This window comes from Leuciscus leuciscus (genome assembly GCF_965113295.1).
Source record: "Leuciscus leuciscus genome assembly, chromosome: 8".
Lineage (NCBI taxonomy): Eukaryota > Metazoa > Chordata > Actinopteri > Cypriniformes > Leuciscidae > Leuciscus > Leuciscus leuciscus.
Window position 1 is genome coordinate 13,709,682 of NC_138732.1, and position 72,089 is coordinate 13,781,770.

The 72,089-nt window shown below is 39.1% G+C and overlaps 1 protein-coding gene across 2 annotated transcripts; it reads left to right on the forward strand.

Annotated features, from left to right (window-relative positions):
• The first annotated feature begins 11,356 nt into the window (after window positions 1-11,356).
• Window positions 11,357-23,614, forward strand: pcdh10b (protocadherin 10b). 2 transcript variants are annotated; one of them, XM_082178199.1, is made up of 5 exons: window positions 11,357-14,452; window positions 15,244-15,302; window positions 15,550-15,656; window positions 20,320-20,477; window positions 22,364-23,614. In XM_082178199.1, the coding sequence occupies exons 1-5, from the start codon at window positions 11,906-11,908 to the stop codon at window positions 22,415-22,417; spliced, it is 2,925 nt and encodes a 974-aa protein (XP_082034325.1). In that variant the 5' UTR covers window positions 11,357-11,905; the 3' UTR covers window positions 22,418-23,614. The 2 variants fall into 2 exon arrangements, with proteins under 2 accessions (XP_082034325.1, XP_082034324.1); XM_082178198.1 differs by having other exon boundaries at window positions 11,360-14,452; window positions 20,320-20,673.
• Window positions 23,615-72,089: the final 48,475 nt, after the last annotated feature.

Sequence of the window (72,089 nt, forward strand, 5' to 3'; positions counted from 1 at the left end):
ATAAATGCAGTTCCTTTGTGACATTGGGGGTCTAATGATGGTTTGTGGTAAACAAAAGTCCACAGCTCTCTCTCTGTGCTCCTCATCAGCGCAGAGGAATTAGAATTTTAGGTTAATTAAAAGAGTTAATTATCATGAATACAGCAATAATTAATTCTAAAAGTATATTTGAATTAATTATCGATTTAATTAATTAAGAAGGGGGATAATTAAGCTATATGCAGACTGAGAAAAAGAGACTCGACGCAGAAAGGAACTTGTGTGTGTGTGTGGGCAGATGCATACTGACAGTATATGACGCAGAACATCTTCGGCTGTGATGACAAACAACATTGTGAGTAGAATGAACGATCGGGCGGTGAGGGGGGGGGGGCGAAATGAAGTGAGCTTACAAAAGCAAAAAACAGAGAGAGAGAGAGAGAGAGAGAGAGAGAGTGTTAACTCAATTAGCCAAAACAATCTGCACCTCACTCCTGCCCTCAAAACACACCAAATGCAAACTCATCTAATGGCTGCTTTGGATGACAAATGACACAGAGAGAGTATTTCGGGTCTACATGGGAATGCGCAGATAAAATGATTCATCCAGCAGCATCCTGTGCCCTGTAACAGCTGCTATACAATCTTCCCTTCTCCCTACCTGGGACTTTTTGTCTTCATTCACCCCTGTCACAATTTGGCTGTGAAAAACACCACTGTAATTTTGATCTTACTCAAAAGCTGCCCTGCTGAAGCGACTGCATATGTCGAAGTGAAAAAGTGAACAGAGACATCACAAACGACTCGGTGCCAGCCAGTGTCAAGCCTGCCCGTGGTTCCTTGCTTTTTCATTTTCTTTTTGTTGTCCACCTGCCATACAAACTGACTCAAAGATGAATGTGGGATTCTAAGTAACTTTGAGTGATTTTTATAAAAGGCTCTGGAATAAAAGACCTGCCAAATAGTCGTTTCTGTTCATAAGATGTCCTTACAGACTGCCTGCTGCCATAGATGTCTCATGGTCAATAAACAGTACTGGACTTCTGCATCCGAAAACAATAGCTTAGTGTCTCACAGGGCCTCTATCCCAGGTGTGTTGACAGATGTGTGTGAACAAGTGTGGACATGTAACTGGTGCAGAACCACCAAGCAGTTTAATTTGGGCCCCACCTGGACCCAACCTTCATTTAAAAACCACTGGAGCTCCGGAGACATCTACAGAGAAATACCGTTAAAAATACTTTCACAATTAAAAAATAAAATATATGATGGGAGCTAATATATACTATTATAACAGAAAAAGAATGACCAAAGTTGAAGGTTGCACAGTTGATGAAATACAAAACATCTGGTCTAACAAAACATTTCAACAATATTGTATATCAGACACCAACTTTCAAGCAAAATTATTTTTTAGATGATATTATGGTTACAAGTATATGGTTATATTTTATTTTATTTTGTTTGTTTTTGAAAGAAGTCTCTTATGCTCACCAAGGCTATATTTAGGCCTATTCGATCAAAAGTGCACTGATATTGTGAAATATTATTACAATTTAAAACAACTGTTTTCTATTTTATTATATTTTAAAATGTAATTTCTTCCTGTGGTTGCAAAGCTGAATTTTCAGAAGTCATTGCAGTGTCACATGATCCTCTTAAAGCTGCAGTAAGCGATTTCTGAGAAACGCTGCTGAAAGTGGATCGGACCGAGCGCCATATACACTCATGATGGGGAGGAGAGAGGGTGAGCAAGATGGAGATTTGAAGAAAGACTGTAGAAAGAGAGATGGCTGAGAGACCTTGCAAAAGAGACAAGGTCAGAGGAATACCACTGGAAAAAGAATGGTTATGATCAGGCAAGACCCGCATTAATTTTAGAAAAGCTTTCCGGTGCTGGTGTGCTTACTGTACCTTTAACTTTTTTAATATAAATTTTTGAACTGAGGTCAAAAATAATTAAATACCATTTTTAAAACAGCCAATAGCTAACAGTTAAGTTAAGTTGAAGTTAAGTCCGCAGAGTGACATTAAATTATCACCAGCATGTTGCAATGGTCAGTTAAGCTGTGACTGACCAAGTATTCTGCAAAGTCATGAAATAAAGACAAGCAACATAACCTAACTAATAATGCATGAGGGTACAGACTATGAACAAAGGAATTGAAATAAAAAATGCAATTTTACTTAAAAGAGGAGACTGTTGAAATCCACTGGGGTTCAATGATATGTGAATTACATTAGAGCACTCCATACGTATTAAAACGTATAAGCTTAAAATGGGCCTCATAGGGTGTCGAAAGTGGGTGGATAGCAGTCCTATCGCAGGCTTATAAGTTTCGCTCTTCGGTTATGTAATTGACCACACATTAAGGTGATTCATTGCTGCTTTCTTTGCTGATTCGAGTGTTTATATCTGGGGGCTGTAGAAATAGATCATACTTGCTTCTCTATGGATATGTTAGCCTTTTTTGGTCTATAAGATTTGAGTGCTTTAGCCTTTATGCTGATAATCAGAGCAAGATCTCTCTGCTCCGATTCCTCTAAAGAGGGTGTTATATGGCTAATTGAGTTTGAAATGTGGCCCGTTTGTGGTTAGATTGGACATCCCACAGGATCCATATATTTTTCTGTGTCTACCATCTCACGAGTGCGCACAAGGACACAGACAGGAAGGAAGCAGGGAGTCGTATGTAAATTCTGTTTAGGTGAGTAGGTGGCACAGTTTCCACCACTCACTGGATTTTGTGAGTTTGTTATACTAACTGCCATAGATCATGTTACAGGACAGTTTCCCATATAATTCAGAATCATCCTGTATTTAAGGGAACAGAAATGATTTATGTATTAATAATCTATAAGGGACAAAGTGTTATTGCGTGATGGGGACCAGGGACCGGTTGTGAACGCCATGGGATTTATTTGATCCATTTTGCATTAAATGGTCAATGTTACAAATTTCAGATAAGAATCACGCAAAAATGGACGTGAAACACCATGAGTGTTCTGCGTGGGAAGGATCAAGGAAGATCAAGGGAGGGCAGCTACCACTAGCTAACTTTTATCTGTTGGCTTTTGCACTTTTGTTTGCACTGTTCAGATCAGAATGTCTTGTTTATGTGTAAATAGGGACACATAAAGACAATAAGTTCACTTTCAATCAGTTTCTTTAGTGTTTTCGCATTTGTTACTAAAACATAAAATACAAATAACTTACAAAATGAACTGTGAGTCTGTTTATCTTGACATTTACAGTCATGATACTCTAATTTCCCTAAGTAGAAGCTAAATTGATAACTGTAATTTATAATGTGTGTGTGAGACGGATTAACATGACATTAAAATGTGTTTATTTTTAAAGCAGATGTGCTCCAGTAAGTCAGAATCAAAGTGATTGCAGAGAAATTAATTAAAAAAAATAATTCTAACTATAGTCTCACACAGCCAGATATATAGTAAATATGAGCAAAGACAGCTGTGGAAATAAATCTGCATTGTTTATCCTTTTGATCTTTCATTAAAACAAATCATAAAATTCGAACCTTTCATTGAAGTAAAACAATTGAAAGTGGGGGGAAACTCACATTATGAACTAAATGTTTTTCTCCAATGCATGTTGGCCACAATTATTGGCACCCCTATATTCCCATTCATATTTATGATTTTTTAGCACAGCAGGGTGACTAGGAGCATGAAATTGTCCTGCCGTGACTTCCTGTTCCACAAGAGTATAAATATGAGGAAACACAAAGGCCAAATCCCCTTAATCATTCATCACTAAGAGTAAAACCAAAGAATATAGTTCTGATGTGCAGCAAAATATTGTTAAGCTTCACAAAATAGAATGTGTCTGTAAGAAAATAGCTAAAGCATTGGAAATACCAATTTCTACAATCGGGGCAATGATTAAGTTCCAATCAACTAAAGGAGGCACAACATGAAGCTTCTGCCATGACAACCCGATCTCACGGGAAAACGTACAAATTCTACGAGGTGGCTTATTCGTACGAATTCATACGACCTGACTCGTACGAATTAGTACGATTTTTGCAAAATCGTACATATTTTACGAATTGGCCAATTCGTATGAATTCATACGAATGACCTACCCCTGACCCCGCCCCTAAACCTACCCATCACGTGGGTTTAGACAAATCGTACAAATTCGTACGAGTGAGGTCGTACGAATTAGTACGAATTAGCCAACTTTTTATCATTCGTACGAATTCGTCCGAATTGGTCGTGAGATAGCATTGGCCATGACCATCCCAGTCACCTGACCTGAACCCTATAGAAAATGAGTGGGCTGAACTGAAGAGAAGAAGCGCCAACATGGAGCTGGGAATCTGAAGGATCTTGAGAGATTTTGTATGAAGGAATGGTCTCTGATCTCTTGTCAGGTGTTCTCCAAACTCATCAGGCATTAAAGGAGAAGACTCAGAGCTGTTATCTTGGGAAAAGGATGTTGCAATAATTTGGTGCCAATAATTGTGGCCAAAGTGAACTAGAGAAAAACATTTATTTCATAATGTGAGTTTCCCACCACTTTCAATTGTTTTAATTAAGTGAAAAGTTAGGATTTTGTGAATGTTTTGAACGAAAGATCAAAATATGAACAATGCAGGTTTACTTTTACAGCTGCCTTTGCTCATATTTACCAAGAGTGCCAGTATTAGTGGAGGGCACTGCATATCACTGCAAAAGTATTTACAACGTATTACTTCTATAAGCAAAGAACAAAAAAAAAAAACAAACAAAAAAAAAAAAAAATCGGGACCTTGAATTATGTTCAGACTCTTGAACGTTGCGTGCGCATAAATACGAGCTTTTTTTTTCACAGAAGAAAAAAAGTGTCGAATATTTAAAGGGGAATTCATTTTTGGATTACAATTTTTTAAGGCTAATATGGCACATGTGTAAAACAGAAAATGCTTATTTTCCTCTGCTGACATTGGCAACCCTATCTGCTTCTCTTTTTCTCTCTCTCTTAGCATGTCTTGTTGCTCTATTAACTATAAATACTTGAAAAAATGAAAGAATGATCAGTCAGTTACAGCAATCTGACAGCAGCTGCATCAACGTGTCACAAAAACTGATCCCTCACAAAATACTTAAAGTTTGGCACCTTTTAATGCAAGTAATCTCTCAAAGAAACATACACTGAATGCTAACGGGAAGCATGCTGATGTATTTATGGTAATGCTACCAGTATGTGACGGAAAGGGCAAAACTCTATTACAGGTAATCATACTGGTATCGCTGTGTATTGCTGAAGTGTTTTGCTTTGAGCATCTTAATGGATTGTGAGTGTGTTTGTGTGTGTGTGTTTGTGTAAAGACTTCTTGACCTACATGAAATCAGCGCACATTTCCATTTATTCATCCTGCTGTACGCATCCCTTTTGATCCTGCGCGGATCATGTTTCTCATCACAACCTGCTTGTGTGTGTGTGTGCACACATGTGTGGGTGTTGCATTTTGGCACTGGATGTAATTTGCATGTCAAAGAGGAGACCTAGAATGTAGTTTTGTTATCATCCTTACATTTCTGATAGATGTTTCGTATTGATTACTATGGCATACTGGAATGATCAATAGCTGGAGAATGTTCTTGTGTGCAGTTGTGAGTGTATGATCAAAGCAATAAGGAGAGGTGTGTTAAATGTGCCACCTTCAAAGATCTCCTCACACATTTATAGAGTTTATGAGAAGATTTTTATTGAGTATTTGAAGTCCAAAACTATTTCCAAAAAACATTTGGGTTCTGGGGATTTTAATGAACTGGAAGTATATTTCTCATTAACTTTCCTAAAAAGCATATAAATATTAGTGAATACATTGACCTAAAGATAAAACTGCGCAATTCAAGCCACATATGTTTATTTAGCACTTTTAACAAAACAGATTGCTTCAAAGCAACTTAACAATAATAAACACAATTAACAGCTAAATGTTTCAAATGGAAGCCAGATAAGATTATTTATTTTATTTATTTTAATGACGATTTTATATCTCACAGTTGCATCTTTATTTCTAATTATTGTGACTTTACTTTATGTTAAACTTTATCTCACAATTAACAGTTTTATTTAATTATTTATATTTTTACTCTGATATTTAATAGTTGTAGCATAGTTTTTTTTTTTTTTCAAAGACAAGAATGCATTAATTTGATCAATAGTGAGAGTAAATGTATTTTTAATGTTACAAAACATTCATCATAGTTCGCATAGCCTTGGCGAGCATAAGATACTTCTTAAAAATAAAAATAAAACCTTTTTTTTTTAAATGTATCGACCCGTTAAACAGGGACTTCCCTAAATATGACCACAGCAACTGTTGCTACCAACTAAACTCTCCGAACTTAGGATATTACTTAGAAGTGAGATATAGAACAAAATTGAGCTTTTTTTGTTGACCTTTGTTGCTATTGAATTATTACAGGTTCTTTTGTGAAAGCATGTCAAACTCTTGACTGATTTGGGTCATATACACTGACATGCAGATATCTGGGTTGGAAGTTTCACGTGAAATTCAACTCACAAAGGAGAAGACTTCACAAAACCCTCTAAACACAACTCAAATACCAAATACCACATTACATTTTCCTCATGACTGACCAAGAGCAGAGACACACACACACACCCTCACCCAGTCTCTGAGGGACAACTACATTTTTAATAAGGCTTTTGGAGTGAAAACAATCCTCCTGTCAACCAGCACTCTCTGTCCCATCTCATCCTGTCACTGCAGTGTCAGACCTGCACACACACACACACACACACACATATCCATGTGTAGGCTGCAGATGAAAAGGTCTTCCGGGCCAGAGGCACACCAGAGAGTTTCTATGAAAGCAGCCAGACGTCCAGACGCACACATAACCACACGCAGGGCTGATCGACAGACTGACGCCACATATGGCCATCAGATATTAAGATGTGAGAACAGACATCTTTTGTTATCTCCGAAAACTCAATTTTCTTTTGTTTTCTGTCTATTTTCTTTGGGGGGAAAGGGAAGCAGGATTTGAGAACTGAGGCTATTTTCCTCTGATGCTCCAGATTCAAGATTCTGACATGGTGAAACTTAGTTAGAACTCAGAAGATGATTTGGTTTAAAGGCTCTGTCACTGTTACTTGTCCATCACGCACCTAATGAGAGAATCTGATACCCGTTGTTTTCCAGACTTACCATGGCAGATCTAAATATGGCATCCTGAACTGTAAAAACTCAATCCAAAAAGCATGCTAACTGATCAAAACAAGCCTCAAACTTGTATAAAATTACACAAGGATGATTTCACAACATTGCACAACATTGGACTGGTTCCTGGATCAACACTCCTGGAAACAATCACAGCCCTACCATTCGCTTCCACTAGAAATTAAAGGGTTAGTTCACCCAAAAATGAAAATTCTGTCAGTAATTACTCACCCTCAGTTGTTCCAACCCCGTAAGACCTTCGTTCATCTTCAGAACACAAATTAAGATATTTTTTATTAAATCTGAGAGCTGGATCACTCCTCCATAGGCTTCTAAGGGATTGAAACTTGCTGGCCCAGAAAAGTTTATTAAAGACATCGTTAATATAGTCCAAGTGACTACAGTGGCTCAATCTTAAAGGTATAGTGGAAGATTTTCTTTTTCCGGGTGGATCATCAAGACTATTGGTCCTCCTAATTGTCAATCATTCTGGTGATATGTTTACGTAAGGCCGTCGTACGTGCTCGTCCCTAGGTAGTTTTCGCTTTCTGCGCATGCGCACTTTCAGGTGTATATGTGTGGTGAGCTACGGTTTCAGCCATTCATTGAAGCTCGCCGTTCTCACCGTGTTTTTTCAAAATGTCTGAGGGTCGCAAGGGAAAAAGTGTCTACGAATTGTATGACAAGAAGAGAAAGGCCTCTGAAGAAAGAAACAAGACCAGAGTGTTTTTGGGAGAATATTTCACACGCTGGCGTGCGTTAAAAGCACAGGTTGGGCTTCCTACTGTCGCGAAGTTTCTACTCGACAGGTAAAGTTTGGCATGCTATTTGGAGAAATTCATTTAAAATCACTGCTAGTAAAAGTTAATGTAAGCTATGATTAGCGATGCTAGTGCACACGTTTAATAGGCGTTCCCTTTTGGGAGCAGGTAGAGTGTTGCGCATGTGCATTTTTTCAAAAAGTGGAGAGGGCGGTTCTTTTCTAAAATTCGGGAAAATCCTGCACTATACCTTTAAGTTTATCAAGCGACGAGAATACTTTTTGTGCGCAAAAAGTATTCTCGTCGCTTGATAAACTTAAGATTGAGCCACTGTAGTCACTTGGACTATATTAACGATGTCTTTAATAAACTTTTATGGGCCGGCAAGTTTCAATCCCTTAGAAGCTTATGGAGGAGTGAGACAGCTCTCAGATTTAATCAAATATATCTTAATTTGTGTTCCGAAGATGAACGAAGGTCTTACGGGGTTGGAACAACATGAGGGTGAGTAATTACTGACAGAATTGTCATTTTTGGGTGAACTATCCCTTTAAGAGAATTGAGCTTGAAGAGGGAAAAAATAAATCTTATATTCTCTAATTCCTGATTTCAAAATTTGATTTGTTAACAGGAATGTTGTTATTATGGAAGTCACTCAGGACAACTACTGTTAGAAAATGGTAGGCCCACAAAATCTAAAGTCACCATGAAATCCAAATTAACAATTGTCTTTTTCTTTTCTTTTTTTTATTTGCACATGAATTTTTTTTTTTTTTTTTTATTAATGTGCCATCATAATCTTTGATTAAATTTGATTAACTTCCCCTCCCTCTTGCAGCAAAAAAATTTTCTCTACTTTGATGACGTGTTTACTGGCATGAGGTCGGGACAACCTGTCACTTACATGACATCACAGCAATAGCAAACTACAATGATCCAATCAACTCCTGATGGACAAAATCAAGTCCCGTTCAACATTTTTTTTTTTTTTTTCTTGTTTGAGAAATAGTTTCACTCAGATAAACATGACAATAGGGAAGAAAATACTTCCATTTCATGCTGATTTTAACATGAAATTTTTTTTTAAACCTAAACTCAGGTCAGTTCGCATATGCAGTGCATGCTGGGAACCTGGCAGCACTGCAGTGTACTTCACAACTTTTTGAACAGATGATGATTGTGAGTAAACAAGCCGTATTAGCGCAGTTGCATGAATTACTTTGCCAAAAACTTTGAGTTTGTGCTTGGCAAATTTGGGGGTGATCCCACAGAGAAAGAACCACCACATGTTTATATTTTCTCTATAAATCTTTAATTGTGCAATTTCACACAGGTAATGGAATAAATTACTTATTCTGAATTTCAAAACGTCACATTTCTGTAAATCAGCTTTGCAGGAGTGACAAAAAGAGAAAGAGAGAGAGCGTGCCTGGGTGCCAGTCATAATGGCAGCGCTCCTCATGCTGTTGAGGTATGCTCACATTATAATACAAGAGGGGAGATAATCTGATTCTCATATTCAAATCACTGTTTGTCCATAAATCTTGAAATATTCATGAAAACTCAAATCTATTCAATCCTTCCGGCACCCTTGTGGGAATTAAAGCATAAAGTCGAGTGAGTGCGCCAGTGGCTCGCCAAAACTTGATTTAGAAAATCTCTTTTTGGAAGCGATTCATGTTTACACTCCACTGGTGTTAAGATTCTTTCTGGCACAGCAACGTTTCAGACGCTCCTTCAAATGTTCCTTTCTTGAGGGGACACTAAACTCAGCCATCAGTCCTTTATGTCTTACATACCATTCAGGTGTAGTGCCTCTGTGATGCGCTAGGGGGCGCTCCGACTGTTCCTTGTGTTTGCCACCGTGGATCCTGCATTATTCCACTCAGATGAAAACCGTGACATTTGGTTGCTGGGAAACGGGGAGCAGGTATATACCAACAGTTTGATAGAGTGTAAAGGCAACGCACGGATATAAGGCACTAAAGTTATTATTTGAAGCATAAGGGATTGGATGACTACTCCATCCCATTCCGAAACGAATTATAGGTTATTCTATGGAGAGAGAAAAAAGGACCGTGCTTTATTTCTACTCTAAACGCAGTCAAAAATGATAATCAGTTGTTTTGATGGTTATTTGCAATTTTCATTACAGTTGACAACATCTATATAGGATACATGGGTTTAATGTGTCACTCACCACCCACAACTTTTGACATGTTTTCAAACAGACAGTTGGAATGCCAATAGCCTCTTTCGGTTGTTGTAACAAGCAAACGGTGTTAAACACAAAATATGATTTTAATAACTTCTGCCCAACATTGTCTGAAGATAGAGATATTCTAACTCGATTTTGGCGAAGATTCGACCAAATCATATAGGATTTAATTACTGAGATCACATTTAACAGCTTCATAGCTCGTTTGCTTACTGTGACACACTGCCCATTTAAAAAAAAAAGTATATAATTTAAAAACATTTTTTATCAAAATGCAATGATATAACACGCGTAGATTGTTTTAGCAGTATTTAATCTATTCCTTTAAGATTTGCTTTGCACCAAATTACAAAAAGCAGCAGAGAAAAGTGATGTCCATTAGAATGGACACTGGGTCTAAACGGGTTAATTACTAAATCCAGCGAGCACAATTGCATCTTATTTAATTACAGGGATTTAATACAAGTGCTGGACATATTCACAGATTTCTTATTTATGTGCAGCTGCCACGAGGAATTCCATGCGCGTGACAGACAGCAGCGCAACAGATTATTTTTGGCAGCTAGGAGGCGCATGTGGCTCGCGCTTGGGAACCAAACCTGAGAAAGCTCCAAAGACAACACATTGTAAGATGTAGTAGAGAATCTGCCTGGTATATGTGTGCAATCGAAACATTAAATGCATTTTATTCCTATATAAAGAATACAAAAGTAATTGTAAAATATTTTAGTGGGGGGAAAAACTGTCCGTTTATAATGAGAGAAATACAATAAGCTTGAATAAAGCACTTGATATGAAATGCTGGTTCCCTTTTCACTTTTTTTTTTCACGTATACAAAAGTCAAAAATGTGATTTAGACAAATAGTATAGATAAATAAAATGTCACGGAGTGTATATATACATATATATATATATATATATATATATATATATATATATATATATATATATATATATATATATAGGCCCTATTCACACCATTTACACAGGCTATAGGGATATACATAATAACGTTATGCATAATCCCGTTCTGAGATAAAAAATAAATAAATAAAAATTCCCCCACAAATTGATCACACTTTACTCATCTCTCTGACTCATTCTCTTACGAACTCATCAGCCATTCAATCCTCATGACCAGAAATCCCGCAGCTCTGACCAGGGGCGTGTTTATCAGCCACCAGGAGGCTTGACTGATGTAGGACACAGCCAATAAAGTTTCAGCTCTGCTGGTGCCGGGTGTTCCCATTGGTTGGCGAGGGGAGGGTGCTGCGGGAAAACCGAACAGCTAAGCGCTGATGCTTCAGTACTGTGCCAGCGGACCCCGCAGGAGCGCACCAGATATACTGGGACCGTTCAGATATCAGAGACTGTAGCTCTAATATAAAATGCATTTGTTGCATTAATTTTGTGGATTATGATATTGTGCTTTATCACACGCCAGCTGATATCTATTTATATCAGTGTCAGTTTAATGTTTTAATGTTCACTTGTGCCAGAAATCCGCTGCGACTCTAAAGCTTGTTCGTGGAGGAAATCGCCTTGGGAAATCGGTCCTGTGTAAACCAGAACGCAGACAGCATGGTTTTTGGCTGACAGCCCTGTTTAAGGAAAAAAAAAAGATTACCATACAACCAAAGCCTTACGCACGCCTGCGCGCCTTACCTTGGAGAAGAGGGTGATGGTTTTGCTGTATGCTCCTCGGAGATAAAATATTCCAAGTGACCTTTCCTGAGTGGAAATGTTTGTGTTTTTGCTCCTGCTGTGTCTCGCGGATGGGGTGGTTTCGCAGATACGTTACTCTGTGCCCGAGGAAGCGGAGCATGGCACGTTTGTGGGGAATATAGCAGAGGATTTGGGACTGGACCTTACAAAACTTTCATCCCGCCGCTTTCAGGTGGTGCCCAGCTCGCGGACGCCGCACCTGGAAGTAAACTTGGAAAACGGGGTGCTTTTCGTGAACGAGAAAATCGACCGGGAGCGCATCTGTAAGCAGAGCGCCAGCTGCTTGCTTCACCTGGAGGTGTTCCTGGAGAACCCACTCGAGCTCTTTCGCGTGGAGATAGAGGTGGTGGACATCAACGACAACCCGCCGAGCTTTCCGGAGACGGACATCACCGTGGAAATATCCGAGAGCGCGACTCCGGGTACGCGCTTCCCTTTGGAGAGCGCTTTTGATCCGGATGTTGGTAGTAACGCATTGCGCACTTACGACATCACCAATAACAACTATTTCTACCTAGACGTGCAAACACAGACTGATGGCAACAAATTCGCAGAGCTGGTTTTGGAGAAGCCTCTTGATCGGGAACAACAGGCGATGCACCGTTATGTCCTCACGGCCGTAGACGGTGGCCAGCCTCCTCGGACAGGTACAGCACTGCTTGTGGTCAGGGTGCTCGACTCCAACGACAACGTACCCGTGTTTGATCAGCCGGTGTACTCGGTTAACCTGGCCGAGAACGTGCCCGTGGGCACGCTCGTCATCCAGCTGAACGCGACCGACTCAGACGAGGGCCCGAACGGAGAAGTCATTTACTCGTTCAGCAACCACATTTCAAGCAGGGTCAAGGAACTGTTCGATATTGATGCCAGAACGGGCCGCATAGAGGTCAGAGGTGAGGTGGACTTTGAGGAGAGTAGTCTGTATCAGATTTACGTCCAAGCGAAAGACATGGGACCTAATGCTGTGCCCGCGCACTGTAAAGTTTTGGTCAAAGTGGCGGACGTGAACGACAACGCTCCAGAGATCATCTTCAGCACCGTCACGGAATCGGTGAGCGAGAACGCAGCCACGGGCACCGTCATCGCTCTGCTCAGCGTCACCGATAAAGACTCTGAAGACAACGGTCAAACGCATGTGGAGATTCTCGGAGATGTTCCTTTTAAACTCAAAACCTCTTTTAGAAATTATTACACTATTGTGACCGACGGTCCTCTCAACCGAGAGACTGTAGAGGCATACACGGTCACCGTTGTTGCGAGGGATAAAGGGATTCCATCTCTGGCGACCAGCAAATCAATCAAAGTGCACGTGTCTGACGAGAACGACAACGCGCCCATGTTTACGCAGCCCATTTATGATGTGTATGTGACTGAAAACAACGTCCCCGGTGCTTACATCTACGCTGTCAGTGCAGTAGACCCTGATGTCGGACAAAATGCTTATATAACTTACTCCATAGTGGAGTGTGAAATCCAGGGAATGTCTGTGGTCACGTATGTGTCCATCAACTCGGAGAATGGGTATTTGTACGCCCTTAGATCATTTGATTATGAGCAACTGAAAGACTTCAGCTTTATAGTTCAAGCGAGGGACTCAGGCAGCCCCGAACTTTGGTCCAACGCCACGGTGAACGTCATTATAGTAGATCAGAACGATAACGCGCCGTCTGTGATTGCGCCTCTGGGAAAAAATGGCACTGCGCGGGAGCCTTTGCCGCGCTCTGCCGAGCCAGGCTACCTAGTTACGCGCATTGTCGCCATGGATTCAGATGATGGAGAGAACGCGCGCTTGTCCTACAGTATACAGAGAGGTAACGAGAATGGGATGTTCCGAATGGACTGGCGCACTGGCGAGTTACGCACGGCCCGCCGGGTGTCAGTCAAACGAGACCCGCAACAGCTGTATGAGCTGCTGATTGAGGTAAGGGATCACGGGCAGCCTCCCATGTCATGCAGCGCAGCGGTGCAGGTTACACTCGTGGACAGTCTCGTGGAAGGCCACAGTGGAGAACGCGGTACTGCCAAGGCCAAAGACGCGTCTCTGGACTTGACGCTCATCCTCATCATCGCGCTCGGCTCCGTTTCCTTCATCTTCCTCCTGGCTATGATTGTGCTGGCCGTGCGCTGTCAGAAGGAGAAAAAGCTGAACATCTACAGCACATGCCTGGCCAGCGACTGCTGCTGCCTGGTGGGCTGCGGGTCGTGCGGGTCAGGCGGCTGCTGCGGTCGACAGGCCCGGGCAGCTCGAAAAAAGAAGAAACTGAGCAAGTCCGACATCATGCTGGTTCAGAGCACCAACACAGCAAACGTGAGCGTGGCGAGCGCCGCGCAGGTGCCAGTGGAGGAGTCAGGGAGCTTCGGCTCGCTACATCAAAGTCAGAACTACTGCTATCAGGTCTGTCTGACTCCGGAATCGGCCAAAACGGATCTCATGTTCCTGAAGGCCTGCAGCCCGTCGCGCAGCAACGACACCGAGCACAACCCGTGCGGAGCTCTAGTGACCGGCTATACGGACCAACAGCAGCCGGACATCATATCCAACGGCAGCCTGCTCTCCAGTGAGGTACGAGCACTTATAAAACTTACTCATATTATAATTACACGATAAAAAAATAAATAAAAAAAAGAGTACTAGAACTAATTCCGTTTTAATTTTTAATTATTTTATATTTTGGTATATATCAATGGCACACAGAAAGCAAATCTAGCTTTCTTCTTCAGATATAGGCTACAGTTTATCTAAATACATATTCAGAGACCTGATTGTGTGGATGTGTCATAATTTTAAAATTGTCTGCTCTTTTACATTTGAATTATCTTGTATTTCAAAATACATAGACATTTTGTGAATTAAAACGACTCAAAACAAAACAATCTTCCTCTTCAGGATAGTAAGTCTGAAAACAAACAGGCTGATCACTGGTTGCTTGCAGACTGACACTAACAATATTAATTATTATTATTAATATTATTATTATTATATTTTCTGTGGCCTATACTGTGCATGTTAGAGTGTAAACATAGTGAGTCACTGAACTGATAGATTTGCATGTTTGTGAAAAGCTCTCCGGGTTATAGGGCATTAGATATGCCAGTCACGGTGTTGCAGAGCCTCACAAGAACAAAGATCCGTCTATAGTTGAATTCTGCTGAATAGCAGCAGAGCCTAATGATCTTGACTGCTCATAAAGTCCCTGCAATTCCCCCAATGAGCAAAGCTTGAATTCTGACCTGTATTATAATCATTATTGTCATTTATGTATTTATAATATTTTATTTTATTTAGAAAAACATTTTTTAATTACTATTATGCAATGTTGCTAGGCCTATTTCAAATTGATCCCTCTCTTGCAGACAAAACACCAGAGAGCAGAACTCAGTTATTTGGTGGACCGACCAAGGCGTGTTAACAGGTAAGCACTTAATGTAACCAACCTGAAATTTCCCCCCCCCCCCCACTACTACTTTATGGAATGACTTTCTTTTTTAAAAATTTATATGATAGAAGTAAATAAATATGAGAAGTCTATGAACATTTGAACTAAACCAGCATGAGCATTTGTGACAGACTGAGACCATTTCAAGGCTAAGCTGTAAAATTGTGGTTATATAAGAGTCGTGTGGCAAAGCGGTCAACTCAAACCTTCTCTCCTCCCTCAGCTCTGCATTTCAGGAGGCAGATATCGTGAGCTCAAAAGACAGCGGTCATGGAGACAGTGAGCAGGGAGACAGTGACCATGACGCCATGCATCGTGGACATTCCTCCGGTACGTTTATATAAGTCAATTTCTCATATTTCTCTCGTTTTGTTATTGATTAAAACGAGATGCTATTCAGGCTGAGCATGTCGAGATGTGGCTTTAAATTTTTGGTTAAACACTTGCGATAGACATACTGGTTGAAAGATGGAATATTTAAAATAGTTTGGTTGTTTTTCATCCAAACAATCAGAACAAAAACCCTGATCAAGGCATGTCGAGGCTGTTCGAAACCTAGCAGAAATATTTTAGGCCACCGAGCCTCTGAGTATGGATGCGTGAGCATGCGAACAACAGCCGTAGTGGAGAATATAATCCAATTATTTATGAATACTCCCTGATAATAAGTATTTACTTCAGTCGTACTATCTACTCTTTCATCCACGTCTCTAAAGACATGATGGAATTTAGATCAGTCCAGGCAGTCTGTCATCGACTCTGTGGGAACGGGACCAAATAGGTTGAGCAGCAAACAAACAAGCGATTCATTGACTGTGTGCGGGTCCCCTCTAGACCCCCCTCACCCTTCCACCATAATCCCTCTCCCCACATTCCACTGACGGTGGACACTATTGTTCACACCTTCATAAGACCACATGTGTGAGATTCGGCTGCATTGGAAATGGTGCTTTGTTGCTAAATGACACCTTGAAGTGCATTGTGAAGTTGAGTGTATAATGTAATTATGACATAGTCGGACACAAATGAATACAACCAAAAGTTGCATCTTATTATCATTAATTTCTCTTTGGTTGAGCATATGTCCTCTGCTGTTATTCCAGAGCACCATATGCTGTGGCTGGACTGCTTCAGCTCTCATTTAGCCTATTTTTGCTCAGTTAAACATTAGATTAAAATCAAGACTTGTTTTCCATACAAGGTCAGCTAGCCCATCTGCCTTTATTGTCGCAGGCCATCAAAAAACTCTTGCCTTTTAAGATACAGCTCTATAAAGTAAAACAAAGAAAAAAAGAAAAAAATCTGTTGTGTATTTTCCCCCCATTTGCGAGCATGTTGTCCCTACTAAAAATTAATTGTTTTGCTCCATACTATCTTCTTTAATTAAGATAATTGAAAGCGCCGCTTGATATGCAGACTTGGAGAGCGTTCAGGAGTGTGCATTGTTCATTTAAATGAGAACTGGGTGGAAACGGCCTTCATCCTTTCAAATCTATTTCAGACATTTTGTTTCTTAACCAGCTGCTGTGTTATGGGCTTTTTGAAACAGGAAATTTTAGTCATCCAAACGCCTAGTGTGTCACAACGTAGATGCTAAATTAAAAAAAGGCAGAGATAAGCATCGCTTAAATTCTCTCTAATGCATAAAAATGCATCTGTAATATGGAACACTTTAGAGGTTCTCTGATGCAATGACACACCTGAATCATTTCATTCCAGTTTAATTTCTTTTATCCCGAGGATCTGCCACGTTGCTACAGAATCCCTAATTTGGGCTGCAGGTCATTTTCAGAATTCAGAAACAGCTCACTGATCAGTAATTTATTTTCAGCCTGATTAGCAAATGAAGGTTATTATCGGATCTAATGCTTTGCAAGGCTTCTGCTCAGAAAGCAGCAGAGCATATAGAGAGGGGAGACATTGTCATATATCTTCTTTAATCTACAAGTCTTTCTCTCTCTCTTTCTCTCACTTTGTAGAACATCAGAAAAAAGTGATGTAGAGTTTCTGACATTTTCTTCCAAGCAAATTTAATTCATGCAAAAATACTTCACGAGTTACATACAATTAGAGGGAGTAAAGTTTAATGTGTATTTGGCGTGCTGTCCGGGGGGAGGGCTTCGAGCTCGGAGTTCAGCCCGAACCCAGAGTACTCCCCCCATGTGGAATTGGTTAGGACTAGAAGTGTGGAGAAGGGGTGGTGGAGGGATGCTCCTAAACTGTCAACGAATTGATGTGAGACTGCTGAATATAATATACACCACTTATCGTTGATTGCTGAGTGCTCTCCACTCGTGTTAATTATCTGAACGTGCTCCTCCCGAACTTTGTTAATACAAACATAAAATGTTTTGAGGGTTTTCTTTTTTGGGGAAATGTTTGTGGTGTTTTTGTGGTCTTTAGTAGCATAGAGACTCTGTTTAAACATTGTTTTAAAATCTACCTCTGGGTGATTTGATCAGATTTTGAGATGATACATAACATCACTCTTTATTGTCTGTGTGTAACTGGCAAGGTCTTATTGTAATTTTATAAAGCGAAAAAAAAAAAACACACAACATTTCTCCCTAAAATACTCTACCGTTCAAAAGTTTAGGGTCAGTATATTTTCAGCATTGATAATAATAAGAAATGTTTCTTAAGCTCCAAAATCAGCATATTCAAATGATTTCTGATGGATCATGTGAGTAATGATGCTGAAAATCTTAATTCTCGTAATAATATTTCAACATTAAAACATTTAAAAATCTCACTAACCCACAATCTTGAATGGTAGTGTGTTTTCTTTTAATTTTAAGCTTAATATATAATTTATTAAATATAAAATATTTTGAGGAGAAATATTAAATAATTTAGTGTAGTACAGATAACAACCCTTGTAATTGTTTGTCAGGTCAGTAGGCGACGATTTACTTATGAACATTTTCCTTAAAATCCGAATGTGGTCGATGTGGACACATTCCAGATCGTTCTGGCCCCTGTTCAAATTTGTATCTAGCATTGCATTACTTGAAACAGAAATTATTACTAGGTATAAAAATAGCATGTGTTTTTCAACCAGAGAATATAGAGCATTTTATTTTCATCAGACTTGACTCTTTCTTGCAATATTGAACCACAAGTCAACAATATAATTACTTTTCCATTTTTCCCACTGAAAAAAAAAAGGACACTGGATGAGTACAGAGAGCAATTAATTTCAGAAAATGTCAGGAAATATCAAGATGTCTCCCTGCGATTACACAATGAGGAAGTGTCTTATCGCACACTCTCTAAATATCAAACTCTCTCCCTCTCACCTTCTTTTTATGTCAGATACACAAAGAACCTTTGTTCACACTCTCTTATAAAAATGAGACCTCTGAATGTTGTCATAGATAGATTCCAGATATGTTTAGTGTCTAAACTACTTGTTGCCTAGTAAGGCGGTCCTATGCTTTGGTTTGTAATTAGGAGAGTCTTACCAAGCCCAGGCCTAAGTAGGTTGTTTGCATGTAGCTCCAAAGGACTCTAATCCTCTTTTAAAGCAGAAACCCAAAGTCTGTGTATGCTGACCTGTCTTCTGTCTGAAGGGCTAGTCTGAGGATTAGCTATAAGAACATCCCCCCACCCCACACCACTGACTCTACTCCATACCTTCAACATCTCCGCTTAGCGCTTCTTTGAAAATGGCACTTCATTAATCCTCCAGCTGTAATTACTGACTGTTTTAGACACAGGAGCCGAAAGGGGATTTCCAAATGCTCACCTCTCCCTTCTTCTCAGATGCACGCAGTCAAAACGGCAAGGCTTAGACCGTCTGGGGTGACGGTGGGGGTAAAAGGCATCATGCAACTGTCACGCACAAACTAACAGGATCTTGTCCCTCACACTGGATTTAGCTGTAACACTCTTGTAGCGCTAGCTTTCTCTTGGCTTTGTGATTCGCGAGGTCGTTCGCCATTGGATATTAGCAGCGGGGTGTTTGAATTATGTGCTGATAATCAAAATACATTTTCAAAGAGTCTCATGATAAACCTCTGGGAGAGATGTGGTGGGCCTAATATTGGAGGCGGAGCTTGGCTTTTAAGGCCTGGAAAATGATGCAGAAAATGCTATTTCACAATATATTTATTTAGTTAAAGCAATTCAATAAAATTGTTTAGATATGTAAATATTTTATATCAATAACTTAGTTTATTTTAAAATATTTTACTGTACATTCCAAGCCTTTTTTGCACCTATTGATGTATTGGTTTTTTTTTCTTTTAAGGTGACGTAATGTCTTATAGTGTCACTCATTCTTTTTGTTCTTTTAATTGAGACGACGAGAAAGAGACAAAAGAGTAAAGAGGGTTATAACCTTTATAATATATCCCTTCATCTTGTAGCGGGGCGGAAGAGAAGGAAAGAGAATAGAGGATTGGGTTTATCTGCAAGCTTGGTGTCTCAGAGAGTTTACCTTTGATGTCAAATAGAAAGAGAGAAGTGGAAGAGAGACCTCAAGAGGAGATTACAGCATTGACTTCATCCACTCGCTGTGTGTATGTTCTCCACACGTGCTTTGATCAGGGTAATTTGTAATTTAAAAGTCACAAAAAGGGGGGAAAAAAGCGCCATGCAATCTTTTCATGATTAGCATGTTAAGTGCCAAAGACATTTCATGCATACAGCTTTTAATGTTTTCAAAGTGAATGACATGCATTACATTTCATCTGGATTTACATATTTATAATGCTTGATTAAGTCTAAAAAAGATGCTGGATAACTTCTGATTGGTTGAATTAATGCAGAATTTGACGGTCTGCTCTCTTATCTAAGAGAGGAGACATTGAGGGCACGTTATAGGGTAGATGCATTGTATACGCATGGTTTATTGTATTTATTTATGTTTGTTTGTCTTGCTTTAATGCACTTACATGCTTCCAGTGCTATTGGGAGCATATTCTCTCTCCCATCCACCCACATGGACAATTAAGCACAGGCTAACCCATCTCTCTGTTCTCTCTCATAGGAGCAGACCTGTTTTCCAACTGCACAGAGGAGTGCAAAGCCCTCGGCCACTCAGATCGCTGCTGGATGCCAAGTTTCGTGCCCACCGAGGCACGACAGGGTGCCGATTACCGCAGTAACCTGCACGTGCCGGGCATGGACTCTGTGCCCGACTCTGAGGTATTTGAGGGCGAGACGTTGGCGGGTGATCAGTCATTCTCAACCTTTGGCAAAGAGACGCCACACCACCCCAACCAGATGCACCAACACCAACATCAACACCATCAACACCACCTCAATGCTTCCACGCTAGAGAGGAAAGAGTTCGATGCACTTCTGTGTAACTCGCGCATGCCTTACAAAGCCGCCTGTCTGTGTGAGTATCTCAAAGAGAGAGCGCTTTCCTCTCTCTTGATCTGACCTAAAAAAAACTTTCCAAATTCAAGGCCTCTAGCGTGAAGTGCTGCTGAATTCTCCTCTTAGAACTCTTAGCCCTCACACTTCTGCTCTCCTTCACCCATCAGCATCTGCCCATCCTTCATCTGCTCTTCATCTACTGGTTCCTGGTGCACACTCTTACAAATAAAGGATCCGATAGAAGGAAAAAGTGTAGGAGAGAGCATAAGAGAGTCTTTTTAACTTCCTCAAAGACTTTTTTTTTATCTTTTAGTTCTTTAGAAAAAACATATAGTGGTGCTTTAAAGGCCCCATGAGGGCTGCACATTTTAAATGGAGGAATCAATATGCTGATCTTAAGAACCTCTAATGTAGCACCAAGAACCGTTTTAATCTTCAGAGAACCAAATAGCAAAAACCCTATGAAGTAAAAAAAAAAAAAAAACTCGATTAAAGCTTTGAAGAACCTTTATTTATAAGAGTGTCTAATTAGCTTTTTTCTTCATACATTTGCGTACATATTTTTTTCTTTTTTTACCAGGGTTGTGAAAAAAAAAAAATCTGATTTGAAGAATTAACTCCCTTTTAATTCTTTGAAATAGCCACGCGCTACAGGACGTTGTTTATCTGTCCTTAGTGTATAAACTCTCAAGACTTTTGAAACAGGTTAAGCCAACGTTTAAAGTTTGTCTTGACCAACTTTGTTTTTCTTTTTAAAAATGACTGTGGTATTCAAGCATCTGAATGCCATTGTACTTTAATTTCTAATTCAGAATGGTTCACAACCCTGCTAAATTAATTATTTCAACATTGCACATGCTTTGAAACAAGAAATTGCACTATGAAATTGCAAAGTGTTTGTAAATGCAGGGAATTACAGAAGCCATTATGTGTGGTGGCGGAAACACCTCAACACGCTGCAACTGAAGAAAACTTGCAAATAATCATGATAAAAATAATAATAATTTGGTTGTGTTGTGAGTATTTGCAGCACATGTGTTGTCAAACTGATGAAGATGTTTTCTTAATTTGCTGGTGTTTTTTTTCTATTTGCAGCGCATTGAGCTCTCTCTGCCACCGTACTTATGTCTAGTTGTGGGATTTTAATGTGATAAGTTGTTAGATCAAACAATAAAAGATTCTTAGATATCTTGCCATAGGTAAAGACCCACCAGATATTGACAATGCCTAAAATGAACTTGTAAAAAACAGAGATAAAAGGAAGGCAGAAACTCCCTATTGTTTTGTACACCGGCAGTATGTTTATTGAGGCAACGTTTGACTAGTCATGAAAAAACATCAACTTCAACATCAACATCAAGCTTGAAACAGACGCTCTCAAAAGGACAGAGTTTATAAGGTTTAGGCTGCCTACCACTGTTTGTTGTTTTAGAGGGGATGAAGGTGGTAGTGGGATTGATTGAGATATTATTGACTGCTCTTGTTGTGTTGAAACCTTCAGACATCTGTCTCAGAAAGAGCGCTCCGAGGCTGTGTGGGTGGTGCGTTTAACTTTGAGGAAATAGTTTATGATTGTAGGCTTATAGTTCCTCATCAAAGCTCTGCTTCTGTATGCATCAAACAATGGTATTTTAATAGCTTAGCACAACACTAAAAACTGCTGTCCAAAAATCATCTTTAATAAGCGTTCTTTCTTTTTCCCTTTTTAGCGCGGAAAAGGATATGCTAGCTCTTTCCGAGTGGACATACCAGAGACGGCGTGATTTTGCACAATCAGTGAAACTGATGGAAATGCGAAGAGCATCAAGTTTTCAGACTCTATTTCCGGAGGCGTCAGATGATCGTGCATTCCCAAAGGCTTCCGGAGCCTCCGAGACCTCAAAAAACTTGATGAAAGAGTCAGACTCGCAGAGCTAGATGCAAGGCCGAGCGGCTGGACATAACGCGCTTCTCAGCAGGACTGAGCGGAGGACAAAACTAGACCGTTAAAATACATGGAGGATAGGAAGACAAGGAGAGAAACAAGAGGATGATTATTCCTCTTGGCTTCTGCGTGTGCCTGTTTACAGCACTACTGTTCATCGTAAAAAAAAAAGAAGAAAAAAGAAAACAAAAATACCACATTGTGAACGATGATGAGAACCACCAACGAAAACGACAAAAATGGAGATATATTCACTGAGCCCTTTAGTTGTTTATGTACACACACACACCACTGAAAAGCCAATTGTACAGGAAATTCATTTGTGCATTACAAATGCAATATTGTTCTTTTAGACATGACTGTTTTTATATTCTGTGTGCGGCTGTGTGTGTGATCAGGTGTTTTCCCTAAATCTATTCCAACTCTTTGTCAAAAAAAAAGAAAAAAAGAAGCAACGGATTCCACAGAGGGATTTTCTTTCCGTCAGGGTTAAGTGTTTAACGTTGTGAGCGGGACAGCAGTGGCCTAAATCTTACTCTCTCAGACAATACGTAGGTTATATCACGTGTGAGAAGTCTTAACTGTACTCTTTTAAACTTCAAAATAAATATAAATCTATATCTATAAATCTATCTATATATACTTTTTCTGAAAGTGCAGTCTTCATTTGCGCCGTTTTTTCAAGTGTAGTGTGTAAGGCTCCACAAGGGAGCAGTTAGCATTGCTAATCCACTTTACAGGGGTTCTTAACATGACAGAAGGCCTTATCTCTAAACAACTTTTCATCCATTTTTTCACTTTTGGATATTGAGAATCATGTCTATAAATAAAGAGGGGAGTAATGTTCTAGATTTGAATACATGGCAATTGTGTATTACTGTAGCCAAATAGATCCGTTTGGAAATTTGAGGCCAAATACAAAAGGTGTACACAATGCAAAGTAAACACACGCACTGATACTGATATTTACACACATATACACACAAACACCTTAATACCAGGAGGTGACAAATAAACGGAAAAATGTATACTTACATCTTAGACTCCCGTGTTTTATTTTAAGACAACTTTAGCTGAACTAATACAAGCAGACAGTTCGATAATTAAGCCACATTCCTTCAAAAATCTAAAACTACACAAAACCTTCTTTTCCAATGAAAAATATCATAGAAGACCGGGGCTCAGCTGTCTGGTTTTGTTTTGTAGCTCAGGACTTCTTAAAGTCTATTTTTGCACACATGGATGCAACCACTCAAATGAGCATTTAGTGCAATTTATTTGTTCAAAACAAACGCTGTTTAAGTTTTATTAACATTGATGTCTGAGCTCAAATACAGTTTTGTACAAAAACGGAGGGAAATGTGAACAAAGACATTTCATTTGCAAAGAGAAAAAAAATGCTAAATATTGCATGAAGATATATATATATATATATATATATATTCCAGCAAAGTTCAATTTAAAGCCATTCGCACAGAACTAAACTTAATGCAGCACGAAACAAAGGACAAAAGCAATGTGATCATATCTCATTTTCCCTAAAATTGACTCCATTATGTTTGACCTCCACTCAAATTAATCTCTTTCACAAACCGCAGGCTTTAATATCTGAACGGTAGAGCTGACCGAGGGACCTAAATACAGAAATCACTGGGCTATAATAAGAATAATTAAAGAAATAAAATAAATGACTTACAATTCCCCAAACAAGTCATACATTTCCAAGAGACGTGCTTTGGAGCAACTTCAAAGTCACTCAAAGATGTTCGGTTAACTTTTTTAAGCTATGCTGAATACAAATAGGTTCTTCTATCAGGATCTTATTTGTTTAGCATGTAAAATGTGAGAAGGTGGGCCTCAAATGATAATGTGAGGGTGGGTGTTGGGTGACGCTTTAAGCAGAGGCCACCGCTGACAGATAGATTGAAGTCGAACAGAAAATCTGTCCTCATAAATATGCTAACAGCCCCAGCCCCTGTCAGACTCTTTTCTCTCACCTCCCTCACGCCTTTCCTCCCTTCATCTCACCCCTCTTTTCCTTCCTCCTGCACACACCTCATCTCCTCTGACAGGTCAGCGCTCCATTTGTTCTTCCTGACTGATGACATCTATGAGGGCAACTTTTGTTCTTCTCCAAAGAGAGAGAGAGAGAGAGAGAAAACGAGAGCGTCTTCGGTGCTGGTTTGTCAAGGTGTTCAGTGTCTGTTCTCACTTCAAAATGCTTCTCTGTAGGGAATGTTTTGAAGATCTCTGCTGTGTGCTTGTGTGTGTGTGTGTGTGTGGCACTGCCAGATGTCTGATGTCTGAGGTGACAGTGAGACGTGGTGGAGACTCATCGGACCCCTGGCAGTTCTCTGAGGGGCCTTGGGGGCCCCTGCCTAAGCGTCTGAAGCGACAAGGCGCCGAAAAAACGATAAGCGGAGCAGGACAGGAATGTGAGAGCAGGGAGGCCGCAAATCCCAGGTGTGCTGTCTGTTACGCAGGAGCGGGAAGAGAGTCGGACAGCAGATAAGATGACAAAAGAGTCGGGAGCGTGACGGGAGGGGTGAAAGGAGCGAGAAAGAGGAAGAAAAAGAGGGGCAGAGAGCCCCCGTGAGCTGAGCTCTGCCAGGGGCTCTGTGTACACAGTTTTTCTGACATTTACACCTCTCAACCACTGCTATCAGACCTGTTAGTGATACGGCCCCACTGAGACTTCAGGACAAAAAGGCTCAGAAAAGGCTTTGAAAGGACAATTGCGCCATCATAGGCTGTGAATTTGAACAGCTTTTCTCTAACTACAGACCTCTATCACAATGGCGTATAGTTTAGTAAATCAGTGAAAGAAACTAGATTAAACAGCAGTTTCTAACCTCGGAGTGAACCTGAGTGAACCCTTTTTTTTCACTCTCACTGAGCATCTGAGTGTGAGCTGTCAGTCCACTTGACAGTAAGCCTATTTACTTCACTGAATGAATGTTAATCTGTCTGGCCTATTTCCTTACTGAACTGTCAGCATACTTTACATACACACAAATCAAACCGTATATGTAGATAATAATAATAATAATAATAATAATAATAATGTTTATTATTATAATAGTTATAAAAATGTAATTTTATATATAACAACATACATACATGGCATCACTATACTATATTAATATAGTTCATAAATAATAATAATAATAATAACAATAATAATAATATTTTTGCTGCTGCTGTTGTTTTTAGAGTAACAACAAAAAAAAACAAAAAAAAAAATTCAGAGAAGCATAGCTACTTGGCATCATATATTTTAAAAACACATATGCCCACACAGAGAAGCACCCAAACAAAGTTTTTGTTCACTCATACACTGAGAAGACTGTGACCTTCCTAAATGTTTTTTGAAGTTGGTGGAAAAAGCAGATTGTTTTTTTTCTCTCACTCTTCTCTCCTCCCTGAGAGCTCAGATTGTGTTTTTTTTATCCTTTTTTTTTTCCGACACAGGGTGATGACACCCTGAACAGAGCATTCGTGAAAGTGTTTATGATGCAGACACATCTCTTTTCGTCTCTCTCACAAACATTCCAGGCATCCTTTCATCTTGTAACCTTTATAATAGTGCAAATGCATCGTCTGCACTGCAGATTGAAGAAACCAATCATGTCCTGCCTATCCTCGCTATTGTATCCCACGGTGACAAGCACTGAACTTTAAATCTTTATGAGTGCTCGAAAAACATTCATCAAACATTCAGTGTCTCTAAAGACACGTTCAAACATCCACATAAGAGTCTAGTTTTGTTATTTGGCCTTCGTTAATGTTATTTGGCCTTTGCTATTGTTATAGTAGCAGATAGATGGTTGGTATAATTAAACGCCTGTGAATTGTTTTATTTGTTTGTCCTGAGTAAAGGTAACTGCTGAAACGAGGGAATATTGTGTGTGTGTGTGTGTGTGTGTCTGTGTGTCTGTGTGTGTGTGTGTCTCTGTGTGTCTCTGTGTGTGTGTGTGTGTGTGTGTGTGTGTGTGTGTGTGTGTGTGTGTGTGTGTGTGTGTGTGTGTGTGTGTGTGTGTGTGTGTGTGTGTGTGTGTGTGTGTGTGTGTGTTTGTGAGAGAGAGAAAATGGACTGTAGGTGCCACCTGGGTACTAATGTGTAAGTAATTAGGCTCTGGCACATGCACAGACAGCCACACCTCGCTCCTTAGGACCCCAGCCACCATATGCTGCACCAGTTGGGAGCTCAACTTGCCAAGAACTCTAGAAGAAAGAGAAAAGTAAGTGAAAAGAAAACCACAGCTTCTTCCTTATAGCAGCACTCTTTCTGAACATTTTGACCTTTGCCATAAAATTGCATGACCTTCTCAGCTAGATGCATTTAAAAATCACAGATAAACAGTAAATACCACAGGAGGATGATGAAAGTAAACCTGTAAATTTGCTAAGTGCCAGCTCTATTCATTCCAGTGTAGCCTGATCTCAAACACATTCAGAATGCTAACAAAGAAAAGGGGTGTGTCCTTAAAAATGAGCTGGGCTAGGGTCGCTAGTCAAGGATTAAAGTGGTTTGATTTCTTTTTACAGATGAAAAAAAAAAAAAAAAACCCTAGATAGCAGGAACACAGCACAGCACACGGTTAAAGACTTTAGAGAAAACCTGGAGAAAACGTTCTTTCAACTGTATTCGTGAGCGTGTAAAATCAACAGATGCTAGCCAAATGTTGATGGGTCTATTTGTTTGTCAGCTTCTGAAATGGTGTCCCTTCCCACTGTGAAATGCATTAACAAAGTCCCATACAGAAGATACCATTCAGAGACCCTCCGCTCTTGACAAGCACAAGTCATTTCTGGGTCACATTCTGGCCATTTGTGGGACAGAGAGAACACACACACATTCACAAATATGCTTAACCATCTGCTCCTGGTGCCTGTCGTCGTATAACATTACCCTTAAGCAAACTCTGCAGGAAGGGCAGCAAGGGAATCTATGGCCATTTGGTGATACTTCAGTGATCTGAAAAGCTGTGGTGTGTACTTAAGTTAATGTGCAAATACCCTAATGAAATATTACCCCCCAACCCCTCCCCAAACACAATCTTTAAAAAATGTACTTGAGTATTTATTTTATTTTATTTTTTATGTACTTACATTTGTGAAAATACTGATAAATTAACCTGATTTATTTATTTATTTACTTACGTAGTTAGTTACATAGCTTGTTATTGCTTGTTTTGCTATCAATTTGATATGAACTTACTGCACAAAATATCCATTTAGGGAAGAGGTTGAATGTCATAGACACAGATTCAGGATATAGCTGATAGGTTTGAGATCTGAATTAATATAAATTTTACTATACAATTTGAATAGTCTTCAACAATCAAGCATTTCATACAATGTAAAAGATTCAGCTTACAAACATCAACAACCAATTTTTTTGCCTAAATATGATTTTCATTATAGTTAATTATGAACATTATAGTGACTTACTTTTTGTGCCACCAGTCCAATTGTCTGCACACTCGAGCTTTGTGGAGGTACTTCTTGTTCAAGTTTAATTTTTAAATCAGAACAATTGAGTAATTTTAGACTCGCTTCGATCAGATCATTGAATCAGTGAATTGCTGACTCAACATCAGCAACAGTACAATTAGCTATTGAACAGTTCAATGCGGTTGAGAACCGATTCAATGAAAAGGATTTGGCTCGAAAGAACAATTATTTCTCGAATTCTCTCATAGCAGTTCTCATTCTCTTTAGTTTGAAATAATGATGAACGATACATTTTTATAAAATGTACTAAAACATCAGAGATTGTGCTTTGGAATGTAGTAAGTGAAAGTTTCCCAAAATGAAAATGGTCTAACAAAATACAAATATTAGAAAAATGTACTTAAGTAGTACAGCAACAACATAAAAATAGGCCTACTTGCCTATACTACTGCTGTAGAGAAAACATAGGACATAGGCTATATGACGCAAGCATGTGAACCCTGAGGGCCACAAGCTCTTAGCTCAGGCAGTATTGACATACTGATTTGAGGCCATTATTCTTATTATACTTATAGGCACAGCTTCCCTTCTTCAGATAAAAGTGCTATTATTTGTTCAAGGCTCCTGGGCTATTTTTTTTTTTCTCAGGCAGCACTGATCTCTATGTTAGCAGGTAAATCAATTTTATCGGCCACGGCAGGTCCCAAGCTCTGCCGTCTGTGTCCCAGTCATTAGCTATACTGATTTGTGTAACGTGTTAAAAGTTGTTAAAGATAGTCTCTATTGACATCTCTGCACATCCCTTTCACGGCATAATCTCGAAGGGAGTTTCCATTCATCTTCAGCCTGGTCCCTGTCCTCTGGCTTAAAGGGATAGCAATATTTCTGCCAGCGTCCAGCAGGGTGAAACTGAAACTATGTTGAGTTTTTTTATTTGACTCTCTCTGATAAGGTGAGTCCAAGTATAGGGCTGTAGACAAGTAAGTTATTTACAATTTGATCACACAGAAACTAAAAAATATTATTAATTACAGAGGAAAAAATAAAAAACTAATTTAAGAACCTCGACTGGGTATATCACAGCATACTAGCCCTATTTTGTCACTCTTAGAAAAAAAATAAAATAAAAGTTTAGCACGTTTCTTTATAGAAGGAAAGGGGTTTCCACCACTATTGACCAAGATAAAGTTCACTAAATACATTTACCATTGTGTGACAGCACTCTCCAATAGAAAATCGTCATGCTATATGATGTTTTTTAACAAAGTTTGGGAGGAACATGTTCAAATTATCTATCCAATCATCACTTCATTCCAATCATCACACCATTCCAACCAACAGTCAACAATCAGTAATCAACATGTCTACCCAATCAGCAAAATGAGTTGAGGCCTATTATACACACTCACCTATGTATGTTTTTGGACTCACCTATGTTCCTCAACAGTTTTCAGCATCCCTCGTCTCCTCACACTCACCTGGTTACTTTCCTAACCAGAAATACGGGGGGAGTACTCTGGGTTCGGGCCAAATTCCGAGCTTGGCGCCCTCCCCTCGGACAGCACGCCAAATATGCATACTATTTTACCCTGATTTGATTATTTGTAAGGAACCTGCCACTAAACAGCCTATTGGCATTTCAGCTAAATAAAAAAAATCACATTTCTACCTTGAAGTTATGATTTCCTTTCATTGCAAATTTATGTCAGTGTGCATTTTCAGAAGGTAGGCTAATTATAAAACACAAATATAAAACACTTTTTTTTTTTTTGGTTAATTCTCTACTGCAAATGTAAAAAAATACTGTACAAAATCTGCAAGAGAAAAAATGGCAACATTCTATTCTGCCTGACTATATTAATATTTTCTGACTTTTGGTTGTGATAAATAATGAGTGTTTCAGTGTGTGATTCTACAAAGGATCTTGCTACATCTCCTGTGAAAGAAATGCTTCTTGAGTTCTTTTTATTATTAATTTCAGCCTACATTTCAATGCAGCATAAGTGTAAAAACAAGCCAAAGCTTTTTAGTACAGCAACAGAGACTATTCAGTAAAGTGACTAGAAGGCAAACCAACACATTTGAGAATAAACACTCTGACTGCTTTGAGTCTTTGGAGCTCTAATTTTAGCATTGACTTCTTCATCCGCAACGTTTGTATTGACTCTTCAAAGTCTAACTCTGGCATCGGATTTTAACAGACCACCATTCCACTTATCAAGTTGACAGAAGGTGCATCCCTATCATGACGAACACACAAACTGACTCTTTTGTGGAGTTAGGATATGATGGAGCTGAACAGAACCAAATGGTGGAACAGGAGGAGAGAACAGTGTAGCCCCCGGGAGATAACAGTGGCTGCCACAGTGGATGAGATACTGATCTAAATGAAAACAAACAGAGATAAGAGGGAGATTGGAATCACACTGGCACGCTCTGGAGTCCCTGTGTGTGTTTGTGTTTGCGCTCGAGCCCGTGTGTGTAAGCCCCCACGCCTGCCCCGCGGTAGCGACCACCCATCAGATAGATATCAGTTTGAACAATTAGAGTGACGCCTCCACTCTCGCTAGATGAACATTCTCAGTGGCGTAGTGCGGGGTTTAATTTTGGGGCCCTTAATTTTTTATGAGGTATCATTGTGGAATCTTGAGTAGGAGATTTGCGCATGTGCTTTTTATGTCGCTCGAGGGACATCATCCACATATCAGCGAGAACAGATGAAGAACTCAGTCTGCTGTGGCTGAAAGCGTGTCTCCAAGACACAGAGGTAATACTTCTGCTCTGAAGTCAGATGAAACAGAGATTCTGGTTTGGGGCCCAAAACCCCATTGGACATCACTCCCACAGCTTTCGCAGTTAATCTGGTTGATGCGCCCACTAAAGCTCTCATATTTTGTGATCACACACCAAGGAGCAAGAACTGATCCAGTAATCTTGTTTGATATCTCTATCAAAAACTCAGACGATATGCCACTAGGGAAATTAGCACAGTTTGGTATTTGTGTTTCGGTAGGTTAGATTGATAGAGTGAATGGCAGTTTCTGCATGCCATCTTTGTCCTTGAGCGCTTCCTTCAGTCTGAATGACCACAAATGCAATATGACAGATCTCATAATGTATAGCGAACTGGTTTTTGACAAAGCAGGTCATCCTGAACACAAAGTTAATTTAAACTGTTAAAGAGGCCCTGATCAGCTGAACTATTGAAAAGCTTTCTGAAAAGGGTCGTCATGAATCCATAATTCAATTTCTATTAGTTAAACATAAAAGTAGTGGCTTTACTTTGGTATAAATAAAGGGTAAAACACTGACCGCACCATTCTATTCGGGGAGCCTGGCTGCAAACATATTTAGAAACATTTGTGTGATTGTTTTAGTGGCAACAACATTTGTAACACCTCCTTAAGCACTCTTTCTATTAAGAGACTGCCAAGTCTTGAGTGTTAGATTGGAGTCTAATATTCATTCCACATCTTTTATGGAGACATGTATGCACTCACATAAAAAGAGTCTGATGGTCTGATTAATCCACTTCAGGAGAAACCATTATCACAAGAACAATTGGTGTGTCTATCCTTGTGGAGTGGCCATCCATCAATGTCGCCGCTACTTATTATTCGCTATTGCCTCAGGAGGTCCACATTTAGCCACTGTGGAAACTCTTTCAGGTTTGCCTTTAGTTTTGGCATGCAGTCATACTTAAAAAAAAAAAAAAGACTTGTAATGATAAACCAAAACAATTGTTGACTATACACAAGTTGTTATTTGCAGATCAAAGTAGAGTGTTTTGGTACTGTAAGTCAGCGTGTGTTTTTAAAGCCTTTAGAGATGGATGTTGATGCCTTTATTTTAAGTGAGTTTTTGGTGGTTTCACAGTGTTTCATAATTCTGCCGTCATCCGGCAGTGATTTGCTGCCTACATGTGAAGTGACCGTCTGCACAAATGAGTCATTATTCACACCAGACACTGACAGTGCGGAGAACTCGGAGTTCTTTACAAATTCAGAGAAGACATCATTAAAGCTAAAAACTTTTACAGTCACTGTTAACAGTAAACAAAATTGAGTTCTTAAAGATATTTCTTCTGCATCTCTCCGCCTTCCTTTTTAATATTAACCACCTTCAGTTACTTCTCTTCCTTCCTCAAGATATTCTCTCCTTTACAGACAGCATCCCCATTAGTTTTTTTGCTTTCAAGGATTAGATGGACACTCAGACTAGTGGAACGCTACATTATATAGGACATTCTAACATAGCAGCATGGTTTCAGACTGCTAAATATGTTGACATTTATTTACAGGTTTTAAACGACAGTGACTTGACTGCATTCAACAGGTTTCTGGGATGGCTGGACAGTTTATTGCCTCTGGCCTATGTTGCGGGGTGGTGGTCCCCAAGGGTTGAAATAGCGTTCGGGCTTCCGATCGGGACCCCTCTCTGATCAGGGCCTTTGGAATCTTCCTCCACATTCAATAACCAAATAAGACTCTTCAGTAACTCTTTCTGCAAGTTACATTGTTACAGTATAAGTGACTTACGATATTGAATCATTCATTCACTTAACGATTTGTTTAAAAATGCTATTCTATCCATGAACAAACAAGCAATCATTGAGTGGCCAGACCGATCCATTCAAAAATATTGTTTCATTCAAAGATGAAACATATGACTGCCTATATGTGAGTCATTTAATCATTCACTCATCCACATTGATTTGTTCAAGGTTAGGGTTGATTCATTCAGAAATGCAACACCACTGTTGTGTTTGATTCGGTTGAATAGTTTATTCTGCTTTGGCTTTGTTTGAATTTCCAGTGGCAGAGCAAAAATACACAAACTATTTGTCTATAAAACCAAACTTAATCAAACTTCTTATTTATGGAACTGTTACATAAAATCAATACCTTTTTCGCAGTCGTGCTGATGGTCTGAAAATCAGCAAAGCTGTGATTCCCTTGTGATTCGGAACAACACTCTGCTTGTAATATTGCTTAATTGTCAATAATGGATGTTATCCATAAAAAAAGATGGCGCTTGAAATTGTGTTTTTCTTTTTATTCACACAGCACTGAACCACTCATCTAAGCTGTTGTATGCACAGGATAACTCCAGTCAAACCTATTTGTAAATAAATGTATTAACTAAGTCATAAGTATTTGATATATTTCAGTAGCTGATGTTTGAGAACTCGCAACTGCTGTAGAACACAACTTTACAATACAACTAGTTGTATAATTCGGTGTAAAATGTATAGACTCGTACCATTTGTCACCAATTTGACATGGTGAACTGACAATATTTTTAGTCTTTTCAATGGCATTCACAGCCTTTGAGTGGCTTTGATTACATTATGAGGTATTATAATAAAGTAGCACTCATTTTTGTTAGTGATGGACATGCATTGTTGTTTGAAATATGGGCTCTCTGAAAACCCACAAGCCTTGACACTCCTACAACTCAGTATTGTCCCACACAATGTTTTCGAGTCCATGTTTTTTATTCCTCTACTGAGGTCAACTCAACAGTTCATGATCACCATTCATCTACTTCATGAATATGAGTTTGTTCAAAAATTAAGTTGTGACTATGAAAGGAAAGCTGTTTTTGCTGCTGCAATTTTACATGAACTCATTATGTTCAAGGTGAATCAACAAAGCTTAGCATTCCAGTGCTGCTCCCTGATAATCTTTAATAAGCTGAACGTTGTATCAGTCCTGACAAGTTGATGGTGGATATCCAAGCACACATTCTTCATCAGTGTGAATTATCTTATTAAATCAGTGTACATGTGTATCTGCTTCTGTTTTGGATTAAAGTCCTGTGCACACAATGAATATTCACATTAATAAGACTCACGATTCAACAAAAATACATTCCTAACAAACCGATGACAAAATAGAGAATGTTTATTTATTTAATTATTTATTAACTTTTATATCTTGTAGATAAAATTTGGACTCTTGCCAATAAAATATGAGCTTTGGGTTCATGTGCTCAGAGCCACTAACCAAAAGGTCAAGGTTCAGCTGTTAGCATGGTCCAGTTAATCCATTCTTGTAGATGTCAAACCTGCACAATCTGTAAAAAAACATCTCTTTCATGAATTATTATATAACCAATAGGCCTATCTACGGTGGCCGGGAGAGCTCAATGCGCTGCAACTGAAGAAAACACATGCAAATAGAATAACAACCCGCGAATTAAGAAAACATCTTCATCAGTTTTACAACACATGGGGGTGCTCCAAATACTCACAACACAACCAAATACCCAAATACAGAAACGCGCTGCAAAAGTTCACAACACAACCAAATACAGTAATGCGCTGCAAATAGAACAGAACACAATGGAAATGTTTCCAGGGGACCCCAATAAGTGACGAACCTGGGTGGGATGTGCTTATAGCTCAAAGTCTACTTTTTTATTTAATTGTTTTAAAGTTTTTTTTTTTTTTGTGCAAAACATACAGAGATTACATGTTTATGATATATAACTTTGTATAGCCTACAATATGTGCAATGTCATCATAATACAAATGAGAAAAGAAGAGTTAACAATGAGCTGAAAACTAGAAAAAAAAAGATAGAGGACAAGAACAGGAGGTTAAGATTTTAATCTATACATCAGTTACACAGATTTTGTCATGTTATGTTTAAATAATTTTCATAAGAAATGTTTGGTAATGCAAAAGATCAGATGGCAAGTTTTAAAGTTGAGACAGATATACAACGCATATAAAAAATAAAAATAAACTTTTGTATAAAATGTATATTTATTTGCTACTGTTATATTTACAGCAATAATAAGAAATTGATATTGTAAAAACAGCTATTCAGCTGATGGACAAGGTGCTGCATTGTCATGGGAATATCCCAGGTGAAAATAATTAGGAAATTATTTCATTGCTCCCTTCAGTGTGTTCCAAACGGCTACATATAGGCACACACACGTGTGGTGCTCTCTCCAAAGTCCCCACTTCAAGGGCTCTGCTCTTCGAAGGGAGTAGGGCATAGGGATGCTCACGAGCAGTAAGCACGTCCCAGCCGGGTTCGTCACTTATTGGGGTCCACTGGAAACATTTCTGTTGTGATCTGTGCTATTTGCAGCGCGTCTCTTTTATTATAACAGCTGTACTATTATTTCACACCTCAGATGTGAGAAACTTGTTGTTCAGGGAGTGATGACTCATTTGAAGGACCATCCATAGATCACAGATCATAAAAATCTATCAAGCACTAACTGCACCACAGATGCAAAGAATAAATATGTTGACATTAGTTCACAGTGGATGAAGCGGAGGCTAAACAGAGGCTGTTTTCAGAGTCATTTATCAGATGAATAAACATGCACACTTTTGATGTATAACCTTGTGGCGCCCTGTAATGAAAAAGTGATCCTCAAGCAGAAAGTTCACGAAAGAGCACTACTCTGACTTTAAGTAATTCCTTTCTTTTTCTGTTTTCTCTGCCCCTCCTTCCTCTCTCCCTCCCCTCTCTTCTTTGAGAGGTTTTCTGCCAGAGCTGTGCAGGGGTTGAAGTGGATGATGAAGAGGCTGAGCAGGGGGTCTGGCAGCGCTGCATCCCACACAGACGCCTCTCTTGTGGGTATGGCGAGAGAGACACGGCCCCCCGGATGGAAGGTTGCTGGCAGTCTGGAGCCGGAACTGCAGAGGGAAAAGGCTCATTCATTAATCTACCTCACCAGCCTCCATGTACCTGCCTATTTTCTCTCTTCATCTTTGCCCCCCCACCCCCACCATGGGACTGGTGCTTTTAAGCTTCTAAAAGGACTCCACATGAGTCTGAATGCTATATTATTAGGCATTAAATAGCTTTGTGTGAGGAACAGAATTGTATGAAACATTTTCACTGAAACTTTTGATGTCCGCTCAAGCTCTAGAATGTTCATGAGAGTAGAGGCGATAGCTGACTTGTGAACAAATTTGTCTTTTGAATTGGCTATTTTTGGTTGATTTAATCTGAATGATTAATTCACAAATCAGACAGATCCGGTTCACAAATTCAACTCAATGGCTCAATGACCTAAAACTACATGGGAAAAAAATTACGAATGGTTTTGGAATTACATGAGGGCAAGTAAATGATGATACTATTTCATTTATGGGTGAACTATCCCTATCAAGTCCGCTTTTAAGCCTTTTTCTATGAAGTCACGAATCATTTTGTTTCGAAGTCATTCTTACCTCATAAATCTCTTCTTCGCTTGATTTCCCTCCTCCTTGCTCCACCACCAAACCCATTTGCTCTTTCTCCATGTGAGGGAGCGCTGACAGATCCTAGGCTGAACGGAAACGACCATGTCCATCCATCCTCGCCTTTCCCGCTGCCTCCCTCATCTTGTGTCTTTTCCTCCTCTCCTCTCCTCTTTCAGTTTTTTTTTCTTTCTTTCAGGTGTGCTGGGCTCTTTGGCATTTCCTCTTTCTTATCGCAGGAGGCAGGCAGGAGTCACAGGCAAACAACACGCATCATTACCTGCGTGAGTAAAGTGGTCGGGTCCTGGCACCTTCAACCGTTGCAGAATAACTAATGCTTTCTGGAACCTTTTCCTAGCTTTGTACCAGCCCAGAGGCAATTTGGGTGCTCACCACATCGCAGATAGCTCAGATAACTGTGCATTTATTTGCCCTCATGGCTCCAAAAACCTACAGCCTCGGGGTATGTCTAGAGAGCAGTCTTGTGACCCCCAGTAGCTCACCTATGCATTAATGGCAAGGATGACTCTTCAGAATAGAAAAAAGCTATATACTGTTTTTGCCTACCAGTTAAAATAGTTGTTTACTCATGTCATGCCATTACAAGCCCATATGCTGTTGTTTTTTTGTCTGAATAATTATTATTTTTTATGCTCAGGGACCAAAAAATAGCCTGTTTGAAATGTGCGTTAGGCTTTACTTTATACTAATGGACTAATATGAAATATTTCTATAAATAGATTATAGTATGAATTATAATATTATATGATGTGTTTGAATGATGACTATTACAGAATACAAACAGGTAAAATTGGTAAACTGCTATAACGTTTCTCAACGGCGGTGGTGCCGGAAGTTGGAAGCAATATCTTCAAAAGGGGGGCGTTGAGGTGTTTGTGGGGGGCGTTTGTTTAAGGTGCGTGTATGCCAAAGATTTACGAGATGAAACTTGTAACTACTTGCAAAAGAAAATGATCTGTAACGTTCCAACACCGCATCTTCGGACACATCATAGCGTACCTTCAAAATGCATTTGTCCTTTTGTCAATAGTGCAAGCACGCGGATTGAGTTTGTGCTTGATTTTTAATAATCATTTGAAACTTGGCAAACTGGCAGCTCCAGTATAAAAAAAAGAGAAGATTTATCTTGAACTGTGTTGTGTTAACTAACGTATAAACTTAATTAAACCATTTAATGATCAAGTAATGATCAAGTTAATGATCACAACGACTGCATTTATTTAAAATGCATTTATTATTACAGTAAAACTATTTCAACTATCACTCCAATTTCAAAGCATTTTTTCTCTGTTTAATTAAATCTTAAAATAAATTTTTTCCTGTGTTAGCAAAGCTGATTTTTCAGCATCATTACTCCAGTCTTCAGTGTCACAGGATTCTTCAGAAATCATTATAATATGCTGATTTGGTGCACAAGAAACATTTCTTCCTCTTATACTTCTTCTTCTTCTTCGAAATGTGGAACATGTGGTGTTTTTTATCCGATTTTTTTGATGAACAGAAAGATTGAAACAGAAATGAAAATATGAAATGGAAATAGAAATGTGACTGAACAAATGTCTTTGCTGTCGTAAAAAAAAAAGCACATTTTGCACATTTACAAAGCAGGACAAAGAGCCTACCAATATCATAAAGCACACCACATACTAACACCACCCCTAAAAAAAAGAGCAAGATTTGAAATCGAATGGACTCGTGACTTAAAATGTAAATCAGGACAGCACTAAACTTCTAAAACTAAGGGATACATTTGAATATTTTTCACTGAAAGCCAATTAAAAACGTTCATCCAAAATTTTGAAGTAAAATCACAGTAGTAAAAAAAAGGTTTCAAGAGTTTCAGGAAAAGAAGAACAAACTGAAAAAGTCTGATTTTGTAACAAGTCTATTTAACCTTTGGGGCAACAGGGTATGTCAGACTGGCCTGATGTCCTCATACTCAGATTCTAGTCAGAATATGAGTCTGATACTGCTCCATTGGGCTGTGATTATGGGTATTATTTCAACCAAACCAGGAAAGAAAATGCCTCTGTACTCAATTGGATAGACCTACAACCAGTCAGAGCAACAGAGTAAGTGACGTTTGTTTAGCCATGCATAGTTGTCAACAGAACTCAACTGCACGCACGCTGGAAGAAGTAGAAGAAGAAGATCTAAACAATCTTTGCCGGTGTTGTAAAAAGAATTTAAGGATGCACGGAGTACTTACCAACACGATCATCATTTTTGAGAATGCATATACGAACAAGTTCTCCATTTAGGATTAGAACTTGACAATACAGCAAACAAATCTAATCGCAACCCAAGCGCTCTTTGGTGACGTGGATGATTACGTTACTGTTGATCATCTGTCCATCTTCGTATAAAGCCCGCCCTGACAATTTGATTGGTCCAAAAAGTTCTGGTTCGAAAAGTTGCTCCACAACAGATCAAGTCCAGACCGAACTTCCCGACCTCAAATGTTATGGGCGGGGCTAAGTTTGGCTGACATCCAGGCTAATGTCACACACCTCAACATCACAAAAGCAACTGAAAATCACAAATGATTTTTAAAAACACATTTTCTCTCAATTTAGAGCATTAATATATATATATATATATATATATATATATATATATATATATATATATATATATATATACACACAGTGGGAACCATTCTGGTTCTTCAAAGAAAAAAAGATTTCAGATTTTTTAAACTTATTTTAATGCTTTTTTTGTCTCCTTTTAAGTAATCATGATGCCATCTTGGAAACTGGCTAAGGCCCCTGATTGAGAACCGGTGGTGTAGGCACATTTATTCATATATAATCGATTTATACAATATAGAATCTAAAGTTGCTACATTTCAAAAGCTGTGTTTTGCAGTATTTTGGTGTAACAGGGCAAATCTGTAATTTAGAGGCACTAGCTCTCATGCATTTATCATTCAAGGTGAAATGCATTTACTTTCAAATGCCAGTAACTCAATCACTCAGAAAATAGACACAGGACCACAATCTCATGCAGCGTTCACATGCAGATAAGCTGCTAATTACAGAGCTAACGACACAACACACAGAGCTCCTTGCAGGTGTGACTTCCAGTTTACCGTGTCCCCAGATTCACCAAGAGAAACTAACTCTTTTTTGCCCTTTCAAAGCGTAGAAAATATAATGGATGTCTCAAATATTTTTATATATATATATATATATATATATATATATATATATATATATATATATACATTATATACTAAGGAGAAACAAATGTTTCTCCTTAGATTCATTAAAAAAAAAACTACAAAAACCCCACAAATTACACAATTGTTAACATGTAGAGTAAAGGGTTCATATTTGACATTAGAATCTTTGCAAATATGAGCACAGTTTAAAACACTTCAGAGATATTTTCTGAAATTCTAGAAAATACAATTATTTTAGGAGAAACATCTGAGAAGCAGGAGACTGATCTTCAAGCTGACATTCCTGCAGGTTTTTTGAGGAAGTTTTAGAAGTTTGATAAACATCCCTTCCATCTTTGAGCAAATTGTGGTATTTGTATGTTTGCTGCAGATTATCCTTACAGTTTATTCTGATTTGAGGAAGATCTGTGCATATCTGCAAATGGGCGGCCATGCCAAACTGAGAATTAAGGAGTAACTGAAAGTGAAGTTGAGCAGAAAGAGTTGCGGTCGCCTGATGGGGAGTTTTAATTGCCTGGCATTTTCTTCCTGTCTGTCTTTAACCTTTCATTTCTCTAATTAGTCAACAGGTCATATCTCATCCTTGCTGTAATCACCCTTAAAGCCTGTCACTGCCCACTCTATTAACACGGTTATGTAACAGACAGCAAGTTAAAAAGCGGACTAGGGGCTACATGTGATGTGTGTTGGTGTGTGTGTGTGTGTGTGGGTAAATCTGATCAAATTTAGATTTTTTTGTTGCAAATACAGTATATATACACTCACCTAAAGGATTATTAGGAACACCATAATACTGTGTTTGACCCCCTTTCGCCTTCAGAACTGCCTCGTGGCATTGATTCAACAAGGTGCTGAAAGCATTCTTTAGAAATGTTGGCCCATATTGATAGGATAGCATCTTGCAGTTGATGGAGATTTGTGGGATGCACATCCAGGGCACGAAGCTCCCGTTCCACCACATCCCAAAGATGCTCTATTGGGTTGAGATCTGGTGACTGTGGGGGCCATTTTAGTACAGTGAACTCATTGTCATGTTCAAGAAACCAATTTGAAATGATTCGAGCTTTGTGACATGGTGCATTATCCTGCTGGAAGTAGCCATCAGAGGATGGGTACATGGTGGTCATAAAGGGATGGACATGGTCAGGAACAATGCTCAGGTAGGCTATGGCATTTAAACGATGCCCAATTGGCACTAAGGGGCCTAAAGTGTGCTAAGAAATCATCCCCCACACCATTACACCACCACCACTAGCTTGCACAGTGGTAATAAGGCATGATGGATCCATGTTCTCATTCTGTTTACGCCAAATTCTGACTCTACAATCTGAATGTCTCAACAGAAATCAAGACTCATCAGACCAGGCAACATTTTTCCAGTCTTCAACTGTCCAATTTTGGTGAGCTCGTGCAAATTGTAGCCTCTTTTTCCTATTTGTAGTGGAGATGAGTGGTACCCGGTGGGGTCTTCTGCTGTTGTAGCCAATCCGCCTCAAGGTTGTGCGTGTTGTGGCTTCACAAATGCTTTGCTGTATACCTCGGTTGTAACGAGTGGTTATTTCAGTCAAAGTTGCTCTTCTATCAGCTTGAATCAGTTGGCCCATTCTCCTCTGACCTCTAGCATCAACAAGGCATTTTCGCCCACAGGACTGCCGCATACTGGATGTTTTTCCCTTTTCACACCATTCTCTGTAAACCCTAGAAATGGTTGCGCGTGAAAATCCCAGTAACTGAGCAGATTGTGAAATACTCAGACCGGCCCGTCTGGCACCAACAACCATGCCACGCTCAAAATTGCTTAAATCACCTTTCTTTCCCATTCTGACATTCAGTTATGAGTTCAGGAGATTGTCTTGACCAGGACCACACCCCTAAATGCATTGAAGCAACTGCCATGTGATTGGTTGATTAGATAATTGCATTAATGAGAAATTGAACAGGTGTTCCCAATAATCCTTTAGGTGAGTGTATATACTGTATATATATATATATATATATATATATATATATATATATATATATATATATATATATATATATATATATATATATATATATATATATATATATTTGCTCTGGCGAGCTGTTTCGAACTCCCAAAACAAACTTAGTTTCGGCCTGATTTTGTTTGAAATGACGTCACATCAGTTCGTTCTTCGATTTCACTTGAAGTATATTGGAGCCTTTTTACAGTAGGCCTATGTTATTTGAATTTCATCATGCTTCTGGATAGAAGAAAAGTATTATTAGCCTCATACTGTATAGGCCATATAGTTACAAGTTTCTTTCTTGTTACATTTTTACTGAATTATAGCCATGCAAAATTGCAAAATGCAATTAATCATTCAAATATGTAATGAAGCCTAGCATAACGATATAAAATGTAAAATGATAATCTGAAATCTTTTTACCCTTAATCAGAATACAATATCATTATAGACACAAGTATGTATTTATGCATGTATTTGTATGTGTGCATACATTACTGAGTGACCAGATTGGTGTATGATCATATTTGTGCGACTGAAGTAAACACTTACGATTTGTTGCGTCAGCGTGTGTGTATAGAGGGATCAGCTGGCAGTATCTTGCATTATAAACAGAAGGTAACATGGCGTTGGGTGGGTATCAGGTAGAGGCTTTCCCTAAGGGCATCATTAAGACAACACTGCCTAAACCAGCAGCCTGAGCAAATCTCCTAGTAACTTCCAGGAAACACTCTCCAGAACAGCAAGGATAAGCGAGGCCAAAAGAACTCCACAGTACCTCTGGGATGTTCCTCGAGGAACTCGGCACATTCACTGGACATTGTGCTGGACAACTTTCATATTTTGCAACATTCTGCGATGACTTAGAAAATTCCGTTAGAGTAGAGGGTGTTTTTTGATAAATCATTAATTAGGCAAGCTGTGGACTGTAGGACTTATTAAGTAGCTGTGGACTGTAGAACAGTGATTAGCTAACGATATGGGAATAAAACAGACATAGACTTCCAAATGATATACATTATTTACTAATCAGTCAAAATATAAACAAAGAGAAAGGCTATTCGAAGTGCATGTAGATAGATAGATAGATAGATAGATAGATAGATAGATAGATAGATAGATAGATAGATAGATAGATAGATAGATATGTACTATATTGTGTGTATTAATTGTGAATATTTTGAATACTTAATCAGCTTGTCTTGTAATTATTTCCTTTGTTCATATTGGATAATAATTTTTTTATTACTTATCGGCATCACTGTCATACTTGCGCGGTAGATGACATACTCACACGTTTGTGCATAAGCTAAGACGTGATATATCACCGCTCTCTGTCAATCTGCAAGTGTGACATTAAGTTTGAACATCTGACTCATGGTTGGATGATAATTGGCCCACACTTTTTTTGCCCTGCATGCCATTACACTTACACCAGAAGTCTTCTACTTCACAAGACTATTAGTCACTTTATCCAATAAGTTTTAGTCTAATTGCATTAGTGACGAAACTGAATCATTTAAATTATGGAATTATTTAATAAACAACAAAAATAAACATCTTTCACACTATAACTTTATATATTTAACTAAAATAATTATTAAATGCAAGTTGCCATTGTTAATTGCAGGCTTTTTCTAAGTTTTCCCTCTCCCTGGTAGGCCTATCATATGCTTGTCAAAATGAAAATATAAACATGATTCCAAATTTTATTTTATTCCTGCCCACTGTTATCTTTACAACGTAAGGATGTAATAGTAAGATTTGCAAGTTTCCCAATCTCTCTTGGGAAAAGTGTCAGCGTTAAAAGTGATGTAGATCTGAAGCATCTCTGGAATGAGGTGTTGGATGACAAATCATTGAGCTAAACAGCCATTTTTATGACGACACCTGCGGTCTTATGCGTGCTGCTGCTATTGTCTGTTTACCTGGTTCCAACACTTTTGCTGACAGAGACTTAACAGTTTCATGTTGACATTGGTGATGCTGAGGTCACCACGTTCATGCAGCAACTAAAACAGAAGGCAGATGCTGGACAGGGCCTCCCATCACAAATGGAAGTGTTGGATAACAGTCCTGGGGACATCTTGTTTGACCAGAAGCCACGTCATAATATTGTAGAACGACATGTTAAAGTAAGCACAAACATTTTCATAGTTCATAGTAAAAAAAAAAAAAAAAAAAAAAAAAGAAATATATATATATATATATATATATATACTGGAAAAGAGCAAAAGTGAGAGCATCTTCCTACTACCTATCATTATAAGAACTTGTTTTGTGAACAATGGCATCATCGTGCCCTACATAATTTACTTGAGTAAATAAGCCCAACCTACGCAAATAAAGTACAACACAATGTCAGTCTGAATGGATCACTGCAACCTATTTTCATGAGTTCTTTACGTAAACTTGACTAATCAGGTTTCATAGACCAGAGGTAGTGTTTTGTTTTTTGTGAAAAAGAGAGGCTGGGCATTTGAGAAAGCAGAAATGTGGTTTTATTTAGGGTTGAGAGCGCAAAGGGAGTTTTATGTGTTGTGTCGGGGTGTCTTCATCCTGGTATATTTGTGTGCGGAAGCATGTTTGCACAAGGGTCTATATGTTTGGACAGGACCGGGTTGAGTTCACACAAGCACATACACATAAATATTTGTGATTCATCTTGCCTCCTCTCATCAACTGTTGCCAGCTTTAAAACACACCTGAGATTTAAAATGGCTGCAGTCACAACAATAACAGTGTCAATGCGACAGCTCACACCGGCAACTCTGTTTGGCATCTGTTACAGCAAATTACATCAGCAATACCACACCATTACCTGAGCTCTTACCAGCACATAACAACAGCCAGTAGGGAACTTGTGTGCATGTGTGTGTGTGTCTTCCAACCCCCAGACACCTGCCACTCTGACTCACAATCATAGCTAGCAACCAAAACTGCTGTTCTCAGTCATAGATGGAGCAAGCAAATTTTTCACAGTATGTTAAAGTGCCCCTATTATGCTATTTTAAAGTTTCCTAATGTTGTTTTGGAGTCTCCTACAACAGGTTTACATGCATCAAAGGTCAAAAAACTGTTTCATTTTCTCATAATATACATTTGCACATTACCACATTTTCAATGATTCTCAAACGACTCAATGAATCAATCTCTCTAAATCCCTCCTTTCCACGAGCCACTCAGCTCTGATTGGCCAGACAGCTCAGTCTGGTGTGATTGGTTTACCGTGTACAGCGCGTCGAAAACAAAAACTCCCATTGCCATAACAACGTCAGCTCTGCGTGTCCTGTCCTGGTCCTGAGGCTTCCTACACTGTAAACACTGTATTCAGCCCGACCCTCCATCGCAAGGACAACTCGAGCAGGACGTTTCTCAGTGATACACTAACGTTACTCAGTTTGAGGTACTGTACATGAGATGTTGCAACTGTAATTCCTCAGCATCAGCATTAACAAGTGCATGACCATCAACCGATTATTTTACGTGTACTCATTTATTTACCGAGTATTTTTCTAATATATTGCGGTGAACACGTGGAAACTGTATCAATAACAGTCCATGTAAGTTATGCAATACATTAGCCGAGCTCTAGCGTGAATGACTGATGTAACATAAACATTGGTAAAACAAATCTTGCTCCATGCTTAATCTTTACTCAAACTAGTGAGAACGACAGACAATCTGCATTAATAGACTCAGTTTTAGGTAATAGTGGCCCACAGCTGATTAGCAGAAGAATTTCAGTAAGACAGTAATAACTTGAGTTAGCCAGTTAGCAGGAGACCTATACAATATAAAACTCAAAACTAAGTATTTTTAACACCATCTTTCAAGAGCAAGCGGTTTGCAAATCCTACATTGAACTCCGAGATTTGAGAAGCAGTCATCAGTAAACTAAAGGGAACACAGCAAAAGTTTAGGATTATACTGCTGTGATATCGCGGTAAAGATGAATTTTAAACACTGATTCTCCACATGCTCGTCCTTGGGCAGTGGGGAAAAAAAACTGGATTTACCTTCACATTATAGAGCACAGCGCCGTCTTCTCGACATGATGCTATCCAGTATCCACAGGAATCAGCTGCTGGTTTGAGGTTCAAGTTTTCCCTGGTGTCTGCGTGCGCAATAAGTGGGCAATATGCTAATGTTTTGTTTTGACATCACGACGAAACGGCTTATGACTCGTTTGAAAAACAATTAATTTCATTGACTCAGAGTCAACTCTTACTTTTGAAAGACAATAACTTTATATGGTGCACTTTCAGATTTAAAACTTTGCTGGATGTTTTCAATCACTTAGAGCTATGTTACACACTACATGAAAGGTCATTTAGAGCTTGCTTGTGTTCACCTATCTACGCGCAACAACCAAAAATAGCATCACTTGTTTTGTATCACTCATACACACATTAGCATGTCCGCTAATCTCCTCCCGCCCTTGTTCTATGTCCACTTCAGCACTATTTGGTCAAGAAAATCTTGATGAGGGATGCCAAAAAAAATAAAAAAATCTCACATGGTTTGCTGCTTCAGTACACACCTTAACAAAGCGCAGATGACTTCATCATACTAACACAGACCTCATCAACCAAAGTCAAGCTGAAGTACGTCCTTCACATAAAGTCAAAGCAAACTAAAAGTGCAGTTACTAAATGATCTGGCCTAAATATAGTCAGCAGCCTCCACTCAAAAACAACTGCTTTCTCTAAAATAAAAAATATCCCAAGCGTGAAGATTTAGTGTAATCTCACAAGACATTTTTTAAATATGCTTTAATTAAGGAGCAGTGTAAACCAAAGAGCTGGAGGTCACTCATGTTGACTGGATTGATGAGTAAGCTCTTCATCACTTATCGAACATTGACTTTCTTAATGAGCTAACATGGTACAGAAGCCAGACACAATGACACACAGACCTATTGGGGATACAATCCAGTCTACACTACAGTCTTCGACAGGTCATGATTTAGGTTCCTTTTTAATGCTAAAGTGAAACCAGCATCAGAACAATTAATTGTTGATGGTGGGCGTGGACAACTACTTCAGTAATGTACAGAATACATTTCAATAATTTCCACAGACCACTCAACTTCTGCATTCATTTACAGTCCCTTTAATAGACAATTTGTCAGAGTGAGTGAATAAAACTGAGAACTTTTACATCTGAAACTTTCCTTAAAATGATTTAATGCGGCCCACTTGTCAAGTGTAAATGGAGGCTATATTTAAAAAGCATTAGTGGGAGAAAAACTGTCACTTTCATAAGACTGCATTAAATCACTCAAATTTAAGATTACCATTAATATGTAAAGGTGGGGTGTTAATATGTAAAGGACTGTGCTATCCTGAGGTGGCTTTTATACATCTGAATACATTTTATTATTATTATTATTATATATTTATTTTTTTGATGGTTTGATTTCTTTGATTGACTGATTGATTTGGTGTGGCTTGTCCTTTGGCAACCATAAGAAAACTGATCTAAGATAGAGCCCCTTTTTTTCTTCAATCCTTCAAATGTTCAGTAATGCTTAACCTTCAGAAAATGTTGATCATAAACCTCTAACCTCTATAAAAATCAGTTTGTATCACTTTCAATTTCTGCAACACTGTTATCAAAATTGTGTGATTTTGCTATTTTCTAGAAATAAATAGACATCAAAAGACTGTTATACAATTATATAATTAGAGTATAAATAAATAAATGAAAAAAAGTTATAACATTTTAATTATTACAGTTAAAAAAAGGTCAAGGTCAGGCCAAAATCACCATTTTAAAGTTGAGATAGATATGTTTGATCAACCTAGAATGAAAGCTAGTTTTACACAAATCAAATATCTAAAAAAAATAAAAAAATAAATAAAAAAAACAACAACAATGGGACACCATATACACAAAAACCTGAAAAGTGCCATTCATATTACAAAATACAGTGTGTAAGGTAAGGTTAGGTTATTTTATTTGTACCTGCAGGTAAATTTGTTTTGCAGTAACAAACATACAAAAATACCTGCAAATAGAAATCAAGTAACCTAACCTAACCTAACCTAACCTTGATCATCTGCTTGGTTTCATGAGGCATTGGTAAATGCTTTGATGGAGAATATAAAACAAAGTGAGTTAAAAGCATTACTAAGTTTGAGAAAACAAGAATGTTTGTCCGGTTGTGTGTGTGGCTCATGTTTGTGAGTTTGAACAGGACAGTGATGAATTCCTCGTAATGGTGCAAATCTATTCAGCAGAATAGTACGAAAGCGAGAGAGAGAGAAAAGTAAAGAGCAGCCGTAAATGAGTCTATCACTGCCAAAGAGGTTCACAGGAGTGCCAGTCACCATCACTCACTGAAGCAACAATGCTATATCAAGCCTGTTCTCTAACTTCACAGAAGACTTACTCACAACTCAGTGAAACTTTCAGTAGTGCAAATGGAACTAAAGCTCTCAGTCTGAGAGCATCCACTCAGGTTCATTAATGGACATGTAATCCACCCTCTTAAAAGCAGACATACGGATGCCATGAGCTATGATTGAGTTTTATAGATCATGACACTGGATGACTCTCTGTAATCAGAAAATCAATGTTAATGTACTTCGGAGCATTGCTCTGTATTTATGGTGACTTCTTTTTACTTTTCATTTCTAGAACTTTTAAAAATGTTGCTTATGTTGCTGAGCAAGGCTGTCAGAGGAGACATTATTATTTGACAGTGTTCAACCGGTTCAAGTCTATTATGCACCCTTTAATAAGAAAAGAAAGGACTGAGGAGTTGATGAAAAGTAAAACTCTCAGAGAATAATAATAAAAAAAAGAGTGAAGCAATTTAAAAACCAGTTTGGAGAGAACATTTTTTTCGTGCGCATGTCAAGAACCTTTTTTCCCCTTCTGTTCCAATTGTGTGCCATCTAATATTAGTATTTTTATTAATTATCTTAAATTAACTGTCAAAGTGGTTAATTAGCATAATTAATGTGGTGTGGCCAAGAAGCTGAGTGGTATTTGAAAAATGTAAAAGCAGCTGAGAGTGACTCAATAGTAAGTTGTCCAAAATACATAATTACAGCAATTAATTAAATTCCGGCCCTGACACCTTTATTTAAATAAAGTGATTGAGAAAGTTAGAAGAGATGTGGCTTTTTCTTCTCTATTTGAAGATCTTGGATTCCCAGTTAGAGGCCTTAGAAAGTGCTGAATAGTTGTTTTACAGTTTTCTTCTTTGCAACACTGAGCTACTGTTTAATGATTTCAGCAACCTGTAAATGGTCTTGGTAAGTGTGTATGTGTTTGTGGTGGAGTTTCACTAATAAGAGTTTACTCCTCACCCTGAGTATTATATGACCCATGGGATCAAAGAGGCAGCAAAAGCTTTAAGCATCCGTGATGAGCTCTGTTCACAATGGAATGGAACGGAGCAACACTTGGAAGTGAGCCGCACAAATGAGAAAGGGAGAGCAATGGAAAAACAACCAATGAAAAACAAATCAATCTATTCCTTAGAGACTAAAAAGAGAATTCTAAACTTCTTCAATCACAGCTCAGACAGAGTTAAGGCGTTTAAAAGAGGGGGATTCAAACATCATTATTTCATCTGAGAAGTCCAGAGATGGTGGTTCAGGGAGGTCTGAACTGCTTAAACCATAAAATCAAGAGTTTAATTTCAACAGTATTGATTTTAAACCTCTAGGAAAGAATGAGTTCACAGGGTCTGATTCTAATAAGGTGGGGAGTGATGGTTTTGAAGATGATGACTTCATTGATGATGGTGATGTTATTGTTATAAACTATATAATTGCATTGTATGTTCATATTTATGAATCTATGGCTCAGTTTATTAACATGTTTATTAACAGTTTATTAAAGGGGTCATATAATGGTACATGCACTTTTACAAGTTGATTGTACTGAAATGTGTGTTGGCAGTGCCTGTACACAACCATCATAAAATGATAAAAATCCATCCAGTGTTTTTTTTTTTTTTTAAATCTCCTTATATGTTTGACCCTCTCTGAAATCAAGGCATTCGATTTTGTGACGTCACAATATCGACGCCCCTCCCATGATGGTTGATTGACAGCAGCGTTTCAAACACAGACCAGCCCTCTCTCATGAGCAGCTGTCTGTCATCATAGTGCATTGATATGCTGGAGAAGAATGGTGTCGTCTAAGCGATTGTGGTGTTCTGTTCTTGGCTGTAATAAGGAACACAGTCATTTTGATGTTCCTAAATCCGAACTGCTGAAGACACAGTGGCTAAGTTTTGTTTTTGAAGGGAATATACCCAAAGCATTGATGCGGGGATTCCCTCGCGGGGATTCCCCACGATCAACCTCCAAGCTTTCATGTTTGCGAATCATTTCACACACCAGACTGCTTTACAAATGAGGGTCAGTAAAGCTAGTTTTGCTAAGAAGCTGCTCCTGAAAAAAATAAATAAAATCGGTACCAACGTGTTCCTGCTGAACCTACAGAAGAAGTAAGTGTAACGTTTTATTAACCTTTATTAATATATTAATCTTTGCAAATCGCTTGCACGCTTCAAGATGAATGCATCTAAGGTTTACACTCAGGGTACATTACGTAATTTTTTCTATGTACTACGTTCTCAATATAATTCATAATCCCACGTTTATGGTGAACAACGCGTTATGGTTATTGTGTTACAAATGGTGTACACAGAGCAGAGGGGCGGGGTGAGCAAAGCTCATTATCATTTAAAGACACATGCACTGAAACGGCCTAAAAACAGAGCTCTTTTTGACCAGGTTAAATGAGTGTTTTCTTACAATACTAATGAGAATTTTTAATTAAAGTATATTACAAACTTTTAATTTAGACCCTAAATAATCATATTAGCTTGTACAAAAATGACATTATATGACCCCTTTAACAACTCTTCAAGTGGTCCAATCAGAGGTAGACGGCGCTAAAAACAAGCCTAGATGGGGTTCAAAACATTTTGTGATCAGATTAGTAAAACCATACAGAGGTAGTCAGAAATTCATGTGACTACATTGCATTTGTAGCATATATGCTACTGTGTTTTGATGTGTTCAGGACGTTGAAAGACAATGGGAGCTTTCCCACTGGGGATGTTTGATTAGGTCTAAATGTGATTGTTCCCGGATTGTTCACTTACTTAATGGAACCCTGCTGCATTTGTGTTTTCATCATTTTTGTAATACGCCTAATTCATCTTATTGTGGTTTTTATTATTATTATTCATTTGGCGCTATTATGCTTATCAGTATTATACTCACTCTCATACTCACTCTCACTCTCACTATGTAAGATTTAGCAAAAATCGCACAAATTTGTACGAGTGAGGTCGTATGAATTCGGACGAATTAGCCACCTCGTAAAATACGGACGAATTGCTGAGGTCAGGTTGTAGCTTTTAGATGACCAATTTTAGATTAATGCGAACCATGGTCTGTTTTGAACTAAACTGCCGTTGTGAAAGCACCCTATGTTCTGGGGTACAACACCTTGCTACTGGGACAGTTCCCTCAAAAGGTACAAATATATTTAGGCTATATATATAGTCCTGAGATTCTAATACCTTTTACATACAGTACAAGTATGCACCCTTCAAATAATAGGTTGCTCAATCAATATAATATGCACGCTTTAGGGGTAATTGTGTAAACTTTATGTGAGCTTACTGCCTCCAATGTAATCACTGCACCATAATAAAAAACTAAATAAAAAAAACTAAAAAAAAACTTAGTTTTCAAGTTTAAATAAAATAGAACATTTGGTATCCAATTTCAGTAATCCCACTGAATGTAGCCACAAAAATCCAGAAATTCAAGTGTTAACTAGAGAAATATATGAGACAAATGCTAGTAGCAGGTTTAATGGGTAATTCCAGGTGTGAATCTGTCTGGTCTTTCCACTTGTGGATGTTAAAACCTGGTGTAAACAGGCCCATATGTTTGTGTGCATTTCATATCACTCTTTCTTCTATTAACAAATGCTGAATTTCAGCAATTGCTGGCAATTCAAGTATGTCAATGAGTCTGTACGTAGGTACGTACACATTTGTGTCCAAACACATGTGTGCAAAATATCCTTCATGGACATCTCCCTCCTGCCTCTTTCATTTCCATAGTGGTCCCATATGAGGATTCATCTAATTATTTGCAGCAGAAGGTGTTGTTCAGAGTGAAATGATCACAAACAAACTATCCCTTGCTCTATTTCTTTTTTTATCTCTCACTATCAATGATATGCTTGCTTAAACATCCATTATATAAAATTCAATTTAATGGGTTCATAATTAAAAAATCTAAGAAACTGTTTTTATTATAAGTTTTATGCATTTTTAAACCTCAAATTGCAAAAACAATTTGTTCTGCAACAATACATTTTTAATTTCTGGGGGAGCTCCGAGCTCAGAATTTTGGCCCGAACTCAGAGTTAATTTATATATAAAAATACAAGTTTGAACATGTTATATGTCTTACAGAAAACAGAGGTAAAGTTGACACATTGAGAGCAGAGTCCAGATGCAGTGCAACACAATAGGACAACGTTTCAACTCGGTGCAGAAATGTGACTTGTTTTTGTGTTTGAGCCCAGGATAAGATGGGAATAATAGGATTACAGACGCTAAGCTTGTGTCAGAATAGATTTAGGTCTTTGCCCACGGCCATGGGGATCACTTAAATACTCTACACCCATCCAGATGACTTAAGCTCTTTACCAAGAAAAAAAAAAAACCACACATGCAAATCACAGACATATATTGAAGAGAAGGATGGATAACACACAAAGACTAAAGAATGGTGTGTGGCATGATTGAGTCGTTCTACAAGCTGTCTCTTTTTCTGTGTTCTTTGTTTCCTGAATCTAATTAGCGAACAACTTAGTCACTATTGTCTTTTATCTGTTTTGTCATTCCAAAATGTTTGCAAATTATGAATCCTCACTGTGGTAAAGATTTCATTTTATAATTGAAGGGACACATCCTGGTCAAGTACAACCCTTTTTTTGTAGCTCAAATTAAAGCATAGCACTAGCAAAGCAAATGACATGGGTTTGATTCCCAGGGAATTAATATATATATATATATATATATATATATATATATATATACAGTATATATACATTAATGTAACCGGGTGTAATGGAAGATATCAAAATATGATTTCTAAAATTGGGATTTTATTCTGACTGCTGTTTTAAATAAGTAACAGCGGTCGATGGGAGCACATTTAGACAGATAAAAGTCTAATAAAAATAAATAAATAAAAGTTGACTTGTTTGAAGAGATTTCACAAAAAAAAAAAATATATATATATTCACTAGTCAAAAAAAAAAAAAAAAAACACTTAGCAATTGTGGAAAACAGTTTACAGTAAAGTAGAATAAAATGTCACAAAAATGTAAGTTTAGATCGTGGATAAATGCCAAATCCACAAAAATACAAGTCATCTTGGGCTGATCAGATTGATTATATTGTGTCTAAAATGGCTAAAGGCATTGCTTTTTCCCGGAGATGTTCAGTATATTGTCCACCATTAGTTATGAAAACAGTTTTCCAGTCTTTAGTTCTGTCACATCTGGGGTACTGTCCAGTAATTTGGTCCAGTGCTACACAGGGACATCTGAAAAAATTACAAATCGTTCAGAACAGAGCTGCAAGAGTAGCCCTAGGTTGCTCTTTTCGCTCTAGTGTGGATAAAATGCATACCTGTTTGGGCTGGATAAAGGTGGAGGACAAACTCAATATAAGTCTTCTCTGTTATATGCACAATGCTCTATTTAAAAACAATCCAAAATCTTTTGTAGATAAATTGGTTTTTAGTGGGTATTGTCACGGACATGTTACGCGTCAGGTGAGCTCAGGTGTGTTAGTGGTTCCATCTGCAAGGTCCAATTGTATGACAAGAACAGTATTAGCTAGATCGTCATCTGCTTGGAATAAATTGGACTTAAGAACAAGGCAAATATCCAACATATGTAATTTTAAGAAGACTCTAAAACAGATTACAATTAATAGTATTACATCAGTTAATTTGTGACTGTTATAGGTACTGACTTTTTCAAATGCTGTAGGTACTGACTTTTTCAAATGCTGTATGTGTGTGAATGTGTATATGTGGATAAATGTATACATGTGGTTATGTTATATGGATGTTATATTTATGTATGTTATATTTGTGTATTTTAATTGTACATACGTTTCAGCACTTTTATGGGCCCCAGGAAGACTAGCAACCACATTGTGGAAGCTAATGGGGATCCAAATAAATAAACACAAAATAAATAAAATAAACACAAAATATAGAATTACATGTGTAGCCTAACTCAATTCACACTGAAATACAGAGGAATGCACCACAATATGCCGGATTTAAATCCATTAGTCTACTCAATAACGAACCAAAATATGATACAACTAACTGGAATACGGCAGTGGCTGAGGTAGGCCTACAAGAGAAATAAAATAACATTAACAAAGCCACTTTCGTGTTTCACATATTAACCATGCAGTATGCCTACCAGAAATATACAGTTAACCAAACAGTTATACTGTATAATCACAGAATATAACTTAAAATATTTTAAGTTATCAAATAATGTATCATGTAAACATGGCACATTGAAGCATTACACCATAAATCATGAAACTTGCATACCCAATCCTTTACCAATCACCACGAGGTTCACTCGTCACATATGTGATTCAAATCTACAAGAGATTTACACATCAAATGTTCTTTTAGACTCCGCTTATATTGGTGCATATTAAAGATATTGGAGTAATATTTACCAGGAAAGACAATAGTATAAAGCAATAAATCAGATCGATGCACGCACAACGACATGAAGCTTTTCTGTACAGTGAAAATTGCGTCTCTGGCATAGACAGTATATAAACTGGACACAGCGACGCCATAGGTTTCAACGGAGAAAAGTGAAGCAAATTAGAAGCTCTCACTTCCTGATGGCTGGGCGTACTGCGCAGACTCAAACTGAGCTTGACGACGTGGATGTGCGTGAGCAGCCTGTCTGACAGTTGTAAGTCTTCTAGTAGCTGTGCCAAGCGAAATCTGAATCATTCCCTTCCGAAACTTGCAGAGACGGAGAGTGTGAGTAGGAGCTGTCCATGAGCTAGGAGCAGGAGCAACTTTATAGCCGCGTTTCCACCGCAGGAACTTTCCCCAGGAACTAGGAACTTTGGGCTGGTACTCGATGTGTTTACACCGCAGGAACCAGGGTCTAAATGAAGTTCCGGGTAAATATTTCCCCCTCCGATAGTCCCTGCTCATGAGGTAGTACTTTTTCAAAGTTCAGGAACTTTCAGGGGTGGGACTTGTGCGCTGCACAAGCTGATTGGTTGTGTTCACGCCGCATTTTGGTTGGATGATTCCACGCAGCATTTATTTATTTTTAACCTCCCTTTTTAAAAAATCTATTGCGGTTCGTGTCGTTGCTTCATGCAGTAAGAGTTGTCTGTCTGCAAATATGGAATTTAATAATAAAAAAAAAACTGGTGGACTGGCGACGAGTTTCAGGCTTTATTAAGGGTATTTGTGGAAGAGGAAACTTTCTGCGCGTTCGTCCCAGCCATCTCACGGTCAATGTCCGCAATAGCTGATAACATAAAATTTTTATATCTAACGTTAGCATTACGAGCTTACTGAACACGCTTTATCAGTGCTCGTCTCTTTTCTGCCACAGCTTTTATTATTAAGTCATTATGTTTACACATTGTCATCTATTTGCAAGGGTAGGTTAGTAACAAACAACTATTTACAAGACTGTCAATATTTATGATTGATAGACGTGGTTCAGGCTTTTTTTAAGCGTATTTGCGAAAGAGGAATTTTTTGGGCGCGTTCGTCCCAGGCATCTCACAATAACTGATAACATACGTTGTCTAATTTTATACGCATATATACGAGCTTTCTGAACACGCTTTAATATCAGTGCTCGTCTATTTTGTTTTGTTAATTACCTCGTTAGTAAACCAATACATAACTGCAGCACAGTTTGAATCTCCTCCATACTTATTATAATTGTATGTGGCGCAACTGATTACTGTCCGTCGCAGACTGGGAGGAGCAGTTGCGCGCAGTTTACCTTCCCGGTACTTTAGACCGCGGTGTAAACGCAGAAAGCAACCGGTCTGGGGCAAAAAAAGTTCCTGGGAAAAAAGTTCCTGGTACAAATTGTTCCGGGTAATTTCGGTGGAAACGCGGCTTATGACTCTCTATGGGCTTCTCCCTTGACTTTATGCCTCCACGTCCCCCCGATTGACTGCGAGCTTCTCCTCCTGTCTATACGGTCATTTCCAGAGAGTCGCGTGGTTGTGACGCAATCGTTAGCCTACCTTTACAAAAACTGCTTCTACGGGGCTATAACGTAAGATACAAGGTAATGGAGCCTTTTATACATTGTCGTGTTTCTTTAGAAATAAACAATGGACAAATGGAGTCTTTAAACCTCAGATGTAAACCTCAGATGTAAACCTTACGCCTCAGATGTAAAGTTATTCACTGTCAAAGTGACGCCAAAATGAATGGGAGTCAATGGAATGCTAACAGCAGGTGATGGCTTGTTAGCCAATGGCGGCCCCCGGGGTTGGTACGGTTTTCGAGCGCTGGATTGACCCCTGGTCTCTGGTTGCGCGCACGCATCCAAAACCAGTAAATATTATCGCAAGAAGAGAGAGAGATTTCTTAAAGCGGCCTCGAACATTTTTAATACAAAATAGAAACAATGTATATTCATAATACTTGGCCACATATATATCGACATACTGAAATACAAAATACAGTAAAAGCAGTAATATTGTGTAATATTGTAATTGTTTTCCAGGATTATTTGATGAATAGAAAAAAAAACAGAAAATAGGAAATCGATTGTATTTGCAACAATGTAGAAGTAAAAGTCTTTGCTGTCATTGTTGATCAATTTAATGTATGCATGCTGAATAAAATAATATATATTTGACGTTGTGAAGAAGACTATGGCTATGATTCTTGCTGCATCAAAGCAGAATGTAACTGTACACAGAAATCAATTGGGACCTCAGGCTAGCACCAGCAAAAGGAGTTAATCTACCTTCTGAACCACCCAAGACATCTGCAAAAAGAAAGGGTGTTGTCAGAAGTTCCCTGACTTAAGAGATCATGAGCCAAACAATTGGAGGTGAGTTCAATTGCCTTGATTACTTCTCTTACTGAGGCTGGCTGATCTAACAGTATTGACTATTACCAACCGCACTTAAACTAAGCCTGCTAAAGCAAAGAAAAAGAATAGGCTGCTCTTTGCTTTCTCTCTTTCTACTACCCTCTTTTCCAGCTTTCATGCCTTGATAGCAGCTTTCATCTTGTGGCCGGAGCTTCGTGCAATAACACAATCTACTCCAATTTCAGTCAGACGCCTCGTCCCACTGTCCTCACCTCCCTCATAAATTCATAAGCGCTGTGTCAGAATGATCAATACGCTTCGCCACCAGTTAGTCTGTTGTTTCCACACTGAGGATTTGCTCTAAGTAACAATTTTAATATGTAAATGTCAGCTTGGATAGCGTTTTAATAAAGAATCATTGGAGCCGCAGCTCATCACCAGCGGCCTGGGCATCAATCATGTCTGGGGGAGCACAGCCATGACAAATAGCTTAAATCTGCACCGCCGCAAACTCCCCCTATTAGCCAATCAAATGGCTGTAGGGTATGAATGGATGACACAGGAGGAATATCCAAGACTTCTCAACACCAGAAAAGAAGGTGTTTTCATTAGCTGGGGCAAAGTGTTGTCGATGGGGAGTGAAGAGTAGGTAATGAAGTGCAAGAAATAGAGTGTAGTCAGAGCAGAAGGTGTATTTAATAAGAAGTGAATGACAGCAAGACTGATGAACAGACAGAAGTACCATTAATTTATGCATCTGCCAAATGCATACATTTAAATGTAATTTATATCTTTCAGCCAATGTAACAGTAAAAATATGTAGACATTAAGATCTACAAAGCTGGACATAAAAATCTAAAAAATCTGTTTTTGAAATTATACACGACCTTAAGGATTGTTCACCCAAAAATTGTGTTATCATTTACTCTCCTTCATGTCGTCTGTTCTGTGGAACACACAAAAAAGATCATTGGACCCCATTGACTTTTATTGTACAGACACATAAACACGAGACATTTTTCAAAATGTATTATTTTATGTTCCACGGAAGAACGGAAGTCATGCAGGTTAGAAATAACATGAGGTTACTTTAGATACGTCCGAAATCACATACTGTGAGTAGATACTTTTTGATGAGAAACTTAGTGACCATTAAAAAAGTTCTATATATTACTGAGTAGAATGTAGTATGAATGAAATCTGGACTCACGGTACAGTAAAGTGTCCATTGGATCTTGCCGGAAGTAGAAGGACATCCGGGTACTTTTCACCTGTTGTTTTATGAATACAATGAATTTAAACATACTAATCTTTTACTTTCTTTCCCTATCATATTGTATGGCATGTTTGGACACGACTGTGGCAAGGCAGATTAGATCCCGCCCTATTATTTGTGGTTGTCACATGAATGATGGGTGTGACAGCCTATTTGCGGCCGTCCCTGGCCTATTTAAGGCGGAGTTCAGGCCACCTGGCGGGAGGTATGTACCTAGCTGTTTGGCTAATGTTGCTGCTAGTGCACATGCACTATTAAAGTGGGGGTGTATTTGTTATAGCCAGATTATGGTCAGGATTGGTAGGACTTTGCTTTTGGGTGCAGGCTGTCTTTTACCACAGGTATGTCTATTCCAACTGACTAATGTTTGTTCTGGTGTGACCCCCGGTAACCTTTGCTTTCATCGTATTGCAGCTAATGTCTACGATCAGATGGAACGCCTGTACATTTGTGGTTTGCCTATTTTGAATGAAGCTGTGAGTAACTGAATAATCTGTGGGTCTAGCGATCTACTACTGGCTATGTATATCTAACCACTTGAGCATTATGGGGTTGGGTGTTTTTGATTCATTCATTAATTTTGTCTATTTTTAGTGCGTCAATTCGCTCGTGAGCGGTTCGTCTCTGTGGGCTGCGGGGCAAATGCTAACTAGACAACATTGTGAGCAGGGCCGTGCACAGACCTTTTGAGGGGCAAGTGTTGAAAATGAAAAAGGGCACCTCCCTCTCTCCCTCTCTCCCTCTCTCCCTCCCTCCCTCCCTCCCTCCCTCCCTCCCTCTCTCTCTCCCTCCCTCCCTCCCTCCCTCCCTCCCTCTCTCTCTCCCTCCCTCTCTCTCTCCCTCCCTCTCTCCATCCCTCTCTCCCTCTCTCCCTCCCTCTCTCCCTCTCTCCCTCCCTCTCTCTCCCTCTCTCTCCCTCTCTCTCCCTCCCTCTCTCTCTCCCTCTCTCTCTCTCTTTATATTAAGATTATTTAGTAAGCCAACATAAAAGGAAGAAATGGTCACATCTTCATGACAAATTCAATAACACAAAATAATAGTCTCAAAAGCTTTAGATTTATTCACTATTAATAACAACCATAATAATAATATAGATAATATAGATATACAGGGTTTCAGGGCTTCTTCAGCCCTAAAGGGCTAAAGCCCTAAAGAAAATATGTTTTACTACATTTATATTAACAGCCTTGAATTAACCATAATTTAATATTATTACCATAACATGATTAAATGTTAATAAATTAAGTGTATCAGCAATCATAAATCAAAGAAGAAATTTCTTATAAATATATGTTACCTAGGTGATGAGGATCACTCAGTCGCTTTGTGTAACAGCCAAGCGGCAACCTCCCCGTCTCTCTCTTGAAACCAACACGGAAGTGAGTTAAACTGCAATTCATTGACTGGCCGCTTGGGCTGGCTGCAGAAGTGAGTAAAATCTGTATCTCCCCCATGTTAAAATTACCAACTTTACAGCAGAAAAAAACATGTTTACAGCCTGGATCTCTATGTGGCTTTGGTCTATACAGCTAATTTTGCCCTTCATAACAACTGTGAGGGGGGTGAATTTTTTTATAACTCATCAGTTTAGTTGATTAATATTTAAAGTTCTGCATAATTAAGGGTGTGGCCACTTGAGTGACAGATGGATTCCCGCTGATGTCATTGCTAGCCGTTTGTCTGCTGTTGTTACTAGCCGTCACTTCACCTCAGCAAATTTTAGCTGCTGAACTTGCCATCTCTGCAGTGTTTGTGCTTTTTTCCGGGATTATTTCATACAATTTAATACACCCATTACTTCGCCCACGGCTTAGGATTCCGTCGTTGTCGTCGAGTATCGTTCGAGAGAACAACCAGCGCAGTATTTCAGTTGTTTTCCTCTGTGAACATGCACTAATGGATGTCTGACAATTTAGTTTTCAGATTTAAAAACGTCAATAAAGGATCGTTCGTTCTGCTCTCACGGAACAGATAGATTATAATATCATATGCTTATGTACCGTCAGATGAAATCCTGCAGGTGTCGGCGCTTTCTCCGTCCATGCAATAAATGCACATCATCCATGAATGAGCGCGGATTTTCTAGCGCATTTACTTGAACTTCATAGGCAATATATCTATGGTTTAACCCATTTGAGAGGCGGCCAAAATCAGAATTTAAAACGGACTGAATAAGCTCTCTACGAACTTGAGCGATGCCGCGCTGACGGACCATAACGTTAGACTATAAAAAGAGAGTGACTGACATGTAACGTTAAGCACATAAATCACTGTCACACACACACACTCTCAGAGTAATATTAAGTTACTGCATAATACATTTTCAACTAGCAGAATAGTACAGAATCATAGCAAGGCTCCTCAGCTCCACTCACGCCCCGCCTGTCACGATACACACACACGGGGAAAGACAGATCCAAGTGCAGTTATTTATTTGGGTAATCCGTACTCACAACCAGTCCAGGCAAAGGTCAAAAATCCAACAAGGCAATCCAAAACACAAGAAACAAATAAGAACCAGGCAGATACAGACATAGGAAGTGTGGTGACATAAAACAAGGACTCCGTGACAAACACTGAAACAGACAGGGTATATATACACAGACACTAACAATGTGATAGAGAACAGCTGAGTGCAATGATCAGTGATGAGTCCAGACAAGGATTGTGGGAAATGCAGTTCATGAAGTAATGGTGACAGTATGGGGAAGAGACCTCTAGTGGACACCCGGGATACACAAACCAGACACTGTGACATAACCCCCCCCCCCCCCCCCTCCCCCCCCCCTCTACGGAGCGGCTACCAGACGCTCCAAGACACATAAAAAACAAAACAAGAGTCCAGGAGGGAGGTGGAACGGTGGAGGATCAGGGGGAGGGATGGGGGGCCAGGTCCATGGAGGGGAACAGGAACAGGGGGTGATGGCTTAGCCGGCGGCCAGGGCGAAACAGACAGTCCATCGGGCGGCCAGGGCGAAGCAGACAGTCCATCGGGCGGCCAGGGCGAAGCAGACAGTCCATCGGGCGGCCAGGGCGAAGCAGACAGTCCATCGGGCGGCCAGGATTGAGACGACAGTCCATCGGGCGGCCAGGATTGAGACTTTCCCTCGGGATCGGCAGACGGGATGTGAACAGTCTCTGGATCGGCAGGCGTGACGTGAACAGTCTCTGAATCGGCAGGACTCATGTGCCTCCTCCATGCACGCAGAACAGTCAATGCATAAAAAAGGAAAACAGCCCTCTTGGCCGTGGCAGGACTGATGGTGGGCTGCTCCGGGACGACCTCCGGAACGAGAGCGGGCTGCTCGGGCACTGCCTCCGGGACGACATGCTTCCTCCATGCACGCAGAACAGTCAATGCATAAAAAAGGAAGACAGCCTTCTTGGCCGTGGCAGGACTGATGGTGGGCTGCTCCGGGACGACCTCCGGAACGAGAGCGGGCTGCTCGGGCACTGCCTCCGGGACGACATGCTTCCTCCATGCACGCAGAACAGTCAATGCATAAAAAAGGAAGACAGCCTTCTTGGCCGTGGCAGGACTGATGGTGGGGAGTTCTGGGACGACCTCCGGGACGACAGCGGGTTGCACGGGCACGACCTCTGGGACGACAGCATACTGCACGGGGACGGCCTCCGGGATGACAGCGGGCTGCACGGGCACGACCTCCGGGACGACAGCGGGCTGCACGGGCACGACCTCCGGGACGACAGCGGGCTGCACGGGGACAGCCTCCGGGATGACAGCGGGCCGCACGGGCGCAACCTCTGGGACGACAGCGGGCTGCACGGGGACGGCCTCCGGGACGTTGGGGAGGCAGTAAGTCTTCCTCCTCCTCCGCCGTTTTCGATGGCGAAGTGCCGGCTCTGGGCTGGACGGGACCAGCGGCGAAGGAAGCTCTGGGCTGGATATCAACGGTCCAGGGTCAAAGAGGGACCAAAGCGGAGAATGGTGTCGGGGTCCATCTCGACCACCTCCTCCCCTGCGGCCTCCACGGGTTCCGGGAAACCTGGCCAGACGGGTTCCCTCAAAAGAACGTCCATGGGCAAAGGTGTTGGCTGACCACGCGTCTGCTGTGCCGACGGAAAAGGGTTCAATGGAGCCGACCGCCATGGTCTCCTCAGTCCCCCGGGCCCACAACGCGAAGCAATCAAACAGCGTCATCCGAGGCTCTGACTCACCAGATGACGGTCCTCGCCCCTGCTGTCTCTTCTCCCTCTTCGTAGTGGGGGGAAAGATATGGGAACCCATACTGCTGGATCCTTTTGTGACGGAGTCCTTCTGTCACGATACACACACACGGGGAAAGACAGATCCAAGTGCAGTTATTTATTTGGGTAATCCGTACTCACAACCAGTCCAGGCAAAGGTCAAAAATCCAACAAGGCAATCCAAAACACAAGAAACAAATAAGAACCAGGCAGACGCAGACACAGACATAGGAAGTGTGGTGACATAAAACAAGGACTCCGTGACAAACACTGAAACAGACAGGGTATATATACACAGACACTAACAATGTGATAGAGAACAGCTGAGTGCAATGATCAGTGATGAGTCCAGACAAGGATTGTGGGAAATGCAGTTCATGAAGTAATAGTGACAGTATGGGGAAGAGACCTCTAGTGGACACCCGGGATACACAAACCAGACACTGTGACACCGCCTCTTTGCCTATTTTCTGTTATCCGGGAGTGACGCAAGGCCAAGATGGCGACGGCCGGCTCCGCCTACTTTAGGCTTCAAAAATTCTCTTCAGAAACCTACGGGTGACGTCACAGACACTACGTCCATATTTTTTTACAGTCTATGGTAACAGCGCGGGGGCGCACCCGTGCTTATGATTTTCCGATGGTAAAAACAAATTATATGTTGTTGAATTAGGCTACTTATCAATATATTGTTAACATTTTTACAAAATTCAAACTCAAATGCAGTTACGGGGTTTTGACCTGCAAATGTGTTCAAATTTGCATTTTGTCCGTCATTAAAACAGCGCAGGTGGCATCACATTACATTTTCAACAACAGGTTACAAACTAGTCTGTTGTAGCTATATGGGCGCTCAGTTTTCCCTGTTGTAAAATACATTTGCCCAAAATCTCATTTTATAAAACGTATTCAAACAACAAGATCTTTGTTTACCCTTGCAAAACTTCGTTCAGCTGCTGTCTGCTGTGCGGCTGCTGCGGCACTTCAGTTCTTTCAGTCAAGATAGAGGGGACGGAGTTATCAGGCTTACTGACAGTTTGAGGATGAATAAGATTTACACAAGCTCTTTTTAAGAATTTGCATTGGCTAAATATTTGTATAAACAGACAGATGGAAAGGGTGACCAATAGCATTGATTTATTGAAGAAAAGAAAACCACCATCACCACTAAAAAAAAAAGGGCACTTCGAAGTGTAAGGGCAAAAAGGGCATGTGCTCTGCACAGGTTAAGCCCGAGCAAGTGACCCGTCACTTAACGTGAGACGTGCCATTAATGGTTTACATTATCCCCACCTTTTGTTATACTGCCACCAGCAGTTTGTTTGTTATTTTGGTTTCTTTCTTTTGTCTGTGCTTTTCCTAGTGACTGTGGGAAAAGTGAGTAGTATTCTGTACCTGAGAACACCAAATATGTCTTGTTTTGAGTATTTAGTGAAAGCCCTACCATATCTGTCAAGTTTCTGTTTTTTTTTTACTAATTACTTTTGGATTTGTTTCATGTGATTTAATTTGTTTGAAGTTCAATTAATTGTGGTTTTCATTTTGTATTGTTTGACTTGTTTTGTTGTTGTTGTTTTTTTTTCTTATAGCAGTTGGCTGCTCCACTGTTTGTGCCTAGGTTTTACTGGCAATTTGGAGTAAACCTCTAGGCTACACCAGTCTGTCTAACTTCTGTGGCCAGTAACCCAAAAGCAAAGTCGCACCAATCCTGACCATAACCTGCATGGCTACAACAAATACACCCCCACTTTAATAGTGGCAACTAGCGGCGACATTAGCCAAACAGCTAGGTACATACCTCCCACCAGGTGGCCTGAACTCCGCCTTAAATAGGCCAGGGACGGCCGCCAATAAGCTGTCACACCCATCATTCATGTGACAACCACAAATAATAGGGCGGGATCTAATCTGCCTTGCCACACAAGGATTGAGTGGACTGCAGATTTTTTCCTCAAAGCCATGTTTTTAGTTCAAATTAAATATAGCATCATATCCATTTTACATAAATTTATATTAAGCTACTAATACTTATCTTAGCATCTCATCTGAATTTGCATGATGTTCAACAGTTTAAAACATAATAAAAAAATTTAAATGATAAAAGAGGAAAACTTTTTAAACAAAGATGTAGTGCACCTTTAATAATAAGGAACATTCAATCTAGTTTGTTTCCACTAGCTCTTACTGGTATTGTGGTGTATTGTTTAACACTGGACTGATTTACATTCCAACACATCCTTCATTGGCCACTGGAGTCTATATGATGACATGTGTCCATCACATCTGTCATGAGACTGGGAGCGATGGTTCTGTTACCTTTGATGTTTCTGATATAGAGGGACATAACAAATAACACACTGTTTCCGAGAAACCTGCGCTGTGTGTATTAGCCCTCAAAAGCTACTGACAGAATTAGGCCTTTATGAGAAGTCACAGAATGTACAGTTTGCTATATCGTGATCCCTTGGTCTCTCCCTGTCTCTCTGAAACCGCCTGGCAGTCGCCCCACATGCGAGCCACTACAAAAACCGCTTGCCATGCAAGAAAGTTGAAAAGCAAACAATTAACTCCCAGAGCTCTGTTAAACCACTTCAGTAAAAGCTTATCAAAACGTTGCGACGGAGCAGTAGGATTTGTCAGACTTTAGAGGCAGAGTAGCCCCCCTCATTATCCCGCTCCCGGTACCAGAAGGGTTGAGGACATCCATCTCCCTGACAACAACTTATGCAGGAGATTCTTTGTTTCTGCATAACACAAGCAAATGGAGTTCTGCGGGTTTAGACTAGGTCAGTGTAAAGGGAAATTAATGCATAAACAACTCGGCAATTACCCACTTGTTTTCCTTATTCTTCCCTTTCATAGTCCATCTAAGAAGACGGTTACATATGGCATATGGCACTTTGCTTTTTGAGAAAGAGGCCGAAATCTGCTCACAAGTGAGGAGCTGAGTTATAATACACACATACACATGCAATCACACACATTCGCTGCCTCAAGCTAGCTGGAACGCTGAAGGCTTTCATCAACAAAAAAAAAGCAAAAAGAGAAACCTGTTTGCAGAGTAAATGTAGTCTATAACAGGTTGGCAGTGAGGGGGTTAAAAAAATTCATCCTGATAATAGAGATGAAAGGATTCATTGTTCTCCATAAAGAAAAAAGAAAAAAATAAAGTTGTTTTTATTCTCTCTGTCACTCGGCACAAAACCATTGTGATGTAACAAAAAGGGAGCCATGTTCTATGAACTTTTGTTTAAAAAATTCGCGTCTTTTATCGCGCGCTACCTTTTTCATTCATCTTTGGGAGAGAGAGGCAGAGTGTCAAAGCGGCGGCATGCTTTGAAGTAATCAGGTGGCTGCGGTCTTTTGAATTTGACTTTATTATCTGCCAATGTCATTGTTCTTTAAATGTAAGATCTGATAGATTAACTCTTGTGCCGGTACAGCTGCCATCATTACAGTCCGATAACATCGCTATCTCTATCTGGCACCACATTATGTTTAGGTTGTTAAATTAATTATCCAAAAGCTAATCTCCAAGGGCATTGTTAAGACCATTTGAGGAAGTCTAGAAAAGCTGAACAATTGGCTGATGAGCATCACAAATGTAGCTGTGCATTAAGTTACATACATTACGGAAATAAATAGGCCTACTTTCAGCAGCTATGTGTGCGGGTGTTTGTTTGTAGAGGGAGTTTTGCTGATTTAAGGTTGTGTCTATCTGCCTGACATTCATAACAATTCAACTGAATGTTATTTGAACTGTGTTACTCACAAAGACATCTGCGTAGTGTTTGTCAAATGCCTCACTTGCCCAAGAAAAAAAGGCTTCAGTTTAAGTGCAGATTGATTGCAAGGACAGAATGGCTGGAGAGGGAGAGGGAGAGGGAGAGGGAGAAGGAGAAGGAGGCTGGACTGTGAGCGTTTAGAAACCAAAACTCTTGGTAAGTATTCTGTTGGCCACTGACCGAACTCTAGCATTCAGACAAAGCCATTTGCAATTTCGGATTTGCCTGACAATTGACCCACTGACCCATGGTCACATCCAAAGGAATCAGTAAACTATGCAGCAGAGTTTATAGGTCTACAGGATTCAATGATTCGGAGAGAAGATTGTTTGTGTGTGTTTACAGTATCAAAGGTTAAAGGCTGGTCATGAAAGCAGATGGAAGTCATTTGATTAAACCAGATTCCTAGAAGATTCCTTTCCACACATTGCAAGAATGAGACTAAACCCTCTAAAGAAGCATTAGGTCTTAAACGCACATACACACGGTCAAGGGTTCAAGACAAGCTGGTTAAAATAAAGTATCTGTCTCCTTTAAATAAAGATGGTTGCAGTTAAATCCTGCTCGTTTTCATCTTTGCCTCAACCATGCCATGACAGTATCATTGACCTCCACAAACATTAGCTATGTATGCACATGTATGTTCGTAGATTTCATCCTGTGTTGTAAGACACTGCATCAGTATCAGCAGTTAATTGTGATAGCCTGTCTACGTTTGAGAAATAGCCTGTGTCATTTAGCTGGCATGATTATTATTCTGTGTCTGGTCCCTCTCAAGTGCCGTGCGACTCTTTGGTGGCCTGTGTGTTTATAATGCTTCTGAGTTTCTCTCTAAACCAGCTTAAGCTTCACTTTAATACAGAGAGTAAGGTGACCTCTGACCTCTCGTGTTTGGCTCAGGGCTTTATTCACTCCCACTCTTATTCTTTCTGTTTCACCCTCCCTGTCTTGTCCTCTGCCTGAATGCAATTGAGAGAAAATTATTATATCCTAGAGCTTTCTGTCATGTGTTCTATAAAGACACATTACGTCTTGTAGTAAAGTGCCTGTAGGTTTAAGAAAAATCTTTGAGGTATGTACAACAGAGGTGAATCTGGGCCCAAATGTTGCCTTCTGCATTAAAACGTGCATCGGCCACACACAATCCCTATCGCCACAGAACTTCTCGCTTATCTTTCTCACTTTCCCTCCATCTGTTTTTATAAGAGGGTTCTTAAAATCCCAGCAAAGCATCTGAGTGCTTTAGTATCAGTATGTAGAACAGTAATGTATCCGTAAGTCCGTGAGAGAATTTATCAGCTAAAGCTGTAGAGCTTTTGATTTAGCAGCAAGATCCTATTTAGAGGCGATTGTGATGGTTTATTTAGGCAAATAATTGTTTTGTTTTTTAATATATTTAATATGATGTTTTTATCACTTGTTCAATTAAATTTTATTTGAATATTGCTTTTCACAATATTGTTTAGTAATTTTACAAACATATTAAACTTGCAAACGTAGTTCACAGTCATATAAGTAAAAAATGATATCTATGGATTATGGAAGCAGATTAGTCTCAAATATAATTCACGCAAAAAACATGATTCACAAATGCGTAGACAATTTCACATGCATGAAACCTAATTCACGTGCACACAAAAAAAATCCACGTGCGTGAAAAAAATATATATTCACAAAAAGCAATTCACATGCGCAAAATAAAATTATATACTCATAAAATACATTTCACAAATGCAAAACACAATTTGTAGATATACAACTGTGCACAAAAACCTTTGAATGTTTAAAATGTACGAGTGTATTCTTGCATTTGAATGTGCAAATCGTCATTCACGTACGAATCGCCTTAGATATGTGTGTGTGTGTTTTTGAGACTTTCCTGGCAGCATAACACTCGTAACACAGAGCAGTCGTACTCTTTAGCCAATCAGATTTAAGCTTATCAATCGACCAATCAGTATCACGTGAGGGCGGGCCTACCTACATGTTACGTCATCAGCTTTCGACCAGTTCATGGCTGAGCAGAGGTAAGTGCAGTTAATCGTTCATTTCTGTGTTAACTGAAGTTAATAAAGTTTGAGATCAGTTGAAGCAATAGTTTATGAACTATTAACTGATGTAAGCAAGTGTTGTTGTAATCAGATGTCCCATATCGTGTCAAAAATGAAGAAGAATGATGCTTGTTTTGTTGTATGAAGGTACAGACAGCTCTCACAGTACAGCTACAATCACGCTAATGATTGCAAAACAATCATCTATGGTCAATACCCATCGAGATTGTTCTTTAAATAGTGAATAGACCTATTTTAATGAGCACCCAGTGTTTTTGCCATTTGTGTATGATGTTAAATTATTATTAACACTTGTTTCCCTGCATTTTATCAGGATTACTCACCTTTGGTGTGACATCTGGATAGCAGTCACGAACATCTTAATTCATGTTGTTTCTTAATTCTCTTTTATACTTTATTTTTTATTTTTATTTATGTCTTAATTGGTAACAGTTTATTAAAACGTTTCATTAGTTAACATGAACTAATAATGAACTGCACGTGAACAGCCTTTATTATTTTTTATTAATGTTAACATTTACTAATACTTCATTAAAATCTTGTTAACATTAGTAAATGCACTGTAAACTAACAATGAACAGCTGTATTTTTAACTAACGTTAATAAAGATTAACAAACACAGCAACAAATGTATTGCTCATGGTTATTTAATACATGAACTAATGTTAACTAAGTTATTGTACCTTATTGTAGAGTGTTAGCAATATATTCAACATGCATTTCCTTATGTTTTGTGCTGTATTGTCATCGCAAGGTTTTTAAATAAGGTTTTTTATTGTCATCTTAAGGTCTCAGGACAATATTGTGAAGCATTCATTTTACTTTGCCTATAGTAAAATAGACAAATCTGATTTTATGCTGATGAGACAAAGGTACTTATCATAGAGAGGCAATTAAGATTATGCGACTAAGATTACTCAGTAAACTCTATTCAAATACCATCACTTAATTCCCCACGTCCTCTGTCTGCAACTCTTGTACTATAGGGTTTTAGTACTTTAAATATCAGGACAAAATCTTATATGTCCTAACAGAGAGGTCTACTGATGACCGGACTGAACACAATTCATTTTTTAACTTTTCACTTGATGTATTGCACTTATATTTATATACTCTAAAAGCAAAGTACACTCTGACTGGATCTCACAACTCCTGAAGAGACGTATATTTCTCTGTACTGAATATTGTGCTTCACAGTTTAGACTGTCAGTTCATGATCTTCATATGTAACAGGAACATTAATCATGATCAAGTCATTTTATATATTTTATTCCCAAAGGATTCAGAAACTTTCAAATTAATAAAACGTGCACATCAAATTGAACTATGTCTGAATCTTTTAATTCTTACAAGAACATTTAATAATGCATGCATAGCAAGGCTTTATTCCTAAAGTGTGTACATATAGTCCGCAGGAGACAAATTAATACAGTAACAATGCATCACTTTCAACCACTTGTTGAAACAACTGTCAAAATGGATGGCTTGCAACATGACTGTTTTCAAAGAATTACAGTAGAAATAGTAAGATCACAGTACTGGTTGTCTGCAACTTCATACATCATCTGTCTTGGAAATCTGAAACAATAAAACTACATAATATATGCAGATCAAAACATGTCTCCTATATATGCACGTCATTACATACATTATCATAGGTTGAATGTGTGGTGGACAGGACATGAAAATCCATCAATACTAAAAATAAATGTTTATATTCACATGTGGACTAAACAGCAGTTAATAAACTATTGCTTCAACTGATCTCAAACTTTATTAACTTCAGTTAACACAGAAATGAACGATTAACTGCACTTACCTCTGCTCAGCCATGAACTGGTCGAAAGCTGATGACGTAACATGTAGGTAGGCCCGCCCTCACGTGATACTGATTGGTCGATTGATAAGCTTAAATCTGATTGGCTAAAGAGTACGACTGCTCTGTGTTACGAGTGTTATGCTGCCAGGAAAGTCTCAAAAACACACACACACATATCTAAGGCGATTCGTACGTGAATGACGATTTGCACATTCAAATGCAAGGATACACTCGTACATTTTAAACATTCAAAGGTTTTTGTGCACAGTTGTATATCTACGAATTGTGTTTTGCATTTGTGAAATGTATTTTATGAGTATATAATTTTATTTTGCGCATGTGAATTGCTTTTTGTGAATATATTTTTTTTTTCACGCACGTGGATTTTTTTTGTGTGCACGTGAATTAGGTTTCATGCATGTGAAATTGTCTACGCATTTGTGAATCATGTTTTTTGCGTGAATTATATTTGAGACTAATCTGCTTCCATAATGGATATGCACAGATTTCAACTGACATAATTTTTGGAGATTCTAAATATTAAATATTCACCTCTAGCATAAGCTTAACATATTGCATTTGACATTCACCATGTTTCTATTTTGTAGCATTATCCTTTAGTACATTCTATTGTTCATAATGTCCTAAATCTTAAGTCAAAAGACTACTTAAAAACGAGAAAAATATTGCCAAAGTCAGATCTTTTAAGAGCATTTACCTCTAGTACGTAGAATCATAGATACTTGTAAAATCCTTAAAACAATGACAACAACACTTACTCAAGGAAATCTCTCTCTCTCTCTCTCTCTCTCTCTCTCTCTCTCTCTCTCTCTCTCTCTCTCTCTCTCTCTCTCTCTCTCTCTCTCTCTGTGTATTTCCTTTTTCTTCTTTTTCCTTAGGCATGGCCTCTAGGTGTACTGTAATATGCTGTTTGCAAGAGTATTCAAATCTTACAATTCATTGGTTGCAAGCATAAATCATATTTATATGGTTTTGCTACTTGACCATTTTGCAGATAGATAGATAGATAGATAGATAGATAGATAGATAGATAGATAGATAGATAGATAGATAGATAGATAGATAGATAGATAGATAGATAGATAGATAGATATATAGAAGGTCTTTGGCAGTGAGAGAGACATCACAGACAATTATCAGTAATGCGTGGAGGCGGAGCAGGGAGGTGCTCGGCGGGGTTCACTGAGTGTGACGACCCGCATCAATTAAACCTGCTCAGGCTGGACTGCCACTGAGACACACACACTCATACACACATCCACAGACTACTATTAACCAGAACTGAGCAACAGCTCTCTGCTAATTAGTGAGCGTTCATGGGTGGAACAGAAATACAGGGTTAACACAAACATAAAAGTTTTTTTTTACCAAACTCATTTCAAAGACAGCTCATAACCTGCAGTTCTGCAGGCACTGATGCAAAGGTACATCTGTGCATGTGTTTGTTTGTGTGTGTGTTTGCCAATGTATCACTTCACAGTGCTTTATAGATACGGGGATACTGCTGCAATAAGGCTGAGGGCAGTTGACACACTTCAAGTAAGATGTGAGGAGGAATCACTAGATCAGGACTGAGAGGATTTTATAGAGCCCTCTGAATCTGTATTGAGTGCATGAGGACATAAGGACGCTTAAGGACGACATGTCCTCATGGCATGACTAGCATGAAATTTCGGATAAGCAGGAAGAGCTGTTCTGAGCTCCCTATGTGGGCCATCCAATACTTTTTAATGATTTTATTTGTCACCCATACTGTATGTTTATTCTGCGTGGCCTGAAGGGCTTCACTCTTAAATCGGCCTTCTGAAAAGGAACGAATCAGATGGCTGAAAGTCTACGATACTAATGAGGGATTTCTCCAGAAAATGGCCCCGCCATGCGCAGCAAAGCCATCTGTTTATGAGATCACGGCACCATCTCTTTTAGCAAAGGAGACTATCATTCGTGCCTAAAGAGAGAGATTCATTCTCACTAAATACCGCTCCTCTGTGCCATTTACAAACTCAAATTATGTCACCACTTGCATTGTAGGGAATTAACCAGTGTGAGCAAATTTGACCCTCATGCCACCAATTTGTACCACTCAGAATTGAATTGAGAATGCTTTTTGAATTCCAATTCAATCGCTGAATTTGAATTGAATTTGAACTGAGGAAGAATTCATTTTTCAGCATGAATTACCCTAAAAACATGTTGTACAAACAACATATGGGACATTTGCAGATTCATTAGATTATGTAAATAATCAATGCTTGAAATGTCATCTAATAAATTTGCATGTATTTCATTAGCTTTAATAGTTAAATTATAAATATAAACACTT

What these genes read in the sequence shown, in the direction of transcription:
- pcdh10b (XM_082178198.1), top strand. Translation starts at nt 11,906, where the DNA reads ATGTTTGTGTTTTTGCTCCTGCTGTGTCTCGCGGATGGGGTGGTTTCG. An exon ending in CGACCAAGGCGTGTTAACAG is followed by an intron (nt 15,303 to 15,549) that starts GTAAGCACTTAA and finishes CTCCTCCCTCAG; the next exon opens with CTCTGCATTTCAGGAGGCAG. An exon ending in TTACAAAGCCGCCTGTCTGT is followed by an intron (nt 20,674 to 22,363) that starts GTGAGTATCTCA and finishes TTCCCTTTTTAG; the next exon opens with CGCGGAAAAGGATATGCTAG.